This window comes from Bidens hawaiensis, unplaced genomic scaffold (assembly GCF_021521415.1).
Source record: "Bidens hawaiensis isolate Kalapana, Puna unplaced genomic scaffold, B.hawaiensis_p1.1 tig00019799_1, whole genome shotgun sequence".
NCBI classification, from domain to species: Eukaryota; Viridiplantae; Streptophyta; class Magnoliopsida; order Asterales; family Asteraceae; genus Bidens; species Bidens hawaiensis.
Window position 1 is genome coordinate 1 of NW_027493006.1, and position 72,089 is coordinate 72,089.

Consider the following 72,089-nt stretch of genomic DNA (forward strand, 5'->3'; position numbering starts at 1 on the left):
AGAAACCGATTTTCTGAATGTATCGTGTTCTGTATTTGTCTCATAGATCTTATCTTAACAAATACATAATTGGTGTGTGTCTAACTCGTTATTGGGTATGACCCGACTTGGATCAAACACAACTAGCCACATTAACCTAATTATGTGTCTCGGGCATATGGTTTTCCAACAGGACCTTCATCTTTACCAATTTATTTCTTTTTAAATTTAATTGTTAACCAACTTCCCACCAACGATTTTCCAGCGGCCGTAACTTTTTCATATGTTAATATTTTTTTAAGAAAATTACACCACAAAAATGAGCATTTTATTGTCTTTAATTTGGGTATGGTATTGCTATAGTTTGTTCCGATTAAAATTAGGATGTTACGTATGGGTGTTCACAATTCGGTTTTAACTGTTTCTAAGTTAAGCAATAAGTCAAACTGTCGGTTCATATTTTTCATTGAAAACTGAAACTGAATCGTTGAAAATTCAAACTGAATCATTACTAATGGTTTGGTTTCACACATTGAGCTTCAATAATAAGTTTACTGACCGGCCTGATTTTATATGACCAATCTTCAGTATAAAGCATAAGCCAAACCGTTTGCTATGGTTTGAACATTCTGAAACCAGCTGACCAAAAGTGATGATTGGTTTAAAAGTTTTTTAAGGTTTCAAACGAACCTTGAACATCCGTAATTTTTACATGATTACTAGAATTTTCGTTCCCCGCCGCATCGCACGACCATCCGTCTATACTATATATAATGTAGCTTTTATGTGCAAATTAAGACACTAGGTTTTTAAGTAATTTATAGTATTCAAAGCATTATGTACACCCTATAAAGCTTGTAGCATAGGGGCAAAGTTGTCCACTACAAAATATGTTTTACGTAAATTCAATTTGTTAGAAAATAGTTACAAAATTTGCACTTAAACTTTACTAACCTTTTGTAAATTTAAGAAATTGTTACAACTTTAACCTCTCATCTTTACTCATGTATTTGTCAGGTTTATATATTTTCTTATTTTTCTTCTATATCTCTAAATATATTACGTTTAAGGAAAAAACAGAGCTTACCGATGCATCGTACTTTTTTGTCGACATTTTCATATAAAATTTATTCAATACCGATGTACGGTTTATAATGTACAAGTCACTAAAGCATTAATGAACATTTCAAATATGTAATTATAAATCAATAAAATGTTTAAACACATAAATATGCAGTAATGTACAACCCATGTTCTGTTTTAGTTTGTAAATCCTGAAATTACAAATTCAGTCCTCCATTTATACAACTCACATTACGAAAACAAAGCAATAAAATCAACTCAAATTAATGTTGTACGAATTTGTAACGGCTTCATAAAAAGTATAAAGGCCAAACTTCAACCGTGGGCATAACCGTTAGCAACGGGTTTTCGTCGAAAACCAAAAACGACCGGCCAAAAATTAATGAAAAAATCAACCGTGAAATCAAGCCATTGACCAACTTGAACGGTTTTGCGGTTTTAAATCAAACAACAAACACCCATAAACTTATTACATGATTACTAGGGTATGTGTTTCCCGCTGCATCGCGCAGACACCCGCCTAGTAGACTAGATAGCGTATATATGTTATTCTTTCATGACAGCCATGAAAATACAATATGCTTTAAGTTGAGCGTGATTCTTGATCATTAAGCGATTATTAAAAGAATATATATAGTTGTAGTGGCCTAAAATACAAAAAAAAGCCGTCCAAAAAAAGTTAGAAAGTAATTATATATTAGAACATGTAATTTGGTCAAAAAGTTTTAGATATCCTTTTGATACTTTTAAAAATTAATTAATATTTGCTTGTATTTTGTTAGTATTCAAGTAAATGATCAAAGGACGATTAACTCATTTAATTTTGTATCTATTCGTATCTTTTTTTTTTTTTTTGTATTTTTCTTTTTTAACATATTTTGAAACCACCTCAATATTCGTGTAAACTTTCCTGAACGGGATGTAAATCGTCTATACTGGAAAAAAAATGAGATTTTTACATATTTTCCTTTCTAAACTATGTAAATTACATATTTTTCCAAAATACAAGTTTTTAGTGTAAAATGTATAACGCGCTTTAATGATGGTTTGGAAAAATATGTAATTTCAAAGTTTAGAAAGAGAAAATATGTAAATGACTCAAAAAAATAACTAATTAATATTTTCTACTATGTTGGTGTTGATAATTAGGAATGGCAGGTTTGAACTAGAAAGCCCAACGTCCATATAAGCCCATATCCAAAATGAAAACAGGCCCAAGTGAGATAAAATAAAATGAACACAATTACACAATTAATCCATAACATTTTCTATAAATAACAAAACTTGATACTAAAGTTTAAACATCACATGTATGGGTACTAACTACTAAGGCTTTAATTTCGTAATAATGTTATGTACTAACTTTAACTTTCGTTAAATGTTAACAAAAATGATAGGCATTGACAAAAAACTGAGGGCATTATTGTCGTTACACCTTCTCGCTCGTATTGCTATACTAAGCAGAACGTGAAGAAAAAAAACAAATGTGGCACTGGTTCCAAAAATAACAGCATCACCATTGTTCGGATGGTATCGGTTCTATTTGTTTTGTTGATGGCGGAAATTAGTATAGTTTACGAGCCAAAAAGAATTGCATTATTCCGAACACAATTCGGTGGGTTACAGTACCCATACTTGCTATTATTATTACTATATATAGTTAACAAGCTTGGTGCCGCAAGTGGCATGTTTGGCCACTTGACGGCACCGTATTAATCGGTGATTTTTTAGTTCAGTTACAATAATAAACGTAATGGAAACCGACCAAAGGTCAAAAATTTTGTTGTTTTAGTTCCGGAACCATAAAAAATCTAAAAGGAACCGACCGAGTTCGCGCAGACTCGCGGCCTTATTTAAAGCCCATGACCGATGACCCCCCTCCCCCCCCCCCCAATTGGTCATTGGTCCACCTCAAGTTTTATATTTTTTTTCGTTTTTTAGTTCCGGTACCGTAAGGTATGTAATCAAAACTGACCGAATTCGTGTTAAGGTACCGCCTCAATGCTCTGGACCGACAACGCTTTGGTTTATCACCGTCCGGGTTTGCCAACCAAATAAACATCGTCTTAAATATTTTGTTTTCTTATATGTTAATGTTTTTATATGTTAATTTGAAGAATTATTTTTTTTGGGTTTTAACCATCAAATTTTACCAACAGTGTCTATATCGTAACGAACGCTGCTGGTACTAACCGAATTCGTATCAACTAATGGTCGTAACACTCAGGTTTCAACGCTGGGGGTTTGCCAGCTGCTCTGCCGCAACACGCCGAGTAGAAAGACTCGTTGCTTACAATATAAAAAATCTTGAAATGGAGACATTTAGCATTATTCCTAACACTTTGTATTTAAATGTTTTCCACAATTTGAGTCAGACACATTTTTCTCTTAAAATCTTGAAACGGAGACAAAAGGATATACTTCCATCACCACACTAGACCATCAATCACCACTTACAAGTTACAAGTACATTCAATGGGGAGGAACATCACACGAAATTGCCCCACATTGGAAAGTTATGATAACAACATTAATTTATGGTATGGTATCAAGTCATTTGAGTACAAATTACGTTTTGTTTGTTCGTTCTTATTAGTATTTTTTTTTAATTTAGTTAACCATAGTAGTTAACTAAAACAGCGTTCAGTATATAACTAATATTTTGATCGGTCTAATTTGGACTACAGCCCAGATATTTCAGTATTTGACAACTCACAACACTTTGTTTTATATAGGAAAGGGTGGGAAAAGTGGGATTCATTTTATAAAACAAGATATTTGACATTTATTTTATATGACAAATAGTCAAAACATTTGGGGTGTTTGGGATTCCTTATTTTTTACCTTCTTATGATTTATGAAAAAGTCATAAGTTACAACCTTGTGACTTATGAAACTTTTTCATTTACACATTAAGCAATCCCAAACACATTTTTTAACTTAAGGAATACCAAAAACTATAAGTTGGTATATTTGAAAAATGAGAAATGAAATTATGTTCAAAGGCTTACAGGTATTGATCAATACATTCAAAGAAAATATAAGACGTCTCTCATTCTTATGGGTAAAGAATATGGGCAATAAGTGTTTACATTTTAAAGATTTTTGTTGCAATCAATGTTTTTATTGTATTGGCAAATTGGATTTTAATAATCCCAATTAACTGTTATTGTCCGATAATAATCTCAACTTCGTTTATTGCCACTGATGGTCACAAATCAAAAAAAATGTCTCTCAATGATCCCCCGTTAAAAAAAAAACTTAACGGCGTTAAGGTTTTTTTAACAGTGGACCATTGAGAGCCAATATTTAAATTTGGGACCACCAGTGGCAATAAATGTAGTTACGATTATTGTCAACTAATAGCATTTAAGTGTGATTATTAAAATCCAATTTACCTATTGTATTTGGGCGTAAACTTGGTGTATTCAATCGATGACTATTGGCTTACTAACCTTTTTGTTATTAAAATCAGCTGTTCAAAAAGGGAAACTCCCAATATATTTGTTCAACTTTAGGCTTTTTACACGACGTTCTCATAACCAAACCAAGCCAAACCAGAAACGCGATACATATCCAGTCTGATTAGTTGAACCCTCCACTTAAACTAGTTGATCCGACAAATCAAACCAAACAACCAACTTTGATTAAATGTTTTCTTCAGAATTTAATTTACTGTTCATTATCTACATCTCACATTATACAACTGTCTGATATCATTTTCTTTAAAAGACTATCAGTTTGTAACCAGTGCAGCTATAAAAATATCGGTCTTTTTCAGCCTAGTTATTTCCTTAAAATCAATCAACCACAATCATAAACTACATACTTAAAATCTTTTTAAAAAATAAACAAAAATAGAGAATATAATACTTAACTCTGTGATTGTGATCAGAAAAATAACCCCTCTCACTACAAAGATTATATCATTATATCTATAATAATAATAATAATATCCTGTCCCAATAACCCCACCAACTGATCAATCATGATCCAACGGCCCTAACACAAAGGACACCTAATCAACCCATTCTCATTGCACAACGTACAACTCCTAAAGCCACCTTTCTCACTGTAACACTTATGGCTTCCCCTGCACTCGTCACACACAATAAACCTAAACTCACCGCAAACCTCACAAACTCCGGCAGCCGCCGCCGGTAACCGCTCAACAAACTTCTTCAACTCGCCGGTCTCGTGCAGTTGCTTCACTTCCTCTGCTCCGCCTATATACCTGCCACCGATAAAAACCCTAGGCAAGTCCAATTTTGACTGGTCAACGTCCACGTCACCAGTTTCCGCCATGATGTGTTGTAACTCGCTTAGGAATCTGGAGTCCATTGATAGATCTCGTTCGTCGATTGACACGCGGAAGCCGCGTAAGATCGATTTAACGCTGCGGCAAGCTTCGAATGTCGGCCGGACGATGCGTAGGCTCGTTGTGTATAACACTACACGCTTTTCGGCTCCTGGAATTGAAATCACACGGTCGGATTTCGTTAGTTTCTCGGCCGTGACGGATTGGTTGAACCCGGTGAAGATTTGACCGAATTAGGGTTTAGTTTTGTGGCAAACTGAGCCGGAATTGAAATTACACGGTCGGATTTCGTTAATTTCTCATGCGCCACAGCGTAGGTTGAATCCGGTACAGATTTGGCCGAATTAGGGTTTAGTTTGGTGGCAAACTGAGCCGGAATCGAAATCTGACGGTCGGATTTCGTTAATTTCTCGGCCGCAGATGCATTGGTTGAATCCGGTATAGATTTGGCCGAATTAGGGTTTAGTTTGGGGGAAAACTGAACCGGAATCGAAATCAGACGGTCTGATTGGTTCAATTCCTCAGCCGGTTGGGCATTATTTGTAGATTTGGGGGAACTAGGGTTTTTATTGGTGGCAAACGCACGTGCGAATTTGTTAGCAAGGTGAACTCGGTGGAAGATGGATAACCGTCTAGGTGTGGTGGCGGCGGCGGCGGTTGAGCAAGGCGACAGTTGAGGATCTAGGGTTTGGTTGAATCCATTATTATTATTATTAATATCGTCTTCTTCGGCGAATAGATTCTCGACGTCTTTTAATGATGTGCGATTGAAATTGAGACTTAGAGAGTGTCTACGACGGGTCGGAACATCAATAGGATCGATTTCACGGCTGGATCTCCGTGGTGATCTCCACATCTCAGGTCAGATCACAGAAAGCCTAGTTTTTCGACGGCGTATTGATTTGATTTGAATTGATTGGATTGGATCTGAATTGAATTTGAAGGTTTGGTTGGTGAAATGAAGGAGTGATTTTATTAAGGGTTTTGAATTGAAGATTTAAAAATGGTGGATATGAAGGTATGGTGTGATGAATAGAATAGTATTTATATTTATACAAATGTGAATGTAAAAGAAGAAGAAGAGATGAAATTTCAATTTGGACACTAGTTGCTCTTTTGTGACCATTCCTTTTAATTATGACTATATAATTAATATTGGTGAGCAACTGAAAGAAATTTACCATTTTTATGTGTGTGATTTATATGTTATTATAGAATTAATTTTTTGCTGAGTCAAAGTTATAAGGGTTGTTATCAAGTGTGTCTATTGAGGTTTTTTTTTTTTTTTTTTTTTTTTTTTGAATGTTCAAGCTTTCCTCCTACTATTTACATTATACCGCCAATACCAGGAATCGAACCCTGGACCTCTCACCCAAAGGCCAAAGCCTTTACCATCCCACCAAAGTGGTGATGGCGTCTATGGAGTTTGCTTTTAACGAAACTCACGACGTGACGTGAAAGACGTGCACGTGTTTTTGTCTTTCAGTGAAGGGATAAATTACTTCATGTGGACGATGTGATGATTTTGTTAGAAACAATCGATTGCTGGTTTTAGAAACTAAATGTGTTACGTTTCGTTTAATAGGATATGTTTTTACTGATTGCAAGGTTTTGATTCATGTATTATTATAGATTGCGATATCAAGGATAAAGTCACATTTTATGAAAAGGAATTTGATTTATATATGGCTTTTGCAATCAATGAATCAGTGAATGCATTATTGGGCCATTTTCAATTCATCTTTATAAATGGATAAAAAGAATTAGGTAGTGTTATTTTTTAGGTGAAATCCTTTTGATTTTAAATTTATAAGCTACAAATTGATAAAGATTATGACAATATCAACCATTTTATAAAACTAGTCGGGTCAAGGCATCCATCACATGAAACAAAAAGGAAAGATATGCTCGTTAAGGAAGCATATATTTCCTATAAGAAGATTCGACTCTAAGTAGAGTTGCCTATTTTAATTAAAGAATTTTCCAAACTTAAAATTGGAAATGATATATTTGTACACATAAAAAGAATGCTGTTAATGCTGTTTACTTGTATGTAATAACTTAATTGCAAATTAAAGATAAAATATGTTGTTGATATCAACATAATATACGCTGATAAAGGTCTAAAGTTCGAATCCGATTTCAACTGGGTTTTATCGTAGTGGTCTTCCAGCTGCGGGTTTTTCTGAGAACATGAGATGGTGGCTTGGACTACCTAGCACCAGCGCCGGCTATGAAGCAGGGCATGGTGGTCGACCGACCCTAGCCCGATCACCTTGATAGCCTAGAATTTTTTTCAAATTATATATAATTTTTTGGAAAAAATATGTATGTGTTTAAACACAATTATCAACTCATTTAAGCCAATGTTATAATATAATTTTTTTCGCACAATCCAAATCGTGACTAAGTAAGCTCGTTTAAAAATTAAATTGTTTAAACTCAATAAAAAAAATCTTTTACTTAAGACCCGATTTTTTTGCCTTCAGCCCAAAAATTTTTAACAATTCTCGGAGACGGCCCTGCCTAACGCTGTCTACGATCGGGGACGTATGAGGTCTCCTTTTACCATTGGATTACCCCGAGCAGCCGGGTTTTATTCGTTCGTCGTTAAAAAAATATGGAATAATAACTAGAAATATGTTTTTTCTTTCTATATTCTAGACTATATAAGATTTGTATAAATAGATCTTTCGTTTTAGTTCGAAACTATTATATCGGTATAAAATAACATGCTTTCTTATAAATGTGTAATTTGATAATTTATCGTCTATTCTCACATGATTCAATCCGGTGTGTTTACTAGTACTCATTTTTGATCGAACATGTGGGACAGATAAATATTGACGGTATATTTTTCATGTGCAACAATTTATGAATTCATGATTATGTAATTATTAGTGCTTTGATTTAGCTAGCAAAAAGCATTTTAATTGTCTTAAAAGTAAGACATGAAAATTTATGGAGGGAAATAACTAAAACTTAATCCTATTTTGTTCAATAAATCGTCCAAACTTTTAGCTGGAAATTGTTCAACAAATGTGCTTAAGTTTAATAATGGAGAGTAATTTTCTAAAACGTTCAAGGGACATGCAACGAATCCAATAACATTGATTTTCTATCTTAACCTCTTGAAAGCCACTTGCCCTACACAACTTGCAATGTATCTTATACCAATGGTTAGTAGTGCATCGACAAGGTCCTTTATCCGAATGATCTCCCGTTAGTGAAAGTCTCTCGTTTTCGCAATGGGTCTCTCATTGTATCTTCGTTCTCCTTGGCTATCATGAGTGGCTCTTGCTCTTTATTTGAAAGCGTATCGATCTACAAACACCACCACAATCTCCATAATCAAAGAACTCCTAAAACATGACGTGTGAATTTGTGGAAGCTTTACCATATCTTCTTTACAACCCAACCCATTAATCACATCCTCTATGTCACACCCCGACCAAAGGCGGCAGAACATGCCGAGGTGTAACGATTGTCCATAAGCACATGACATTAATTAAAGTGACAGTATTTAATAAACTCATTTCATTTCACAACATCGAAAATGTCATATAACAATTATCCATAAAATAACCATAAACAAGATATCACAAAATATGGCAAATTTGATATTGTTCATTTTTACTAATATCCTAAGGTCTTTGATGTCGTTTTCTTCACAATCATAAATCAACCAAGATACAAACCTGCAACATTTCATAAAATAAAGTTTGTCAACACAAAGGTTGGTGAGCAATTCATAAGTTTATCATATTAGTATATAATAAAGATAGCAACAAAACTTGCATACGAAACGATAAATAAAAGTGGTAATTTGGATAAATAGATATCGCTAAACACATTAGCGACACCTAGCTATAAGGGGATGTCAAATAGTCTAGGATTTTATAGTTATCGTTAATTGCATTACGTTAACGACCCCTTGCTATAAGGGGATGCCAAATAGTCTAGAATTTTATAGTTCCGCCAACCAAAAGCGATAAACACATAGGCATATAAGCATAGAACACCAAATCGAGCAATTATTTAGGTAAAGTATACAGCTAGGTTTGTGGTTTAAGATTCAAATATAAAGCATTTTGTTGAATAAGTATGAAATGTCACCCTCAAAATAAACGATGGAAAATGGGGTATGAAGTACTCACCTTCAAGTAGTAAACTTGAAAGATGATAATTTGGAGATTTGTCGGAACGACGAGTTTAACGCACAATGCCTAAAAAGAAAAGAAGTCTTGAATTTAGAAAGGTTGTCTTGAAGGTCTTTAAACAAACTAAATGTTAAGAAATGTAAATAATTGAAGTTCAAGGTTTTAAAATGTAACTATTTAAGAATTTATAATAATAACCCTTTAAAAATGTAAGTTTGCTCGAAACCGGGTTAAAGTATCTAACCTTAATTTTTACTCAACCTATGTTAAGTAATAAGGTGGGTAAAATGCAAGAATGCAAATCCCTTTGGAATAAAGATACTAAAACGGTTTTTTTTATCGAGTGTTCGGGTTGTCGGTTCGGGTCTTGATAATTGGTCAAACCCAAAGTCAACTTTCCAAAATATTGAATGTTATGAGATAACTCAATAAAATTTAATAAGACTTAACCAAGTACGTAGTTCCATTATTTTAGAACTAACAACGCACGTTAAGCGAGTGTTCGGTTTTGTCGGTCCAAACTTTGTTATGAGATCAAGTTGGATCCAACATTTCCAAGTACTTAAGAAAATATTTAAAAATCAATTTGTAACAATTTTTAAAGAAATATACAAGTCTTGATGGCAAAAAAAAAACACACTTGTGTGTCTTAAACGAGTAAGAATCGGTTTGGTTCGGTTTCCATCTCACAACAAGTTCATAGATGGTTTCCACATGTCCAAACACTAAAGAACTTGTATAATAATGTACAAATAAAAATACTTTAAGTTTTACAACAAAAAGTTAACAATAAAGTCTTTAAACAAAAGTTCGGTTTTCGATTCGGATCGTGTTTCGGGTTAAGACCGAGGTAAGATTCTACAAACCCATAAGCATAGAATTTGTAAAAATGATTTTAGAAACTTAGATCTAACAATAAGTATGTTTAAACAATTATTTTACAAAACTAGTAACAAAGTTCGGTTTACGGTTTAGAGCTATTTACGGTTAAACCGAAGCATAGACTCTTAAAAACCCATAACCATGGAACTTGTAAACATGACCAACAAACTAAAATAAGCAAGATTAATATGTATGAACAAGTTATATAGATGTATATATATCAAGGACACGAAGTCCTCCATTTATGAGGTCCGAAACCTCACCGACCGGAATCCGAGAAATAACTACCAAAGGTAAACAAGGGGTGTATATTATATATATGTTGCACAACCATAAATAAGTATTAATAAGGCTACATAAACTAATTAGGATAAAAGACTAAAAACCTTCAAAAACACTTAAGAAGATAACCTTGAATCTTTGATGTTTGAGAGAGTTTTTTTTTTTTTTTAGTTGTAGCAAGGGAAAATGAAGAGGAAAGATGGTGTATATATAGGGTAATGTTGGTGGTCAAATATGGGTGTAAGACAGGAGTTTTCATGCAAAATGGATCAAGACAAAAACACAAAACAACAAAAAATAAATAAATAAATAATAAATAAAAATAAAAATAGGATGTTTTCAAGACCCAACAAGTGTGAAACAATATTGTAACATAAATCCATCATTTTGATTATAACATAAGCTTCGGTTTACAAATCGGGTCGGTCTACATAATAAACAAATACAAAAGGTGCAATAAACTAGACTTCTATTCATTTTTTTTAAATCTACCTATCTACCTATACTAATAAAAGAAAATAATAATGATGACGTGTCAGCTCCATATTCTTTCTTGGCTAAATTTTCCCGCTCAAATTTCTAATATCTATTTATAGACATTCTAAAAACTTCTCATATTATAAATAAAGATTATATATTTTAAAATTGATCACTTCTTTATAAAACAAATAACTTGGACAATTCCTTACAAAACAAATAGCATTTAATGCAATTTACATGTGAAAATATAAACTAAAATTGGAATTGAAATATTTAACCAATTCCAATTTAAATTTATAATATATAATAATGTCATGCATAACAATATAATAAAATATACTGATAATAATGATATACGATTTCTTAGATTACGTGTATATTTAAAAAATAAATAATTTTCCTTAATATCTTAACTTTTTTAAATATCTATATTTTGTAACATACCAACAAAAACATGTATACAAATATTATCTAATTTAAAAAATCTCTTCATATGTAAAAAACAGATTTACATAAAAAACAAAATTTTAGGGATTTGTGACATTAATAACTGATCAACCCAATATTTATTCAATATAAGGTTAAGGGTAGTGGGGCTTGATCCAAGCCCAAGTGATCCAATATATTTACGACACGTAGGCGGTGACGTGGCACAGGATCAAGCCCCAGAGGGTGTAGTTGTCCAGGTGATCCGGGGCTTGATTGAATTTTTTTTATTTTTTTTAAATAATTTAAAACATTACATTAATAATAATATAAAACATTACATTAATAATAATTTAAAATATTACTAGTCTAATACAAGATTATCGGGTCTTCTATCCCACAAATGCTCAACCAACTCATGCCGAAGGTTGTTGTGTATCTCACGACTCTTGATGATATTTAAGTTGTCGAGTCGTTGTTCATTGATGATCGTCGATTCTTGTCTTGGAATATCACCTTGGTAGTTTTCACAAATAGCGTGACCATCGTCTTCTAGTATCATGTTATGTAGGATTACACATGTGTAGACGACTTCTGTCATCTTCTCCCTTGTCCAAAATTTTATTGGATTCGCCAATATTGCCCATTTTTTCTTTAAGACTCCAAACGCCCTTTCAATATCTTTTCTGGCCGATTCTTGTCTCTTCGTGAAATACTTTCGTTTGTCAGAAAGTGGAGACGCATAAGCTTAAACTAGTGTCCCCCATTCGCTGTAAATACCATCAACGAGGTAGTACCCGTACTTGAAGTGTTATCCATTTACAAAAAAAGCCTGAGGGGGTTCAACCCCGTCGATAAGGTCATCGAATATCGGTGATTGATCGATAACATTGAGGTCATTATTTGACCCGGCAACCCCAAAGAACGCATGCCAAAACCAAAGATCCTGTGACGCCACCGCCTCAAGTACAATAGTAGGGCCAGGGTGATCACCTCGGTGGAATTGACCTCGCCAAGCAGTAGGACACATAGCCCAACCAACATGCATACAATCGAGGCTACCGAGCATCCCGGGGAAACCATGCCTTTCACCGTGCACCTCGTATATGCGTTGGATATCATACATTGTTGGTTTACGTAAGTATCTCCGCTTGTATAGCGATATGACCCCTAAATATAATTATTTAAAATTATATAAATAAATGTAAATAATAAAATTTTAAATAAAATTATATACCTTTACAAAAGTGGTTAAGCGAATCGCGTCCGGTCTTTTTAGCCATTTGTAGATACTCGTCCAACATGTCTGAGCCAACACCATACGCTAGTTGCCGAAGAGCGGCGGTAATTTTTTGAGTAGGCGTGAACCCGGGATGACCTCTAGCGTCATCCCTTTGTTGAAAATACTCAAAGTGCTCCGGCAAGTCATTTGCTAGACGCATGAATAATTGTCTAGTCATTCGAATAACGAGTTTTAAAACTTTCCTCATCATATGCGGGACCGGGGCTAAAATAGTGACGTATCAAAGTTTCATTAGCAGTCTTTCGATCACGAAGACGTGGTTGCCCGAATAATGGGGCTCGAGGGCGTCTTTGATCGATCAAAAAATTTATCATCGTTTGAACCGCTTGACAAATGAGTTCGTCTTCTTCGGAAGACGAAGACGATGCCATTTATAAAAATGGAGAGAAATATAGTTTTGGTAGAGGGAAAGTATGGTTTTTAAGAGAATAAGAGAGAATGGGGTTAGTTTTAATTAAAATGGAGTGTGTGGATTGGTATTTATATATAGGTTAAACAAAAAAAAAATTCCCAACGGCTATATTTCCCACGCGGACTGCCCGCGCCTCCCATCCGCGCCCCACTACCCTTAGCCTAACAAAATTTGTATTGTTTCTAAAAATTCTATTTAGTCTTTCTTGTTTGTTTCAAATAATTTATTGTATTAATTTGCATATTGACAAATTTCATGTAATACATGAGTTCTAAAGCTAGTATTATAATAACGTAGAATGTGATGATTCAGAATTATTTGGTTGAAAATAGAAGCTCGTAAAATTTTATTTTGTACGATGCCATTATGTTGTCGTCATGGTCACATCTCCTTGTCACATGCCAAGGCCAACAACAATTCGGACAATTTTCATGAGGGTTTGAGGATACAAATACAATCAATTTTCAAAGGGTATATAATCTCTTATGAAGCTGGGTCAAGTTTGATCATCCAACAATATTGCTTAGACAAGTCACAACTGTCATTCAGAATGCATATGAAACAACAAGAAACAATAACCACACAAAGGTATTACAAAACCGTCTTTACCTGAAAACATCTCCAATTATTCCCACGCAATCGTGGACAAACCGATCAACGAAAGTACACGGATACCTGAGGGATGTCAATATCATTCTCATCCTCATCTTCACAAGCCACCATTAAATCCAAGTGGCGGCGATACGGCGGCAGTTCCATCTTAGCCACATCCCGAGTCAAATCCACCACCTTCTTATCCATCCTGTCCTTATGCCTAGGATTCATACTGTTATACAACAAACAACTTCCACACGAGATACTATAAGCATCAAGTCCTTTATCTGAAAGCCATTGGAGGAGCTCCCGTAGAGTAGGGTTGCCCTTAATGGTCCACCGGTCCCATACAGTCCAGCTAAGGTCCTGGTGTTTGATGACCTTGGCTGGGACTGGCTCAGCCATCGAGAAAAGGGGGAGCGCCAAGTTGGCGAATGTGTTACGATAGTCTTCTACTTTGTGGGCCCCGTCTATAACTTTATAAAGCTCCAGACAGACCAGACCCGTAGCCATTGCTGTTGATGTGGCGATTGCTGGTATGATTCTTCCAGCTATGAATTTGGCTCTCAGTTTGTCAACTTCTGGGATGCTGTAATTCCTTGCCCTCATGTTTGCCAGTCCAGCTATGAAATCCATGTGGTAATTTGTATCATCATCCTGCAAAAGAATAATTTGCGGTTTTACTTTTTACAAATTTGCAGGCTCAAACAAATATAAAATTAAGTAAAAACGCAAACCTTTTCAAATTGAATAGGTTTCATGGCATAACCAGAAGGAAGAGTCTGTCTGCGTTGTTCAAGCCTCTTGATTAATTCAGCAATAACTGCATCGTCATCAATAGAAGCTGAAGATAAACTGGTGGCATTTTCATCAGTTTCAATTTTGACACCTTGTTTTGGTTGAAAGTCGGGGACGATAACCCGATCAATAGCGTCAGCGAGTTTCTTATGGTTTTTAACCCAATCAGGAATCGGGATGCCAAATGTTTCGGCCCGAAGAATGGAGCCCGCCAACACAAAGTTAAGATGGGTCAGGTCACCAACAGAGAAGTTCAATGGGCGGGGGAACCTCTTTGGGGCCGACCAAAATGGAGCTCCGGTACTTGTTATCGCATCTTCCGGGAACGTAAATATCAGTTGCTTCATACGGTTAGCGAAGTAATCTTCAAACCTAGTAATAAATTTATATAAATGAAATAAACAAGAAGAAAACATGATTAAAACTAAAAAAATCAAAAGTGAAAAAAAGCTATTACTTTAGACGAGCCCAGGTGATGCAATCTTGAAACGTTTCACATCTTTCTCGGTCGAGACATTCAAGAACCCGTTCTAAATTATCGCGGGCCTGGGCATCACCAGCGTTCTTCATCGCAGATGCATATTCGCTAGGATTAGAGAGATACGCGTTGACTTCTGAAGGGGTTTTCTCGAGTAACCCTTCGAATTCAGACCGAGCCCAGGTCAAACAATGGTCAATGTTATGTGGGAACGAGTGGACAGTACACATAGGCGCTTGTTTCTCTGGCGGGTCCCGAGAGGCACCATAGTTTTCAGTCAAATGAGGAATAACCATCTGAGTGTTGCACTTAGCACCAAGCGTACCCGACTCGAGAAGTGGCTTCTGGAAGTACACACATCTTTGGTCAACATAAAGTCTTGCATTGACATTATCCAAAGCATTAATAACAACGTTTAAATTCTCCCAAAACGTATCGTCGAATACACTCTCAGTCTCGGACCCCACGCGGTTCTGCAACGCTTCAATCTGAAGACGAGAGTTGATTAAAGTAGCTGCAGAAGCAGCTACGGTTGATTTAGCTTGCCCAATATTCCAGTCACGAAACAGGAACTGTCGGCTAAGGTTGCTTTTTTCGATGACATCATCGTCAGTGACAGTTAATTTCCCTTGAGGGCCACATGAAGCACCCATTAAAGCTAAGTTTTTCAAAAACTCACACCCGAGCGCACCTGATCCTACAACGAAAGACCGAGTGTTTTCCAATTTCTTTTGGAATTTAGCTCCAAATACCGAAATCTGAGCATCATAGCGAGTGTTTAACGGTTTGTAGTCGCTCGGTTCCGATGGTTCAGTAGGAAGTGACTCAACTGAATCAAAGTAAAAGAATTGCAGAAGTGGATGGAACTTTCCAGAACATGCCTTGACAACTTCTTGACCAACTATGCCACCAAACATTGCAGCCATGGGATTAAGCACGGCTCGAGCCCCGTAAGCAAAATCCCGCAAAAGCTTGGGATTAATATCATCTAACTTTCCATCTCCCAAGCTTTCATTTATAACAGTAGCAATAGAAGTCAGCTTTTGGGCATCATCTTCTGAACCAGCAACCGGGAACCGGCCGAATTCACATCTGAACTTATCAAGTGCTTGAAAAGCAAGATGCAAAAGAGGCGGTCGGTCAAATTTGGAAAAATCACTCAACAGAAACTCGCCTGGGGATCCAAGTGCTTCTTCTAATGGCTTGAAGTTCAAAACCTTTGGCTGTTTGACTTGAGTCACTATACCACCTTTCACATACGTGCCAAATTTGGTGGTGTCTTCTTCTAGAAAAAAAGAATATGGTCTGCAACTTTTGACTTTTCTTGGTTTTCCATCGTTAAGTTCTGGCATCCCGTGAATTTCAGAAAATGTGACAAGATCACCATCTTGGAACTCCAGGCGTTCATCATCAACACATGTAACAAGTGCAGGGTTATCGTTACTGATGGATGCTATGATGCCTGTGTGTGGTTCTTCACCATCAACATCGATTACAGTGAACTCAGGCCCGAAATCACAGAAAATGTTGCCGAAAAGTCCTCTGACTTCAGTCTTGATAAAAGCAATAGGAGGCTGATGGTGGTGGCAGTAATCATCAAATTCGATGGCACTTTTCAAGTCGATATCGGTAAATACCACAGCCTGAAATATAATATGACGTGCAATTATTAATATGATTATAAAAGAAATTACTAGAAATTCGAGATGAGCGATTGTTATTGCAACAGATATGTTAGGCATCATCCCTTGAGAATCAAAAAATAATACAGCATCCAAGTTATCAACTCAAAAATAAAAGCACACGCGTAAGCCAGAAATCTACAAATGGAAATATTTATCTCGACCAGCACCAATACTCAGGTCTTCTGCAACTGCCAGTCAAATGGAGCATATTTACACCCCAAATTCCATATTGTTGACTACTTGTATTTTATAATGCAAAAAAGTAGTGGTGGTGATAGATTATCTGACATGGTGGATGCATTTAAAAATCAAAAAGTATTGTGTAGCAGAAAAGCGCTATTGTACATTTGTATCAAATAAGCAAGTTAAAGGGCTGCATGTGCCAAGTGAAGAAAACAGCAATAAAAATTAGAGATTATAGGGTATCCCTCATTTGCAAATGGTATATTTATTGTAGGCAAAGAAAGAGAGTTCTAAAATGAGGACGCTGAAGTTGTGATTCAAGCTTAAATGGTAAGAAAATTTTAAAGCTTGAAGAGTAGAGCAACATTTGTCAAGGAAAATTTTGAAAGTATGTGTTCTCAATAAGTAGAAAATCGAAAGTTAGATCAAAGTCAACAATTGTGAAGGTATGTGTTCTAAACTTCTACTGGAAAAAAGGTAAGAAATGAGGGTCTTAACCATTAGCTAGCAATTAGATCTTGTTAATGCTAAATTGCTACACCATTATGTCGCTTTAGCCCCAAGTATGTTCTATATTATTCTATTGAAGATTATTTGAAGAGATCAGAAAACTGAATAAATAGGGCTAAATCAGACAGAAAATGAATTTGTGTAAACAGTGTCGGTGATCCACCTTTTTGTTGAAGGAAAATATGTATTTTGAAACTGTGGTTACCACTATCGTGTGTGTGATATGTGACTCCAAGTGAGATGAACATATGGTAGCAGGCCTGAGAGTGTTAAGGACAAGAATTAGAGAATGGATGGGATTGTAGATAGCTGAAAATTTCAGAAGATTATTTTTTTTTACAAATGACGCTAACTTTAAAGTATGTTGTTATTTATATGCAAGTATAAACACCGTCAGCTATTGTTAGAAATAACAGCAGATGTTAGTAACTCTATGAATTTACTTTAATTTAATAATTTGTGTACAAAATGATACACGAGCCACTTTGTTTTAATATCCCCCACAAAACAAAATCAAGAACATGTGTTTCAAAGCCTTTCCTGATAGAGATAGAAGCAGTTCCTACACACCCACAAATCTCATAAATTGTTTCCCCTCAAGGTTCTTGGATTTTAAGTCCAACAGAAATACTTCCAATATTTTACCACACTCAAAACACAATAAACGACCTTGTCCCTAGGACTTTCCGGTGTGTGTTTTTTTACCATGTTAGTATTCAACACAAGAAAGAAAACCGGGGTCCTTGGTGTTAACACCAACATCAAAAAAAATTCACATGTAGAGGAATGTTATGTAAACCTGTCAGTTGAAAAGAAATCCTGGTTCACTAATCCTTTTGCAAAGATTCTTTATTGAAGGTGAACTCAGCTAATGAAGATTAAGTAACTAAGGCACTTAAAAGTCAAAACCAGAGGATCTAACTTCCATGCTTTTGTCATATTATTCATTTGCATAAACAGATTTTTTGTAATTTACTAATGGTTCAAACTATGAGCTTATCATTCAATTTTTTCTATTTACTGACTGAAATTTTAGTATCAGAAGTTTAAAGCTTGCCAAGGGAAAGCAAGACTTTCTTACCCCTCTAGTAGAAGCTGCGATAAGGAAATCCTTAAAAGCCAAAATTACTACAACTTAAATATTTAAATTGTTTACTATATTAGGTTGGCAGTTCATTATTTCGTTGGTAATCAATGTGTCATCTAAGCCATCTAACCAGTAACACATAAGTGGATTGTTTTAAGAAATGCCAAATGTCAAAACCTTTCATCCCTATCAATATTCAATAGTTACTTTTGACTTTTCTTGTAATAAGATGTGCATATATGATATATCAAGTTCTCACAAATTACCGTCCTTCCTAATACCTTTTATGCTTATCTACATATCAACTTTTCTTGTAATAAGATGTGCATATATGATATATCAAGTTCTCACAAATTACCGTCCTTCCTAATACCTTTTATGCTTATCTACATATCATGATGACACCTACTCAACTATTATTTCCATTTCAGGTATAACAGTGCATTATCAATCATCACGGAAATGGCATTTTCAAGAGGAATTATTAAAAGCCTATGGCAAGCATCAAGCAATAAATGGATATGAAGAACTCATAAAGCACCGCATTTTGTTAAAAGCCTATCATTACATAAATTTAACAATAAATATCAAATTTAATCCCAAAGAAAGCCTTTTACAGTACCAACACAAACGATACACCTAGCATGTGCAGAATTCACGTTAGTTCTTTCTTTATGTTTTGTTCCATTAGACACATGCGATATAGAGGTATTACATTACATGTGCAGTGAAGAATATGGGTACCTGAAAGTTAGAAAGTTGTTCTTTAGTCAACTTTGTAGGCAAAGTAGACACTAGCACAGCATTGTTGAGCTCCTGCAGCTTCTGGACAGATGCTAAGGCTCTATTCTTGCCAACATCGTTCTCTGAAAATATAAAATTGCTAGACAAATCCCACAGTTCCACAACTCCTTCGTCATGCAATGTCACAGACTTCACGCCAGCAAGTATAAGATTTTTTGCTGAAAGGAACGTTAAAAAGAAAATTGAAAACATGTAAGCCAGAAAATCAAGTATTTAACATGATATCCAGACATGTGAACAATACTAGACAGACGACAGCTAAAAGAAAAGTTATAACAGCATAATATGCAGCATCTCCAAATGACCAATATTGTACAGTACTACAGTTTAAAGGATAAAATGAAACCACTAATAGCAGCACTACCAGATAAGATGAATAGGTAACCTCTACGATATCATATCATATTCAGATAATAAATATTGCACCCTGTTCATTCTTTTTACAGGCGTTTGTAGATGCGTTTAAGCTGAATAGCTGATTAGTGCACACTTCAAGTGTGCAATAATCAGCTTTAAGTGTTTAGGTAAAAGTGAGCGCAGTTGTGACTTCAGGAATATTTGAGGTCAATACTATTATATCTGGAGAAACATGCAAGAAAGGTTGTATAGAAACTGATTATTCTGCCACATGTACAATTACAAAATCTGTTCCACGTGTATAGAAATTGAATCGGTTCCAATTTACAAAATCATGTTACAATATTTAATGTAAGATTCTATTATATGAATAGTAGTAATAATAATAATAGAAAGACAACAGGTACAAATAAGGTTTCAATAATAGCAGCACGTTGCAACAACTCCAAACAAATAATGTGATACAGTATAAAGCATTAACTGAAACCAGTATTAGCCTAACTACCTGCTACACTAGTGATTAGTCAACAGATAGCTTCTATAATATCATGCCTAAATTACAGATATGATGTCACTTTTGTGTACTTTCTAGGTGGTGTTTGGATTTGTAAACTGCAGGTTGAAGTTGCAATAATCAGGTTTTGAGTGTTCGAATAAACTAAGCATGGTTCTGATATTCTGATCATCTATAGGTCAAAATAATTAGATTTGGAGAGCTATGCAAGATAGGTTATATATGATAGCTGATAAAATAGCCTAATGTAAAGGTACCTACCCATCCCTAGCTTTAATTAACAAATCATCCAATTTTAGATTTTCAGTTACGTGTTGCAACTTTCATTATGCACAAACATAAACTGATCCCTAGCGCACAGCAGCTATACTGCATTCAGATTAGTAACTGAAAGATAGGAGGCTACAAAAACAACTCGCATAACAAGAGAAAGTAGCTGCATGACAGTAAATATAAACAGAAGCACTTGAACCAATTGCAATCAAAGGATCAACCTAATTAGTCAAATAATCAAATATATTGATGCAATAGACTTTATCACTCATATCAGACATACAAAAAACCAATTACTAGCACAACCGCGTATTCCTAACACGAAGTACCAACTACTTATTAAAAATAAGATGACTAGTAGTTTCATGGAGTCATAGTTACCTATCTCCGCACCAAGTCCTTGCAATCCAGAAATCAGCACATTAGACGCAAACAGCCGCCTCATCGTCTCACGACCATACACAGCAAGCTGTCTGCTATGAAGATCCTCATCAATATCCTGCATATTCACATCTTCTAGTCCCATCCTCTTCCCGTCACCACCTGCGGTCGTTCTAGACATCATCAATGAAAAAAACCAGGTCAAACAACCGATTCGTCGCTCTTTACGCAAACTATCACTAGTATTATCACTACTGCTATCAACAGGCCTTTTCCTAAGTAGCGTGTGAAGTAAAAAACCGTTAAAACCGCCACAAAACCCCATGGAATTGATCAGATTCGAGATCGGTACACAGACGATAACAAACGCATAAAACGAAACCCTAACCCTAGGTAGCTGAATTGCGTAATGAGAAACGGCGTGAATTAACAAGGTATGATTCGATCTGGTGTACGGAAGTTGAATTGCAAGCAAAGTAAGAGATATCATAGAGGAAACTTACCGATTGGAGCAGTAGATTCTTCAGAAACGAATGTGTTGCTTGTTCGTTGGAGTATTGGAAGACTGTTGTTGTAGTTGTAGAGAATACTGAACAGTTAGAAATGGATTGATTGATTGATTCGGTTAATTTTGTAGGGTTTTGGTTTTGGTTGTGAAGGCGGTGGTGGAGAGTTGACCGGCTGGCTATAACTAAATTTGGCTTTGTCGTTGTTGGTGGCTGGGTGAGTGAGTGAGTGAGTGAGTGAGTGAGTGGGTGGGCTAATCTTGTTCCACAAGTAACTTTACTTTATTACTTTACTACATGATAGATAGATTGATAGATAATTTGGTATTTTGGCGGTAAAAATACAACAAAGATATGTTAATCAGTAACTTTTTCTTTTTTTCTTTTTGTATTTATAATTTAATAATTTATGCAATTCACCTTCTCGTTCGTTGATATTGGGTGATGGTTGATACTTTGTATCTTAATGGTTTTAGGTTCGAACCCTAACTCAATGATATTTTCCTACAGTAATCGGTTTCTTTTTTTTATGGTGTTACTGGATGCATCAGGCCTGGAATGCTGAAACCAGTATGAACGGTTGACTCGTCTTAGGGAGACTCAATCGAGAATTGAGAGCAGTTAAACCTTGTTAAAAAAAGTTCTTTTGATTTATGTGGTAGTTTCTTACTAGTTTTTTTTAAAATGATCATTCTTTTTGACGTTGAAAAAACAAAAGTGTCACGTAATATTAATTTTATAAATAAATATTATACACAAAATGGTGATAATTAACTAGAAGAAAACTTCAAATATGAGACCGTTTCGATCATATTGGCGCTTGGTCCAATGTGAAGAAAGAGTGATGGGCTGGGAGGACGTGAGGGAGAGAGTCATAATTAATCCTTTTGCAAGGGCAGGCTTGTACGAAGGATGTGCCTCGTTGCGGATAGTCTGGATGATCAATGTGAAATAGTTGATATTCATGCAAATATTTACTCGTTGTATAAAATATCATCATTAGTTTATATTTGTTGTTATGATACGAAAGTTGGATGAGCAAGACAAATAAAGTGGAGTATTGCAGTTGATGTTGAAAATATAATGTTGAAAATATAAGATCAAGAAATCTTACTCGTGCAATTTCACAATATCAAACTATGGTTGTTTAAAAGGTCACAAGCCAAAGTCTACCAAACTAACCTCGCTCATTGGCTAGTGTGTTTTGGTTTGTTTAAATTAAATTGCCAGCTTTACTATATATATGAGTTTTTTTTTACGATAAATATTGGTTATCCAGGAGACTTGAACCCAAGACCTCTCACCACTTGATGTTTAAAGGTTTTATCTTTATCAATTGGTCAACAATCCTGGTGGCTACTATATATGTTAGCTATAACCCACATTTTAGTTATTGCCTGTATAAATTTGTTATACTAAAAACATTAATATTTTGTTTATATAAATAAGTAAAATGGTATAAAACTAAAATATAAATTAAAATTGTAAAAATAAACGAGCAAACCATAGCTTTTAACAAGTTGAGCTCAAGCTCAAACTCAACTTTTAATTGCCATTGAAATAAACAAGTTGAGTCCAAACCCATCCTATATCAACTCGTTTATACCCGTAAATCAAACTAAAGGGATTATGTGAGTAATAAACCAAACACTGTGTTATATTAATAAAAATGTAATCAAACCTATACTTATAAGGAATCTAGAGTAATAAACCAAACAGCATGTCGTATTAATAAAACCAGCTCCGTCCTTGAATAACTAGTATTAAATACATTCAAAGTCGTCGTCTTCACCGTTGAAAAATTATAAATTTCTCATTAAACAAATTTGGTATTCTAGATGATTTCCATGGTAATTAGACCAATCAAAATTGGTCATGAACATGTTCATTTTTTATGGACAAAACCTAGTTTATAATAATATATCATGGCATAGTTATTTATAATAAAAAAATTATTTATGAGGTCAATATTATATTAATATTATTACTAATTATTAGATGCATGTTACCCGTCTCTTCCGACACATTCATTCTACCGATCCCCGAGGAAAATGAATGCTTGTTCACTTGTTGTACCAAAATTTTCTTTTTCTGTTTTTTTTTTCAAAGAATGCAAAATATATAAACAAGAAAAAGGGAAATTGATATTTATAATCAAAATCAAAAGTATACTCATTGGCAAGTAACAATTCATATTAATAATACAACTAATGACTCTTAAAAATTTTTAGTTGTGTTGTCAAAAACAATCTCACTCTACTGAATAAGTAACTTTGTCACCTGTGACTTTCATTTGCGTTGTTTCAAAACAATTTACAATATTTGATTGGGATAAAAATCAGTCAATTGTTCATTGGGAAGCATTGTGTACACGTGTTAGTTTTTTGTTTAAGTGTGATTTCACTTGAAAACGAAAATGAAAGTTAGAAAAGTCATTGTTTACATTGTCAGTATGAAATATTATCGCTTAATATATTATTGAAATCCAGTTTGCCTAATAAAAGAGAGACATATGAAATTCTTCTTTGAGGTATACCTTTCAATGTTTTTCACGAAGTTTTAGTTAACCGACGGATAAGTAACATAATCGATTGATCGTTTACTGGAAATACATCCAAAAAAAATAACGATGAAAAAATGGCATATAGCATCAATAGGTATTAATAATAAAAATTAACGAAAAAACAAATAAGTAAAAGAAAATATATCACAGAGACACGAAAACATGAAGAAGATAACATGCAAAGTCCACCGTAAGTAAAGACAAAACTAAACACTTAGAAGCATCCATAGTTAAGCTTCACCCCATTGCCAAAAAGGCTTGGGAACTCCTCACACTAATACAAAAATAGTGTAAAAGCGGCGTTGCCCATATTACCCACGTCTTTCACTTTCTTAAGTATTATATTTAATTAGAGAGCCAATCACACTTCTCCCTTATTTTTAATCTTGATGATCCCTTAAAATATTTTTAAAGTTATTTAATCATTACAAGGTGCAACAAATTTATACCATCGTATAATAACCTAAATTGAAATAAACATTTTACTATATTAATACATATCATTTGAAGAAGGAGCATTTACATATTTTCTCTTTCTAAACTTTGAAATTACATATTTCTCCAAACCATGCTTAAAGAGTATTGTACATTATGCATTAAAAATTTGTACTTTAAGAAAATATGTAATTTCAAGGGTTTAGAAAGAAGAAATATATAAAAATCCCTTTAACGAAGGTCAACAAAAGTGAGTAATCAAGGTGGGCGTGCCGGAGAGGTTATCGGGCATGACTAGAAATCATGTGCGCTTTGCCCGCGCAGGTTCGAATCCTGCCGCTCACGCTTTTATTTTTTCATCATTTTTCACGTCAACCGTTTCAAAACCCAAAACATCAACATTTTTTATTTTTTTTAATCAAACAAACAGATCTCGGCTTTCCGATCGTCTTCACCCACAGCGTTAATTCCTAATTCTCCTGGAGTCTTAATCCACCGATCACACTCACTACTGCAATCATCAATTAGGTCAAATTCTATTCAATACTTATGCAGTTATGCTAATTTCTTTTTATTCTTTTGTTTATAAGCTATACGTGCTCGACAATTAATCTCTACTAATTCCGTTCAGTACTGCCACGTGTTCATGAATTACAGAACTAGGTCAATCAATTTAGTGAACATTTATCAGAAGTACATGATTTACGATTTTTTTTTATTTTAATTTAGTTTTAGAAGAGTTGTGTTATTAGTTATTACAACAGGACTTTGATTTCAGGCTTTGTAATGGCATCATCCAGCAAAACGGAGCATGTGGTGGTAGACGATTTCGAGGAAGAAGAACAGGTACAGTTAGTTACTATCACTACCTTCTCTTGTATAATTGCTACCTAATATATGTTTAATTAAGCTGGAAAATCAAGTAATTGTGCTTTTTTAAAGAAGAATATTGTCCGGTGTCGATACAGGTGTTAACTGTTACTTGATCGTTTATGTTACCGTGCAGTTTGAACATTTTGATGACTATACCCTAGCTTCTTCATGGGAAAGGTGTTAACCGTATTATAAGATCTGTCAAACTATAATGTGTGTTTCTGTGTTGGATCGTTTAAACTAATTTTGCTACGATTGTTATTCGTAGGTTTATTTCTGAAATCGAGGCTGTTTGTCGACAATGGTTAGCAAGCGGTCCCAAAAATTTATTGGTATGCTTCATGTAACGAGAATACCACATACATTATGCTTCTTATATACAATAGAAAGTTTAACTGTTTGTAAATTTTCTTGTGTAGGAAAAGGGGGCTGTTCCGTTAGGGGAGCCGAAGAACTTGTATAAGGTCAAAGCTGAGCTGAAATATGCTATGAAAAACTATTGCATGGAGTACTACTTTGAAATTAGTAATGCTGGTATATATGAAACTCGTCTTCAGGTTTTGGTTTCGGTTTCATTATGCATCTTTTATGTTGCTATTGTTATTAATTGTTGTATTTACTGTTGCGTTATCTTGATCAGGAAAGACTATAGATTGGAATTCCAGTTTACATGATCTGCAATTGTCTTTTGGTGTGAAAGAATTCATGGTAATGACAATAGTTCATAATCTTAACATTCATATGTTACTGTTAGGTTAATAAAATATCAAGGTATTAATGTTTCAACTGTAAACAGGTAATTGCACCAATAAGTGCCAATGGTGTTATTCTTGACTCACCAGAGGCTAGCAAACTTCTAAGTGCAGTTGCTATAGCCTTTTCAAATTGTTCAAGGTGGACTGTTACTTATAATAAGTGATTCAATTTCAGAACCAAAAATTTAAGAAATTTTTATCTTAGAATTCTGATTCTATGTACACTTTAGTTTGTGGCCAGCATTTGTTCCAGTGCACGATCCGTCTAGAAAAGCTTACATTGGTATCCAAAATATGGGGACGGTTTTTACTCGAAGATTTGAGGCAGATCTTATTGCTAGTCAGGTTCCAGTAAAACTCATGCATTTAGAGGGATTATATGAGCTCTTTGTTTCTAAGTTTGTAAGTTACATTATCTCCTCATAATATCTTTACAATAAAATACATTATAACTGGATTATTAATGATGCAGGCCTTCTCATCATCCGACCTTTCAACACATTTCATCCAAGTTCGTTTTACTATGAAACTTACATACAAAACTCTTCCTTATGATGATGATAGCGAAGTGGTAAAATCCGAGGTTGAGATTGATGAATCTGGAAATGATAACGGTGTTGATAAACGTAACAAGTTACAATGGGATGATGACTGTCCTTGGAGTGAGTGGTACACTGCTGAAGACCCTTTAAAAGGTACAATGTTGTATAAACATTTGAAAGTAATGTTTGTTAATCCATGTATAGTTAGAAATTGCAATTTTGCAGCTTTTGAACTTATTGTCATGTGGGAAGAGAAAACAGTTGAAAGCTCCATGGAGATGGCTGAGCTGGAAAATGTTTCTATTCATGAAGCTCATAAGTGGTTCATTGTTCCTGAATTCTCTTCTTATCTGTAAGCAATCCTTTTGTTAATTATTTTTCCATCATATTTTGTCCCTATTCTTTAATAAAGTGACAGTTTTTGTTGTATAGTATGGGTGATTATGAGGGAAATATGGTTGGATTTGCTTCACAACTTGGACTTTTGATTGATTCATTAGCTATGTCATTAGATGTTCCTTTCATGGAAGATTTTGTGTCGGGTATAATTGTTATCTTTCAAATAGTTTTTGAGTCTTCTATATAGCTGATATTTTTACTGTTATTCTTTACAGTTGAAACATCAGGATCTGATAAATTGAAGTCATCTGCAGTAGTTCCACCACCTACTGTTCTTGATCGTGTGCTCAAAGATTTATGCCATGAAGGTACATTTTCCCCTTTTATTTGGCGATGTAAACTTATTACCCACTGCTATTTCTAGGCCTGTAAATGAACCGTATCGTCGGTGAACGGTTTGTTAACTGTTCAGCAGGAACATGAATAAAAAAGTTTCTTTCATCTAGTTAAACGAGCGAACATGAACACATGCATCGTTCATTCATTTATGTTCATGAGCATTTGTTTATTTGAATTTGTTAATGTTCGTTCGCTTAAGTTCGTTAATATATTTGTTTGATTTTTTTTGGCCCATTACAAATTTACAACTTAGTTTAGTTCATTATTATCAAATGCGCTAGGCGCACTCAAGGCATAGGCCTCTCCTGGGCCAGGCGCAAAAAGCGAGGGCCTAAGGAAAAAAAAGCGCGCGTAAATGAAAAATAAAAATATATTATGTATATGAAAAATAATACTATTCTTCGAATTAAATAACCAAAAGCTATTACATAACATTTAATATCATCTAATTAGTACCAAAAGTTCCAAAATAGTCATGATTCAAATTTAATTCCAAAACTTGAATAACAAAATGTATCAATATAATGCCTTTGACCTCTCCTAGACTCTTAAGTTTCAATAGCACTCCTTGCGTTTCTTTTGCTTGGCCTTTATCTTCTCATCTGTTTTGGCATAGACAATGTCGAAGCGCTTGCGAGGGCTTTTAATAACTATGGCTTAGTTTTAGTAACTTTTTAGGCCCAACACATTGTTCTTCTTGTCGCTTTTAACTGGTTTTAGCTCAATTATGTTCGTTCATCTATGTTCAGTTATGTCTGTTCGCTACGTTCGTGAACAGTTTGTCTACACTGTTAACGAAAGAGCATAGACAAACACAGACATGTTTATTTTCTTAACGAACAAATATGGACAAGAAAACCTTGTTCGTTTAATTTTTTGTGTTCGATCTTCATGAGCATGCTCTGTTCGGTTCGGTTCATTTACAAGCCTAATTATTTCTTCATGGAATGCACATGTGCTCAAAGTATGCTCCCTTTTTGTATTTCCGTGTGCCACAAGTGATTCCATGTCCCTGATGTTTCCTTTTTTTTTAATTATGAAGTAGGTGGATAGTATTACACATCATCAATTCTTATAAACTGTAAAATAATACTCAATTTTTATAACAGGACCTGAAGTCATTTCTCCTGAAAGCAGACACAAAAGTTCTAAATTTATAAAGGGTGCTCCTTTAGAAACTTTGTTTGCTCAATTTTGCTTACACTCGCTGTGGTTGGGAGACTGCAACATACGCGGTAAAGATGGTCAAATTAAAACTAATTAATCAAAAACAAAATTTATATATATATATTACTAAAATATATTGTTATATGTTTAGCGATTGCGGTACTATGGATAGAATTTATTAGAGAAGTTCGTTGGTGTTGGGAAGAATCACAACCGTTGCCACGAATGCCAGTCAATGGCACAATTGACTTGTCAACTTGTTTGGTTAATCAAAAGTTGCAAATGGTAATACATTAAAAAGTTTCTAAGATAATAGTACTTAGTTTTTTTGTTATATGTATCTATATTGCTGTTTCTCAGCTTGCAATTTGTATCGAGAAAAGACGTCAGCAGCTTGACAACTTTCAAGATGCTGTTGATGACAGCTTTAGTGATTCTGGTAGTGTTGAGGCTGAGGTAGGTTGACATTTGTTCTTTTTGTTCATAAGCTAAGATATTAATATTATCATATGCAATATATATTTATATACTAATAATGTTTTATTTAATGAAACTGCAGGCAAGTGATGTGGCTAATGAGGATTCATCTCATACATCAAGGGTCAAGGCAGGTTTAATTAAGGATAGTGACAGGTGAAGTAAGCAAGTGAGAACTTATTGGTTATTAGTTATTGAACACTAACCGGCATGCAAGATGCTAGCATAATATTTACTTTTCTTAAAATGAAAAAAATGCCAGATGTTTTTAAATTGTCTTAATTATTATTTTGCAGCACCTCAACTTCCAATAATAATAGTAATACGAGGAGGGGATCAGCAGGTGTGGTGGAATCCATGATGCTTTTGAAATCTCCTGAATATATGCATGCACCATTCACTCAGGTTAATCTGTTTTTACACGTTGACTTTCTCCTTCAAAGTCAATAACATGACATTTTCTTTGTTTTTTTTCTTTTATTTTGCAGGATCCACCAATTATGACGGAAGATATGCACGAAGAAAGGCTCCATGCAGTTGAAGTCTTGGGTGATTCATTTGTAAGTTTTAACACATCGGGATATAATTATGAAAATATTATCAGTTTCACACCTAAACACCCAGAAAACAACATTTTGTATTCTTTATTTATGAAATAATCATTGGTGAGATGGTTTCTTTTTTGTACACTGAGAATTATTATTTTCTTGTATAAATTGTCAGAATTTCTCTGGCCAATTGGAGAAGGACATCCTATCTTCAGGTAACACACCCAGAGAGATACATATACACACATATATATTATCACTGTCTTACTTTTTGGTATTACTATATGCAATTGAAACCAGATATGTCGGCGTTTAAAGCTGCAAATCCAGACGCTGTATTTGAAGACTTTATCCGATGGCATTCTCCAAAAGACTGGGAGGATGACGCGTCAACGTTGTCTTCCAGAAACAAATGGCCACCTGGTGGACGCCTTTCAGAGAGAATGTCGGAACCAAGTAATTCATGGCGCAAAATATGGAACGATGCGCCTCCTTTACCAGCTTCAGAACAAAAACCACTAATGGATCCAAATAGAGAAGGCGAAAAGGTACATGCATAGTTATATTTAATATTACAATTTGGATTTTTAATATTATAACAATAATCTTACTTTCAAAACCTTTTTCTTCAAAGATACTTCACTATCTGGAAACCGTTCGACCGCATCAACTTCTTGAGCAAATGGTGTGCACTGCTTTTCAAGCATCAGCCGACACGCTTAACCAGACAAACATTGGTGGGTTAAAAAACATGACTACAAAAATTGATCAGTTATATCCAACTATGGCTTCTGCATTGAGGCCGTTGCAAGGTAGGTGTTAGTTTAGTTTATTTTATTTTTTTTCTTTTTATGAACCTTATAAGGATTTCATCTTTGAATTGTAGCAAACAAGTTACCTCGTGATATTGAGATAATCGAGGACTTGAAACGGCTTCGTATTGTATTTGAGCATGTGGAGAAACTAATAACATTAGCAGCTTCTCTACATCGCAAATTCTTGCATGCACCGCGCCTTTCGCAAACTATTTTTAACAATTTTTATAACTTTTATTTACCCAAAATGGGAAAAGGTTCAGTTGGAGGAGATGCAAATAAGGTATGTCAATATTTTTTATTTATTTTTATTTTTTTATTATTATTTTTTTAATGTTAGATTCGAGGGTTTTGCTTTTGTCTAAAAGAAAATTGTATTTTCATTTTCATCCCAAAAGTGAGTTTGTGGCTTTGTGCATGGGTCGGCTTTGAGCTAAAACCAATAATTCGGTTTTTGGGTATTTAAAAACCATATGGTTTCGGGTTTTTTGGTTTACAAATAGTTCTATTTGGTTTTGGCTTTTTTCGATTTTATGATTTGGGCTTGAAATTTTTGGCCGAAGATGGGTCCAAGAATGAGTATGAACATGAAACTTTGACATTAATTTTTTTTAATTAATGGTTAACTAGGATAGGGCCTGTGTGATACACAGGTGATAAAACAAAATATAAGGTTGTGAAACTATACCAATTAAGAAAAAGAGAAGGCTAACATCAATTTATCCTAGTTGAGTTGATAATTCACAAACATTTTAAAAGCAAGGTAGTGAGTTCGATTCCCACCAGCAACATATTTTTCATTTTATTATTAGTGAAGGGGAAATTGTAAAAATGGAAACGTGTACATTTGGCATCCTATGTGGAGTGTCTAATTGAATGACATGTGGAAAGTTGTGTTGCTTTAATATATAGGTAGAAGGTTGATTGATAATTTATAAATTCATTAACAAAAGTCGGTTTATTAAATTCTTAATAAGTTACTTAAAGTTCAAAAATAACAAAACTTATATTTCATAAATTCAATAACAAAAGTCTTCCTTTTTTTTTTGAGTTTTTACGAGTTCGGTTTTTTATGAGTTCAATTCGTTTTTTTGCAGTATTTAGTACATGCAAAACCGAAACTGAACCAGAAATTCGCTTTTTGGAAACCATAAAACCAAAACGTCGGTTTACGGTTGGGTTTGGTTCAATTTTTACGGTTTTTGGTTTGGCTTTTTTGGTTTTCAATACATGCAAAACTGAAGCCAAACTCCAAATTCCGTTTCTGAGAAAACATAAAATCAAACCATCGCTTTTAGGTTGGGTTCATTTAGTTCGGTTTGGTTTTTACGAATTCGGTTTGGTCTTTAGGTTTTGGTACATGCAAAACCGAAACCAAACTGGAAATTCAGTTTTTGAGAAAACATAAAACCAAAGCGTCAGTTTTGTGTTGGGCTCAGTTAGTTCGGTTTTGTTATGTCGGTTGCAGGTCGGTTATTTCAGTTTCATGCACACCAGCTTTAACTGGACCCAAAAGTTAACACAGGGTATTTGTGGGGCTCACTATCGACTATGAGTCGGGTTTCCGGTTTCATGCACATTGGCTTTATTTGGTCCCACTTGTTAGCAGGGCATTTGTGGGGCCCACTAGTTTTCTCTAAACAAGAGTTTTTTTTTTTAGGAATTAGTGAAGGAGAAGGCAGAAATAAGGGTGAATGAACGAGACGTGGTTACAAGTATGTTTGTTCAACCATCGGCTAACCAGTCGTGGAGGAAGGTGTTAAGCATGGGGAACTTATTAAACGGGCATGAACCGATTCTAAGGGAAATTGTGTTCTCGTTGCGTGATCGGGTGGACAGCAGTTACCATGCTCCTAGGAGTCAGTGGAGTCATGAGCAGGAAATAGAAACACACAGGATGTACATTTGTGGCACTTCAAATGATTTAAGGGTAGCTTTATCTGTTACCTCTTGTGATTGATAAATATGTATTAGTTTTATCTTGTTTTGAAAAATTATCTAATCTTGGTGCTGATTTGAGTTTAAATTAGTATGATACTTTTTATAGTCTTATTTAACAGGTAATATGTGATACCTAACCTGATTACTCGAAACTTACAAACTTGTATATCCGAACCATACCCGTAAACACAACTTTATTTTTATTTCCTTTTGTTTTTGGGTAATGGTGCGATCTATTATTGACTTTTTTAGTTTTTTTATTTCTAAATCCATAGGTAATAGAGTAATATAAACATTAAAAATACTAAGAAATATATATTATAATCTTAATGGATACTTTTTAAGAAACTAAGTATACATAATGGGTATGTGATCAGGTACGAGACTGTTTTACAATAGTCGTTCAAACATAAGCCTGGTAAAGCATGTTGCTTTTTAAGTTTGTATAATATTAATATGGATTAATCATTAATGCTATAAAACTGCTTTTTAATATAAAAGTAAAAGTATTATAATTTATGAACAAATCAGTAAAATCTGATTCTAGATTAATATTGTCGAAACAGATTTAATATCTTTTTTTATTCTTCTAACTTGGTATTCTAAAACATCTATGACGATAAAATAAACATTTATTTGACGTCAACAAAAGGGTGTAGAAATTGGAGTTTGTTGAAAGGTTTCGTTTTCAAGACGCCATGATATCTAAAATAGTTGCCCATCCTTTTCCATTACTACTACTTCATAACTCATCTTGTGCCTAAAAGCCAAAATCGCATTTGAAAACGATCATTAAAAGGTCGACGATAACTTTTACCAGGATGTATGACATCTGAAAATGAGTCGCAATAAAGTGTACATGAGTTAAAAAGGGCCGTAAATGTTTTCGTGCATTGACCATACTTTATTTTATTTTTGTGATTCTAATTTAAGAAATGGGTTAAACAAGTCACTGTAAACACCTAAAACTTGATTAGAAGTTATACTAATATTATATGGTTCCTTAGCATCCTTAATCTAACCATTCAATAATTACCCATTGTCAGTATAAACTAATAGGAAGGGTAGATGTTTATCCAGAAAGTCGCAAGCTTTCATAATGTCACAATCAGTAGGAAAGAGACCCGACATCTATTTGAGTGGTGGGTGGGGGGAAATAATCCACTCCAATAAAACTTCTTCATTTTTTACATTTTTTAAATTCCAATTATTGAGATTTTGTCCCAAATAATAAACAATATCACACACACTTAACATATATTTCATGTCATATATGTATATACATGATATATTATGCAAAAGAATGGTTGATTGTGTTCACATTTATATTTTAGTGTAGTCTTTTGGAAATTGGTCTAGATCGATCAGTCTGGTTAAAACAAAATTTGCCTTGTTGTAGGCTCGGTTAAAATATGATGGTCCAAGCAGAAACAAATCGTATGGTTTAAGATGTCCATATCGAATTAAAAAGATCGTCAATGATTGCCTCCTCTCTTTGTTGGCCATTAGCTATTGGAATTTGGCCAACCTGTAAACCATTGAAGCTTCTGATTTAACTGTATGCATGCCTGATTTTCAAAATGTTATATAAGTTATCAAATAGGAAATTATAATTTAAATATAATTATTATTGTGGGGGCGAAATAACTTATTTATAAATATATCTTAATTTAACTTATTTATAAATATATCTTAATTTTAAACATTATCATTTACAAGCTTTATAAAAAGCAACAACAAGAAATGCTAGCATAAGAACTAAAGTTTAAAAGAGTGTTTATTATTAATGACTTTCAATCCTATTTTTGTAATATAATATATTCAAAATATAACAAATATTACTAGTTGATACTTGATACCACAATTTTAAATATGATAATTTAAAAAATATACAAAGCATCCAATAGACATTGGTGAAGTAGTTGGTTTCATTTCCAAGATGGGAATTGATTACCAACCCATAAATTAAAAAATTAAAATGGAAAAAATTCTGAAAAAGAAAAGAAAATCATTGTAGAAAATCATTGCAGCAGAAACAATTCATTCTTTTAGTTACCCCAAAGGAATCTAAATCAAAATGCAACATGAACAAAACACAACCTTTAGTTTCACATGTAGCCCACCTTTTTGTCTAACCGTTACACATCATACATGTATACTAGTATTATTATTACTATGTAATACAATACAATCATATATACATATCACATATGATTGTAGACATGTTTTTTTTATTTCTATAAATTGTTTGATATATGACAAAACTTAATAGTCACCAAGTCTTTTTGTTGGCCAAGAAAATTCATCCAGTCGTACATTCATTGATTCATTCATATTTCTTTTCTATTTACGTCCCATCATCACCATCTCTCTCCACAAAACCACCATTTTCATTCTCACAAATCAATCAAACCCTAAAAGAATTACACATCACCCTATCACCAAAGTACATTCACTATTCATACCCTTTCAATCAATCACAATATTTAAAATTACCATATGGATCCAGCAGCACCATCTGGATCCATGTCAGCAGAACCTCCCGGCGGTGGTGACAGCAGTTCACATGCCTCTGCCTCCACCGTCGGGAGGTTAGCAGCTGTGGTTGTTGCTGCTATACCACCAGCACAACAGCAGCAGCAACAACCACAACCACCCAGTAGATACGAGTCCCAGAAACGAAGGGACTGGAACACGTTTCTACAATACCTAAGCAACCACAAGCCGCCGCTAACTTTATCTAGGTGTAGCGGCGCGCATGTGATTGAGTTCTTAAAGTACTTAGACCAGTTTGGAAAAACTAAGGTCCATGTGACTGGTTGTGAGTACTTTGGTCAACCTAATCCACCGGCTCCATGTGCTTGTCAACTCAAGCAGGCTTGGGGGAGCCTAGACGCGCTTATCGGGCGGCTTCGAGCCGCCTACCAGGAGAACGGGGGTAAGCCGGAGCTTAATCCGTTTGGAGCAAGAGCTGTGAGGATGTATTTAAGGGAAGTAAGAGAGAGTCAAGCTAAAGCTAGAGGTATTCCGTATGAGAAGAAGAGAAAACGGCGTTAAAGTGTCGGTGGTGGAGCCGGCCGGAAGAGGTACCGTGAGCGGCGTTAAAGTGTCGGTGGATGACGGTGACGGTGGTGGAGCCGGTGAAGCACCGGCAACTTCTACACCTTTAGAAAATGCTGATTAGACCTTAATTATTATTAGTGTTTAATTACAATTAAAATTAAGAGTAATTTTTTATTGTTTTAATATTTTTTAAATTATCTTGTAATTGTAATGAACTTGAAGTGTCATAATTTCACTCCTTACAAAAGTAATTGATTTATTATGTCCCTAGCTAGTTTTTTAAAGATCGAATGTATAAAAAGTGAACGGTATAAATGTTAGCAGGATTATAAATTTACTAAAATTTTGAAAGATTTTTGTATAAAGTAAATAGTTTCATTAGTCATATAATGTTAGTATATAGCGTTTTTGTTGAAAAAATGAATTAACTCAATAAGGAAATTCTTTTGCTGATTTTAAAAGTATTAGTTTATATAAATTTTTTTAACCAAATTATTATTTACAACCATTCTAACAAGGATCGAGCTCCCAACCTTCATTTTGTTTAAAAGTTTATCACTCTTACCATCACGGCACCGCATCAAATAATGGGGGGGGGGGGGGGGGGGGGGGGGGGGTTATCAAGGTGATACATACATTATTTTTTAATGTAGTTGTATTAATGTTATATGTTTATTATTCCTTTTTTAATTTTTTTAATTTGTTATATAACAGATAGATTACCTTTGCTCATTTGTCTCATATATTAGGATATTACTTGTCCTTGTCCGTGAAGATCTTTTTACCTTTTTACAAACATTTTTTGTTTATTGCCACTTATTTTTTTTTATCTAAATTATATTTACAAAAATATACTCTCAACTAAATAAAAAACTTTATAGAAACCTGTTCTTATATGTTTCCTAATTGTTATATTGCATTTCTATAGTTTTGGAACTTATTTTTAATCTATCACAAAAACTTCACAATTATAGTGATAGTCTCACTGGGAAAACATTAATGTTTTCAAGCGACATCACGAAGATACATTAATAAAGGATGCATTCTATAAGTCACATCACAAAAACTCCTATCTTTTCGCGATTTACTCTTTTAATATTTTCATGAATCTTAGACTTATAAGTTGTACAAACAGCTTGTGGAATGGCCACATTTTAGATTTGACCTCAACTTCTATAAATTATGAATTTACTCCAACATTTTAAATCTTTGTGACTCGATTGGTCTTTAATGCTAGCAGACATTGAAAACAAACGTTAAAATGATATAAATTGATTATTTTGTCATTTTTCAATAAAGTAACCCGAAACCTTAAAGAAACTATGGTCCTGAAAACAAGAATACACATTTTCAAAAATTCATTTGGACAATAGGCAATCTTCAATGACAGCCATGATTTGAAGAAGGTGTTGATATTTAAAGAGAGCTCTTTAGATTCATCAAGTAAACTACTAGACTGTAACGAAAATCCAAGAATATTAATGGATGCTATAAGTGTTTTGCGATTGTCAGGGTTAGCTCTTTTTAGTGTTTTTTTTAAGTTATAAGGTAAAATTGTCATTTAAAACTGTTAAAGTTAGTTAATATTATGGACTTATTCGTTACACATTACAAACAACTGACACAAAATTGTAATTTTTCGAAAGAGACAACATTAAGGGACACCTATGATCCTATACCACATGTACCGTCCATTAAAATTTATTACCACTTTTAAATCTTAAACTTCTTATGACTATATTATGTATGAAGAACTTACTCGGTGAAAATAATATGGGACATCGTTTAAAGTGGACGAAATACCAACACATGAACACAAAAGTTTTTTTAGTGGTTCATAACTTCATATGTTATTTAACTAATTCACCTTACATCAAGTCTTCGGCATCTATAATATTTTGCAATATCTTTAAAAAGATAAAACCAACTTTACAACTTTCACTAATTTTGTTAGTGATCTCTATTAACTTTTTCCTAATTAATCATTTCTCATGTCTCTAGTAAGGATCACTGATTCGACTTATGATTGATATCTTCAAGTTGAAAACATTTTCAAACATATTAAGCATTGTTTTAAACCAAAACATGTGACAATTACAATAAAACTATATTAATGTTATAAGACTTGCTTTAGTGATCATTTTTAACTTCATATATTTAACTCATTCTCATTTTGAGTGACCCTTTTTATAAACCTTGAACGATTTTACAAAACTTTGTAAATATGTTGGTAATTTTAAGAAATTCAAAGCTCAATTTTAACACATTTTATTTATACTTAATGTGTCTTATATATTGTATGATGTTTAGGCTTTTTGATGATTCGAGATTCCAACTCAGCACATTTTATAGTACTAATTTGCACGCACTTTTCACGGTCAATCTATGATTCTTCTATTACTTAACTTTTGCAAATTCATTCATCTCTTGGCACATTTTTGGCATATACTTTGAACGGTCAATACATGACTCAACCGTAGCATCGACGATGAAGTTTTTGCCCATTTACCGATTGATCTGCTTAAATTAATTTTTCTTCTAGCCATCATTACAGATGATTCAAACAAACAGTTATATATAGAGAGACCTTACAAGCCACATTTTGATGTGTTTAACTAGAGACATAATACACTTGACTCTACGGTTATGGTTTCTCCTAAGCAATAGTACAACGATGAATCTTAATCAAAGTACCAACATCATGTTAGATGATCACCATCGATATTTATGAATACCGACAACAATCAAATGTCCGTCGAACAATCCACCCCTAGAATTGATTGCTCCGACTATAAAGTCTCAAAATTAGTTGAGATCTTTTATAGGGAATAATATTAGATGTTGTATCTACTTTCACAGTCACGTAGGAGCTAGGGCTATATGTAATAGAATGATCAGTTATAACATCCTCATTTTGGGATTTATGTAAATAAATAATACAAGTTATTTTAGACGGTGTCGTGTTATGTTATTGAATTTGATTAATTAAACAAGAGGAAAAGATTAGGATGGTTATTGGGCTTAAAACGATTATGGGCCTAAAGCCCTTGAGCTTAGCCTATATAAATAATTTAAACCCTAATTAATACATCATTCCATCATTTCTTCACCATCATCTCTCATCAGATACACAAACACACATATTCACCCTTTGTACACATTTCATCATTTTCATTCATTCAAAGATCTTAGAGATTCATTAAGGTTTCAAGATAATCAAGATCCAAACTAACAAGTCCATAAGGTATGTATGTATTAGATTCATCAATATTCATTTCATCTTCATCTTGTTTCCATTCTTGTTAAGATCTAATAATAAAATGAACGAATCTTGAAAGCTTGGAAACGAAATGAATCAAGTTGAACCGACCATAACGAACTCTAAACGAACCTAGTAAGGAAATGGATCTAGGTTTGAATGGGTTAGCATAACATAATGAGAATAAGAAAAGAAGGATACAGATCGAGTCCTTATTCAAAAAAATGGATCTGACTGGAATTTGACTCTAGTTGGAGTGGATTGGAATTCGACTCTAGTCGAATGGATTTGACTTCTGCGTGACTCAATTCGAATCCAACGACTCCTATGTGACTCGAATGGATTTGACTTCTGTGTGATTCAATTCGAATCCAACGACTCCTATAAGACTCGAATGGATTTGACTTCTGTGTGACTCAATTCGAATCCAACGGCTCTTATGTGACTCGAATGGATTTAACTTCTGTGTGACTCAATTGCAATCAAACGACTCCTATGTGACTCGAATGGATTTGACTTCTATGTGACTCAATTGGAATCAAATGACTCCTATGTGACTCGAGTGGAACCTAAACGACTCCTATGTGACCCGAATGTACCTAAATAAAACTTGAAACTCGATTCAAATATGAGAACTTAACCTGAACCCGAGAACCGACTCGTTTAAGGATCATAACCTACAAACTCGTTAAGAACCCTCTACCTTATAAGCATGTTAAAAAAATCGTTAACTTAAAAAGACCGGTTTGTTAAACTAATAAAGTTCGGTTCGTTAAAGTAATAAAGTTAGGATTCGTTAAGATATAAGTTTGCTAAGAACCGTTAACCCGGTGCGTTAGGGAATCATCAACTTGAAAGTTTGGGTTCGTAACTTATAGAGATCTTAACGAATAAAGATTAATTTCGTAACCGACAAGCTCGGTGTCGGTTTCGTAAATAATAGGTTCGGATTAGTTAACTTAAAAGTTAACTCCGTTAACTCAAGAATATGAAATATCAAAATAGAAAGTTAATACTTGTACGTTAATAAACAGTTAGCCGTGCTCAATTGAAGAAGGGTAATACGCTTAACTCAGAGAGGAACCGACTACAGGTGAGTTCTAGCCCCTTTCTCTGTGACGTTTTTTGGGGCTGTGTGCATACTCCTGTGTGATAGTTTAAATACTTATCCTATGTGATAAGTATAATATACGTGTATGGTTGTGCATCATTGTGTATTATTATATGATGGTTTTGTGAATGAATATGTGTATATAAATATTATATACATGAGACAGGTAAAGTATGCACATATGATAATGAAGTATGAAATGAACGTATGGATAGCTGACAGGACATGTATGGTTGTATGGTTATGCGAAATAAAGGGACCCGACCCTAATAATATCGGAGATAGTAGGGACCCGACCCTAATAATATCGGAGATAGTAGGGACTCGACCCTATTAATATCGGAGATAGTAGGGACCCGACCTTAATAATATCGGAGATAGAAGGGACCAGACCCTAATAATATCTGAGATAGAAGAAGCAGGATAGTATACGGTATACCACAGGAAGAGTATGAAAGAAAGTATGTAAATATGTATGCATGTATGAATGAGTAATAGTAAGTAATATACGGAATACGTATCTTCGGACACGTATAAGTATGAATATAAATGTATGTATGTTAATTGATTAACTAGAACTCACTCAGCGTAGCTGACTTTTAGTATGCACGCAGGTGAGTAGGATGAGACAGGTTGCATGAGGGAGACACGTGGCAAATAAAAGAAGACTGGCATCGAAGAAAAGAAGAGTCACGTGTTATTTATATTTAATATTAAGACTTATGAAATTTCAGTTTGAGACAAAGTATTAAAGTTTTGTAAGAATGGTTGACTTTTATTCCGCGAAATGTGTTAATTAACTCTGATTTTCCGAATTATGTGAATGAGTAAATCCAACCGAGCAAAAGTAGGGCACCCGGGATCGGAGCCTTACATCAGTTGGAAGTCTCTTAGTGAAAGTGTCTTCCTTTCGATGATACTCCATCAGAATACATAGCGCAAGTAATAGTTTTACCAGAGGGTTGCTAGCGAATCACCAACGCAGGTTATCTCCTATGTAACTTAGCGGGTGTGGGTAACAGTTTTACCAATGGTCATAGACGGATTGTTGACGAAAATCAATTTTTCTTTAATCTCAGTGAAAATTTTTCCATCATAAAATTGTTGCTAAAGCCTAAAAAGACTGAAAAAACTCCTTAACTAATTCTTTTAATGCTCTTGACTACATATGTTTTTTTTTTCAGGTTTTATATTTTTTTAACATTATAAATTCACACCAAAAGATATATTAGCTTAATATTTTATTTTAGTTTAAACAAATATGTTAAATTTATAATTTATTTGTGATGTAATCAGGGTCTCGCCTAAAGTAATTTGATCTAGGTCAAGCAAGAGGTTTTTCTAGTTGAAGTTTCCTGCTATGTGGGTGTGTCAGACACCCAATTATGATCTCCGAATGAAAGGATGATCAATTTGTGTTAGTGATATTGAGTGTCTGGGCATTTCCTGTTAAAAGAAAAAAAGAAAACAAGGTATACCGGAAATATCGTGTAAGATGTATATTTATAAAAAAAAAAAAACATATATTTTTTTTGTTGATACTTATTTTTGTTCATTTATTATATCTAAATAACTTAATTATACAAATCACCTCCTAAAGAATATATGCGTTCATATCTATGATGGTCCCTAAAACTTTGGATGCACCAACTAAACTCAGATTGCATACACACGTGGGGCCACCTTCAAAGCTGTAGTCTCGGTCTCAGTCTCAGGTGTTGCTTTTTTACCTTGGTTGCCAAATCACTATTTATTTAGTTTTTTTTTATAAAAGCATAGATTCAATATCATTTGTTTTTAAATTCTTATTATTGCCTCTAAAACATCTAATTATTTCGTAGATATTTTATTTCGGTCTTTGTGTTTATCAGTCGGCGTGTAAGCTTCTTCGTGATCAATATATCTCTTACTTATTTGGAAATTAATACGCTGTAAACCGGGGTTATACACACCTATATACTTAGGGCTATTCGGAATTGTATGGTTGGATACAAGGGCTATACACCCATGTACTAGGGCTATATGGCCGTATACTAGATCTATATGCCCATATAATAGATGAAATGAATGGTATGGCAAGAAGAAAAGAGTACATAACGTAAATCATCCCTAAAAAGTGGTATTGGTATTATACAACCCATTTATAACACTTTACAATAATTCTAGAATTATACAAATGCTTAATAAATGTACATCAGTACATGGATCGACCTAAGTCAAGTAAAAGTAAGGATTTGAAATTCAGATCGGTTGAACTGACATCATCATTGATCGATTGAACTTTTGGAGTGGAACTTGTCTGTTGTAACTTGTAATTGAGGTGGATAGAGGCTTAAAACTTTAAATAATATAGAGCTCAATGGAGGAGTCATATGGAAAGATCGCATTCACAATTTCGAATTACTCTCTTTTCAATTACAGTTTTAAATTCACGTTTCCAAATTAACATCCTATTTTTATTTTATTATAAATTATTATTTTAAATTAACTGTGCGATAATGCTCATATATTATTGGTTATACACCTAAATAACAAAATTCCATGATTTGTAGTGATCTGTTTATTAGAAAACTATTTTGATAAGTCATATCTGATTAAGGAAATAAGGGGCTGTTTGTTTCAATCAGAAATGATCAATTTAGATCTAATTCGTTCTCTTTACCATTCAGCATCAATCAGGAGCTGACTGATTCATAACCAATTTGTCCCCTTTTTAGAACCAATCGGTTTGAGTTGTGACCGCATCAGACTTCCCCATCTTAATGATTCTATTCATATATAAACAAATAATCATCCCTAAGTGTAGATAATATGAAAAAAGACATCTTTGAAGGTGTATTTTTAGTGTATCCTTTACTTCTTGTATTACATTTTGAAATTTGAATATGTTTAATGCATCTTACTTTTTCATTAACACAAGTATTAAAAAAATATATCAAATACGCTTTCTTTTATTGTTGGATCATGACATATTAGCAGTCCTCAATCATGGAAAATCCCCTAGCCTGGCCCCACAATATCTTGGGCCCAATCAGAAAGTCACACATTACAAGAACAACCCATTCAAATTTAAACAAAACATCACCTATTATTTAACACGCCCACGACTTACTTGAAGATTCAAGGTGAACTCCACAAAACAGTAAGCGAAATACTTACAGTTAACTTACTTGAAGATTTGATGGTACATATGTAACAATTGAAACAATAAACGTAACTTTATGAACGGACATGTGCTGTTTCGAGATGAAAACACGTTTAAAGAGAGCGTGCACACAAATTATAAATGAGCGGTTGCCACCTTTTCTTCTGGTTTTATATACAGTAAACTTTCGAGTAATTAGTATTAAAAGATCCCTTTAACTGTTGAGTCTGCTAAACGAAGTACCTTGAGAATACGACAAAGGTACACAACTAATAACATATAAATTAGGCCCATGTAACTTTCTATATGTGTTTCACTAACAACATATAAATTTAGGTACCTTTAACTTTCTATATACGTCTCTTTAAAAAGTGATATATTTGTTGTGGTTTGCTACTGTTCGTATACTCGGGGTTCCTATTGATGTTGCACATTGCTACTGACTAGTTGCTATCGGGTCTGGATTGATGATGGGATATTCATGACGATGGTTCATGTTTTTGCTACCGGTAGGAAATTCTCATTGCTCGGTTCGAACTAATGGGCAAAAACATGAGTTGTTGTTGCTTGGTTTCTCGCTGTTACTACTAATGGATATCAGTGAAAATAGAGAAGTTTGAGCAATTTCCATAACTTTTTAAACTGATTAAATTACTATTAAAGCCATTAAATACATTTTTACTCGCATGTTTAATTCAGTTAAACTTTTGATAAGTTGTGTTAACTCGAGTATAGAACCAATCTTTCTACTTTATTTGAAGATTGCTAAAAAATCTTGAACTTTTGGAGACTTTGTATGCCTTCAAAAGACTCAAAAGCTATGCCCTCCCTCTCTATCTATCTAAGGGATGGAAGGACAAAGTCCTTTCAAAAGCAAGTAAATAGATCTGACACATATAAAATACGGTTAATCCCGCCGTGGACCAAGCTATTATTGCAAAAATAGGTAAATACAACCAACTATCATTGAATGCTCAACTCTTAGCAATATAAACTGCTTCTTGTTGTTATACTATACACTAGGAAGACTTGGAATCCGTTTTAAAAAATCACATCAAGTGACCTTAGCTATTTTGAATCTACCTCTTCTTCATATTTGGTTTATTTCGATTGTAATCTCTTTCGTAATTTACCTTCAAACTATGTTTGTTTTTTCATTTGTTTAAAAAATTGTGACAGATATCTCATAATAAGTTCAAGCCAACCTTTAAGGTTCATTCAAAGCATGTTTGTAATATGCTCGACCTAGCTTGTTGGCCAACAAAATGATCACTCCTCTAATTTAATTGTTGGTATGCTCATGTCATCAATTCATGTGATTCATTTTGTTTACAAACTGGATTTGACGTGAGCTTTGAGATCGGATATTCAAAACTTTAAATTGATCTAGCCTTAAACGTAACATTGCATATATTGGAACTTTTTTACGAGACAAACTCAATATCAAGATTTACTTATCGAGTTTGACTACGTGTTCATGCTTAAACAAGCCTACGTGAGCATATTATTTTTTTAATAATTTGTTATACTAAATATATAAATATTATATATGAAATTATGATTATCATTTTACAACTCATGTACTACATTAGTCATAAATAGGACTGTAAATAAACTGAACATAATTAGATAAAGCCTTATCCATGTTCGTTCGTAAAGCTCTTATCGGGTAAGAGGAAAGTTAACGAACACCTAACCGAATGAAATTTGTTGTTCGAGTTCCTTCACTAAGGGAATGAACTTATTTGTGAACAAATCACGAACATAAATGAACACAAAAAAAAAATGTTTATTTGATTTGACTAACCAAGAATGATCTGTTTTAACATTCATATTCGTACGTTGATTTACATATAAATTAATCACAACATATTCATATATATTTTTGTTTTATAGCTAAATGATTTTGTGACAGGATTAAAATAGTGATTAAAGAATATAAAAAACCTTTAATAAACAAACAAATATAAATAAACGTAAACGAATACATTATCAGAACACGATTAAACAAACCTGACTCTTGTTCGTGTCCGTTCAATTAGTTAATCGAACGAAATTTCTCGTTTATATTCTTTTTTTTCAAACGAACTAATATAAACGAATATAAAGCTCTAGTCATAAACCACTTTAGACTTTGGGGATATTTTAGGGTTTCGGAATCCGACATCGTCTCTCGCTCGTGTATCACCGGACGCTATTCTCTCCGTCGATCAAACCGTCCAAATCTCAGTAAGATTCCATGGCGATCTGTGTTATTTTTTTGCAATAGTTAGCTATTAACGATATCATAACTAAACTGCTGCTTATTATTCAAACAATCACTCTATGCCGCCCAACTGTTCGACGAAATGCCTCGAACAAGTTGAACCTTTTGCTATTGGTTTTAAATTTGACACATACACACACATCCCTAAACTGATGGCCTCTAAGTGTATTTCAACTTATGAACATGAAATCCATGGCTTTTATTTCTTGAAAACAGAAGTTTTTACTAGGGTTTGAAACATGATGATTCTAATCTGGACATGTAAGTTGTGGTAGACATAGTTTGATGGCATGTGTTTATACTATTAACTTAATATTGGATGTCAAAACCTCAATTGTAACTGTCTTATATCTTCATATTAAGTTATACTGTAACAGATTTGGATGGAGTGTCATCAAAGGCATTATTTGCTTCTGACGATATCGTGTTTTGCTGGTAGAATGATAAGGATAAATGGGATAATATAAGTGAACAACTCAATATATGATATTCTCCTTATATTGCCCGATTGTAGATAATTCAACCAACTACAAGCCCAGTTTAATTTTGCCTCTTTCTGGTAGTATTAGAATCCGTAATCTGAATCGTATTGTTAGATGTCATTTCATAGGCAGTTCTGCACTGTATTTTTTTCATTTACATCATTTGGTTTTATGTTTTTCCAATTCTTTTCTGAATTGTTTAAGCATCGGTTGACCTGAACATTTCTAGGCCTGTAAATGAGCTAAACGTTCGATGAATCATACATGAACCGTTCTGTGGGAAGTTCATTTATGTTCATTTACTTAATAAATGAGCGAACATGGACAAGTTTTCTTTTTGTTTGTTTAGTTAAATGAACAACATGAGCACAAGCCTCATTCGTTCGTCTATGTTTGTGAACCTTCGTTTATGTTTATATATTTACTTAATTTTTTATGCCCATTATAATTTTGTTGAGTTTATGAAATATATCACTCTTTACAATTAGTCAAATTTTATTAATTTTTAGGCTCAATAGATTGATTTTCACTTTACCTTTAATTGGTGTTTACTCTGTTATTTCCGTTCATCTATGTCTGCAGTCATGTTTGTTTACATACGTGAACTGTTCGTTTATACGACTAATGAACAAACATGTACAAGAAAACCCCGTGCGTTTAAGTGTTCATGTTCGATTGATAGTTCTGTTAAAGTTAATGAACGAACACGATCAGGCCCTGTCTGTGTACGTTAGGTTTGTTTATAAGCGTAAACATTACATCTAGACCCACTACCATTTTTTCATCCTTCAACTTCTAGTTTTTCAAAATGGTTAAGGTAATATAACTTTTGAAATAAAACAATTTAGAAAAGACTGTTAACATGTCACTTGACCTGTTTGACTTGTTACATTGCTAGCCTGTTTTGAATTTTACCATATCACCCCTTTTTAAAGTCGATCCATTAAACCTGTTTTATAGTTTTACACATTTACCCATTTGACTCGTTTTAAACTTTACCCATTCGACCTGCTTTTGGTAAACAATAAATTAAATATGTTTGACATTTAATATATATTTTTAACTTCAGTATCATGGCTGGTGTTTCTGGAAGTGAACACAAGGACCCGATAAATGAGCAAGAAGTTGCAGCCAAGTATGGCAGCATAAGAACCGAAATGAATCAAATTTACTCCAAAATTACCGAACTGGAGATGGAAGTAAGCGAACACTCATTGGTCATTAACGCCATACAGCCACTCGATCCCACAAGGCGCTGTTACAGAATGATTGGTCGCGTGCTTGTTGAAAGAACAATCAAGGAAGTTTTGCCCGCTGTCCAACAAAATAAGGAGGGAATTGAAGTGGTGATTGCTAGACTTAATGAAGCTTTGGAAAGGAAGAAGAAAGAGTTGGCTGATTTTGAAACTAAGTACAAGATTCGGATTAGGAAAAATGACGGCGAGTCTGTGGATGATAATAGCAAGAAAGAAGGGTCTGCACAGGGTGTTCTTGTTGGTCCCGCTAATGCGTAATGTTTTGTGATTGTTATTTTGATTTTGTGATGGTTATCGTGCATTTTCATAAACGCTGAACAAGATTATGATTTGTAAGATTATTAGTTGGGAGGTTTTCTAGTTGTTGCTGCTTTTGATGTTTTGATTTTGAACTCTTGAGCTAGTTTTGTGATGGTAAGATTTTGTGGCTTATGAACAAAGGGTTGCATTTGATGAAATTTGTGATCTGACCATTAAATATGTTTTTTGAAAACTGGCAAACCAAATCAGCTGGGTTGGATGGTCAACCGGGCAGTGTATTTTTAGCGGGTTGGTGGTTTTGTCAACTGGCTAATGATATTCGGCAGTGTAAAGAAAACGGACAGATAAACATAAACGAACACACATTCATCACTATTCACACATTCATTCACTATTGTTCGTTTATGCCTGTTCATTAAGAATCTAAACAAGCACAAACATAACAGACAAATTCAAAAGTAGTAAACAATGATACTCAAACTGAAGTCCGAATATCATTAGCCATGAGGTGATTGTCAATATCCATCATCTTTGAAAGTGATCTTTTGAACTCAGGGGTTGTTTGGTAGCTAAATGATTATATTAAAATGCTATCTTTAAATCTTTTATAGATAGAGTGTGTCTGGTTTACTAAAAATGACACATGTTAATGGTTCCATAGTTCATGGAACCGCTTATTGATTAAGTTTTAGTGACATGCTAAATGATTCAAAGGTCATGGAATCGCTTAATGATTAAGTTTTAGGTCATGGGATATACTCTAACCCCTCTTAACTCCATATAAGCACCACATCACTTATGTTTCCCTCTATCTCACCCAAGAAAATGGTTTAATCCATAATTAATATCAAATCAATTAGTAATTAATGCGTATGTTTCCTTTTAACCGGTTAAAAGCATAATTCGTGAGCTCTTTTAACAAACTTAACACTAGTGGGGATTGTTTAATGCAATATTTAAAATGCCATGTCATGTTAACTTATATTAGACGTTAGAGTATACCGCATGGCCTTAATGACATGTTTAATGATTTAAAGGTTATTTGTTAATCAACCAAACCTCTCAATGATCCAACACAAGATTACCAAACAACACGCGTTTGTTTCACAAAATGAAATGGAATTGGAATTTACATAGGATTTGGAAACTAACGCGTCCTCAAATGATAAATAAATAGGATAACATTTTAAAATGGGCTAAACTCAACTTCATGAATACAAAATTTAACACAACCAAAAATTAACAAACCAACATTCACGAGCACAAGTCAACGATCATAACGTGTTCATATTCATTAACTTGATTAAAACAAATCGTGTTTCTTAAAACTCTGTAGACCACAGTAACCACACACACCTTCCCGCACTCGATTCCACCCCTTATCATCATCCCTAACCAAAAAAATCTTGAACCCCACGACCGGCAAACACCCGGTCCGAAAGCTCGGCCAAAACCGTAAGCAAAACGACACTGGAACCCGCAATAACACCCAACACAACCCCCGTGGTCCCAAGCACCTTACTAAACGCCGGCCACTCAATCTGCCCAATCTCCTCAGCAACTCCGGTCCATAAATTCTCATCCTTCTTACTCACCTCTCTATCCATCATCGCCTTCTTGATCTCTGAACCCAGTTCCGATAGTTGTTCGTCTGATGGGGGTTGTTGTTGTGTGGTTTCGGATGGTTCTGATGTGGTGGGTTTCTGTTGTTGTTCTTCTGCGGCGTTGCAAAGGATGGTGCATCGGTGGTTTTTGTTGGAATTGGAGATTGGGGCTAGGGTTGATTTGAATGGTGTTGGGAGTTTGGGGTGATTGATGGGTTTTGTTGCGGGAGGGAGTGAGAATCGTGTGAGAGGCAATGCCATGTTTAGGTTTTATGATGCTTGTGCAGTTGGATTTTGGGTGTTTGGCTGCTCTTGAACCCCAATAAATATTCAAAGTGTGTTTATATGGTTTTATTATAAACTCTTCAATTATCTTTTAGTTTAGAATAAATTGCTTGTTTCCTTTTTTAACTCAAAATGGAACTTTTGAACTAAGCGAGTGGGTGTTTGGGATTCCTTATTTTAGCTCTTTTAACTTATAACTAATGAGTTATAAGTCGTATATACGTTGTTTGGAAAAGTTAGGTTTTGTGAGTAGGGCCGTCTCTGAGGATTTAAGTACTTCGGTGAGCCGAAATAAAAAGGTTCATAACCTTAACGAGTAACAAAAAATACAAGCTAATTTTTTTAAGCGAGGCTTTATGTTATAACAATAAACATAGAAAAATATATTATTAAAATCAAATACTGTAATAACTAACGATTAACCAATGATTCGTGAAACTCTCCTAGCCCTGGAAAAAAAAATAGTTTGGTCCTTGGTGGCTAGTTTGGTCAACCGTGGAGGAGCCTGGTGGTTAACAGCGAACCAACAGTGGTGGTCGGCTGGGTTGGTCGTTCCTCAACATTAGCAAAGAAGGAATGAGCCAAAGAGAAATTTCAATCGACCGCTATTTCTTTTATTTTGCATCGGGTTTTTATTTTTATTTTTTTAGTTTTTAGTTCTAGTTTGGGTCCAATAATTTAAACTTGATTAAATGGATCATGGATAAAAAATAACCTTGGGCTCAATAATTATAAGATGGTAAAGAGCAATTCATATTTTATAAGTTTTATATTTTTAAATGTATATAAAAAATATAGATACAAAAAATTTTGGCCCCTAAAAATTGCGTGCCCTGGCCGACGGTTCGACCGGCGCTACCCTCCAGCCGGCCATGTTTGTGAGTGTATAAAGTATAAGTTACAACTTTGTAACGTATTACTTATACGCCTTAATAAGTTATAAGGAGGCAAAATAAGGAATCTCAAACACCCCCGAACGTTAACATTTCTATTTGTTTGCGATTTAGTTAGGTTAATTCCCTCCATTTTGTTGATGGTAATATTGGTGGTGAATTGAAGCAACAGATTCGATGAAGCAGGGATTGGGATGCTGAACTTCGGTGAAACAGTAACGGGAAGATCGGGATTATGGAATTTCAAATGAATTGAATTTTAAACCAATGAGTAATTAGATTTAAGTTAAAAAAAAAGGAAAATTCTCAAAATAAGCATTTATGAATACTAAATTCTAGTTTTAGGTATCATTTGTAAAAAATTCTAGAAATAGGTATTATAAACTAGTCGTGACGAATAGTTTGCATAAATCAATTAGAACTTGTCATGTGTCCTTAAACTAACCGTAACGAACACGTTCACTAATCATTTACTCGTCACGACTAAATACGTTTCATGTCTCGTAATCAACGCCCACGAGTAATTCATAAGTCATTTAGTCGCGACGAGTAGATTATAAGGTTAAACTAGTCGCGACGAGTTAACTACTAATAAACTACGCGTGTAGGAAATGTAAACCGGGTAAACTAGTTGTCGCGACTAAATGACTTATGAATTACTCGTGGGCGTTGATTACGAGGCATTAAACTTATTTAGTCATGACGAGTAAATGATTAGTGAATGTGCTCGTTACGGTTAGTTTAAGGACACATGACAAGTTCTAATTGGTTTATGCAAACTACTTGTCATGACTAGTTTATAATACCTATTTCTAAAATTTTTTGCAAATGATACATAAAACTATAAATTTGTTTTCATAAATACTTATTTTGGAAATTTTCTCTAAAAATAAGACGATTTTGTCCCTCATTTGAGGGGCACATGCAGATCTGAATGAGAGACGATAGATGGAGTTAGTTTAAGAGACATGTCACAACATTTTAGTTGAAACAATGTATTTCTCGAAAAAGGGTATCATTTATTATCAATTGTTATTTCATTACCAAATGAGTAAAACCCTTATAGTATGATTGCATTATTGGTAACTTTGTTACTATTGATGATTTGCTAGTAGCAACTGACGATAACTCAATTACCATTGATCTCCTGAATCATGATTGGCCAAGTTACAATTGGTTACCAAGTTGTCACCGACCCTAGTTGCCACCGACGGCCAAGTTATTGATGACCAATAGTAACTAAATACTAGCGACGCCACTCACTGAATGGGCATCACGACCGCAATGATGGATCAGCCTCTTAAAACCTGTCTAGGGTGACGCCTTCAGGCCATAGACTAGGGTGTTGCACCTAGGCTTTTTGAAGCCCGTTCAAGGCATAGTGTTAAAATGTTAATCCAAAAGTAGTATATTTTAACTTTGACTTCAAATAAATCTAATTATACTAAACAGATATTCGATCACAATAAAATCATTAACAATAATCTATTCCAAATTTACTTTTCAATCGTCTATTATCATTTGGATTATTAATATTACAATTATCATAGTGACCAAATAAGGTCTGCTATGAGGTAAGGCCGGGTGATTGACCAATCCCGGCTTGAAATCTCAATAAACCTGATTTTTTTATAAATTATATATATATTTTGAAAAAATAATATGTGTTCTTAATGTTTAAACCTAATTAATGTATTACCCTAAATTTTTTTCGTCTTCGACCCAAAAATCATACATGATTCTTGTAGACGCCCTCCGTTTGAAAATGTATAATATTATAAGAGAGGAAGGGGCACTCGTGTGGGTAAGGTTTATGGGTTGTTTTCCATATGGCAAACCCACCCCTAACTATGTGGGTAGTTTGCCAAATTACAATTTGTGGCAAAGGTTTACCATGAAACATATGACCGTTGAAGATTTTTGAAGAAATTAAAACACCCATTAATACCAATTTATTATATATAAATACCATTAACTCTACACAATTTTTATTCACTCAATCATTTCATCATTTTTATTCACTCAACCTTTACAATTTCTATTCACTCAAACCCCAATGGCAAATTTCTCAAATGATGATCTCGGGTGACAAACTAGATGCGTATACGCTAAGAAAGGAAGCAACACTTCAAGATTTGGTGAACGCTAAAAAGCAATAAGTGGAGGATTCTAGAGCGTTGATTACGGAACAACGCGAGAGTGTAGCCAAAGGATGTATGACATAGACTTTAAGACATACTCAGCCACATGATCATCTAGAGGACGAGGTGAAGAAAAACGCTATAAATTGCAAACGAGAAATTGCGGAAAAATATAACTGACCGAAGAATCATCTTGTTTAGATGTTCGTGTTTTAATTTTTTTTTCTAGTTTTGATCGTCATATATTGTTTTTCCGGTTTTCAATTATGTAATAATTTTAATTTTAATTTTATTTAAATTTAACTGTTTTATTTATTTTTAAATTTTAACAAAAAATAAAAAAAAGTTTTAGGGTACTCGTGGGTAGGTGTTTCCGGTTATAGAATAGAAATGAAATAACTGTGTATAATTGGCTGGTAAATCGATTGCGAAAATGTCCAACAGCGAAGGCAGCAGCATCTCCGAGCAAATCTCTCTGTTTCGCTCCCTCATACAAGCCAAAAGGTAACCAACCGAACCACTCTACATTCATTCCTATATTATCATAAATTAATTCATATTTCCGATGGAAACACCTCAGATTCGACGACGGAACCTTACGCGTTCTGGAATCCCTTCTAATAACCAGAGACGTCAAATCACTACTCGACGTGCAACGCAGCCTTCATGAGACACCAATCCGTATCCGTTCTTCGTCAACTCAACGCATTACCTCTCCATCGCAAGCTTCTCATCCTCCAATTCTTCGTTCGAGCGTTCGCAATCGCTGGCGATCTAGAGGTTGTTAATTCTACACCTTTTCAATTCGTTCATTTCATGTGTGTTGCTTACGTCATTGTTTTCAGAGCTGTTTGGCGTTGAGATACGAGGCGTTTGTTTTGCGAGAACTGAATTCTGCTGTGGATATGCAGTTGCGTGTTTGTTACGGAGAGTGGATCACGTTTGCTGAGCAAGCCATGGATAATAGGTTTTATGCCATTGCTAGAAAGGTGAGTACTCTTTTTTAACTGTTTGGGTTCATATAAAGTTATAAACACAGTAGTACTTAACTGTTGTGAAAAGATATTATGTTTTATTGCTATGAGTAATTGACTGCAGATTAGTGGCCTAGTGCCAATATATGTGACTGACATGTCCTTTTGTTCAGTATTACTATATGTCATATTGTCATCATATCATGCAGCATTTGATTGTAGTATCTGCAGTGCAGCAGTAGCGCACAATTTATGCTCAAATTTAACCAGATTTGGGAATCTGAAGTAGCTATTACGTTTTTCTTACAATAATACAGTGTGTGTGTGTGTGTGTGTGAGTGAGTTGGTGTACAAACAAGCCGAGACGAATCCGAGCTCAAATAGGCTCGAGCTTGGCTTGGTTTGACTTGGGAGAGCTCGAGCTTTAGTCCGGCTCTTTTCGATTTGTTTCTCTAAAGCTCGAGCTCAACTCGTTTTGACTTATGAGAGCTCAACCTTGGCTCTTTTCGAGCTCTTTCTCTAAAGCTCAAGCTCGGCTCGTGAGTCATTTATTCAAACTCAAGATCGGCTAGTCTATTATTTTGTCAATTAATTTACATATATTTTAAATTACTTTTATATATGTTGAGGACACCTTAAACGAACCTAATGGCTCAAGCTAGTGTGCAACACCTGAAACGAGCCAAAGCTTGGCTCGAGCTTGGTTGTGCAGTGTGAAATTAATACATTGAAGTCCAAAAGAGTTAAAATTTGAAAATACACAAGGCTCGGGCTCGGGCTCGATAACTAAACGAGCTTTATTTGAGGCGGCTCGATAAGGTTCGGCTCAAGCTTTTTATTGATATGATATCGAGTAGCTCGTGAGTGGCTCGGCTGGTTTGCACCCCTATATGTGAGGCATTTACAACTAGGTCTTTCACATTAACAGTAATAATTAATATTTTTATCATTACTAAATTTTCGTAACATCAACTCACTTATCTAATTTGAATCTTCATTTATTCTTTAGGCATGTGAGAAAGCGCTCGCTTGCTTTGAAACAAATGATATTCTTAAAACCAAAGATGCAGATGCATTTATCTGAACACATGGAAGCAGTTAGAAAAGTCAAGAAACTGAAGGATCTTGCTACAGTCAAAGCTTCTTCACAATCTGGTATGCTTTTATATAATATAATTAAAATACTTGGGTTATTTTTCCATTATAGCAGTTAATAACTTGGTGGTGTTTGAGCGGATATCATTACTGAATTTTTATTCCATTTATTATCTGTGAGAGATCAGTTCAGGCACAAACAGTAGAATACTTGAAAAGGAAAATAACCGAACATGACGAAGGTTCCACACCTGCCATAAAAGGAAAGCAACATTCAGCCAGTTATCTGTTCAGGAACGGAATTAAGAAGCATAACACACGAAAGCTGCAGGAACTGCAAAGGCAGACACACGTGCCTAAGGTTCATGAATTTTTCTAATGCTGTTAATCTCTCTATAAACTACCATGTTTGTAACAAAAAGCCCAATTAAGTATCATGCTGTATTTCATACTTAATAGTGTTAAAAAGGATAATAAGTTTCATTGCAAACCTTACTAGATTAGTAGAATATGACCCATTAATACTGTTATTTAATTTGCTCTGTGTTGGGCTTAGTTTCCGACTCAAGCAAGGCGGTTTGGGTTGGCTTACTTCATCGACAAGTCGGTTGGTGATTAAAAAATTAAGCAAGTTTCCTAGTTTATAGCAAATAATAAGGAAGATAAATTCAAACTGAATACAAGTGAAGATTATGGACAAAAGGGGCTGACTCTGTTTAGACTTTAGCCCAACAATGATGTATTAAGAATTTAAGATAAATAGTTAAATCAATGTACACATCCCTTTTTTCTCTAACAGGCCTAATGATAGATCACAACTAAATGGGCCTAGTGAGGGGAATGCAGCCCATATTGTATTTCTTTTACATGTCAAATGATAGGTCAACAGAAAAATGGTTAGTGACTAGTGAGTCAAGATGTCAAATACTCATATGTGGCTCTTAAGTGTATTTATAAACAAATGGATTGTCTCTAAAATTATAAACAAATGGACCGTCTCTAAAATTATAGAATGCTAGCAATTATGTAATATCATCAAAAAAATTGTTTTTCTTTGAGAAAAAGTGTTTCGGCTCAATTTGCCTTGTTTCACCCTTTTGAAAGTTTATCCTTTTTGACCTGTTATCTAACCCACCCGTTAATTTTTCACACATCTTCTGATTGGAAAGAATGACAGAGTCTTACGATGCAACATTTACCTAATCCAAGAAACATAGCGATCTATGTTAGAAAGTCTGTTAATTTGGCTATGATGATAAGATCTTGTTTTCTCAGTTTGTTATTATATCATCAACTTCATATCTCAATAAATAAGTTCATTAACTCATTGGGTTTCGCTTCTTTACTGGAAGTTAGAAGTGTTTACGATCAGAAACGCTTTCAAAAGCAAGGCATGATAGGGCTTTCAGCTAGTTTCTTTTGGTAAATATAAGAACCTATTACTTGAAAAATCACGGACCCGGTTAATAGCCCTACTAACAATGAGATCAGATAAATTGTAGCTTGCTCTATGCAAGTGGCCTTCAGTTCCTTACTCCTTAGAAGATGAAACACATCTTAGCCATTCGATTTTGGGTTATCAACCTTAGCTTCACATGAATGAATAACATGTAAACTATAATTTATGATCCTATATGATAATTATAAGTTTAAAAGAGTAAACATGGCAGCATGCAGCAACAAGCAAGATAGTATGGTCCCTCAACCCATGGAATCACAAGATCACATGCCTATCGCTTCTGTCACTTCTGTCAACTTTTATTACACTAATTTTTTTAAAATAAAATTATTACAGTTACTATATATAATAATATTATATATTATTACTGCTACTACTTGGTATTATTTACTTACCTTCATAAATGGTACAGACGACATTTTGCAGTTTTGGAAACTTTGAATAGAACCATGTCTTCTCATTGGAAATTCCAACCTCCTGCTGTTCCGGCAATTTGGAATTCAGGTCTGTCTTTTGCTGCTCACATAATATAATGCTCTAGGCTTGTTAACAAATGTTTTGTGGCCTTTGTTTCCAAAAATTTTAGCCAGCAAGTGATACAACTGACATAAATATTTGCCCGTATAAAAAATATAGAAATAACAAGATAAGACCATGTGTAGGCTCAAGGCTTTTAGGAGCATTTTCTACCATGTGGGCGTCATGCCATCATAAGAATTTTTAGTTAAAAAGGGTGTAGTGGTTAAGTCCTTTTCATGCCTCTTTAATCATTATTAAATAATTAGATGAAATTGAAATGAAACCTAAAAATACTTAATTAAAAACATAAAATACTTCACTAAAAATTAAAAAAGCACAAACTTAATAGAAAATAAAACATTTCATCAAAATTAAAAAAAAAAAAACACATAAGAGTTGAACCCCATTTATAATTGCATCATCAATTTCATTCTCGTATGAGAATGTACTATTCAGTGGTTGATGATGATGAATAGCAATCCATTTTTTTAAGAGAAATTTTTTGAATGAATTCTTGGAATTTTGAAAAATATAGTTTGAGTTTGGGTGTAGTTTATAAAACAACCAATATATATATATATATATATTCAATATCTTTAAGTAATAAATTCTCAACGGTCACTTAAAAAATATCACTTTGAAAAACATAAATTCTTAAACGGTAATACAGGTGAAACTAATTTGTGCTATCTTGTAGAAAATATATGTGTAATTAATAATTGCAAAGGTTGTTTGTGATTTTCTAGAAAACATGGAGCTTTGTTTAAATAACGCCTCATTATATTTAATGTCGGCTAACATCATATACGTAATAGTTGTGTGACAGTTTTCTAGTGTGAGACCGGGGGGGGGGGGGGGGTTCACGCCCCATTACTGCTGGTCTAAGGATAAAATCATCTAGACTTTCATCTATCGTTTAGTAAAATGGTTTTGCTTTTTAACTCAAATTGTGTCATTTGTATAGGTTAATCAATGAACTAATTAATATAAGATTAGTTACCAGGCATGCACATCCCCATAACCGAATCTTCCAAATCATCAAAGGTGCATTTAATTTGCATCGGAGGTCTCACGTTTTATATTTCTTCAAGACAGGGAAAGATGTCTGTTTTTCTTCATTCTTTATTGCTACATCAATTTTCATAAAACCACACTCACTCACTCACTTAGGTTCCTAGCTACCGATTGAATTGAATCAACACTTAAGTTGTGGGTGGTTAGGTAGTCTTTGACTTTTCTTTTATAGGAAATACAACATTTTATTAATTTTGTCACCATTTTACTTTTTTTTCTTTTCAGGAGCGGCAAATTACATTAAAGGCCGAGTAAGGTGCTAGAGCCCAAACAACGAGAAACTAGAAAGAAAAACTAAATATATCTTTCCATAACAAATTTTTAAAAGAACCATTCTCTATCCAAAGAAAGTTCATACATGTTATGTTTAGTCGGCTTGCCATGGAAGATGACTTCGTTTCTGGTCTTCCAAATAGTAAAGATGGTCCCATAAAACACCTTGTTTTTCTTGTGACTCAAATTGCAAGACTCGTGAACGTTAAGCAACTCTCGTACTGAGAAAGCGAATATGCGAGGCAGGCCGTGTGGACCTTACTGGGGTGTTCCCTCTTGTCGGGCTTAGGGACACCGGGCTTGTTGCTAGGCAGGCCGTGTTAAAGGCAAGATGAGAAAAAAATTGCTAAGCACAAGAAGACGTGTGTCGAGAATCAACATGCCTTCATTCCTTTTGCTTTCGATACATTTGGGGGTCGTGCACAATAACTCATCGACGCCAAAGAACGATAACTTTTTTTTTCAGTAGGATCGGTTTTGCCATTCAAATTGGGAGGGGGGGGGGGTGACGACCCAGCTTGTTGCCCGCTTATCTGTCTTTCTATTTTCTATTGTAATTGGATCATTTTATTATAAATGTGAACTTTAAATATTAAAAAGTTTAATTAGCTAAAAGAAAAGAGTTAAACTAGTTCATTTGAATAAATTACTAGGCTACTAGCCCAAAGTTTGAGTTCAGGTAATGGTTGAAACCGGAACGGAACCAAATGGTTTTGTTTGTCTTGTTGTTTTCCCAATTTCGATATAAAAGAACATAGACAGTTGCATTGGTTCTAAGACGAATTTTGTGGTATCTAAAATCCAAAAAATTGGATTATCCGAAGCCAAATTAGACAACTAGGGAACTGTTTTTCTTGGAATGGAAGATTAGAAGCTTGGAATCATGTGGAACTCATTAAATGCAGTCTCTCTAGAGAATCGTTTTTAGGGTTCAACGATTCCTGAGTACCACTAAATTTATTCTATTTCAGAAGCCTCGTCAGACACTCATATTATATATATACAGATAGATAGAGATATATTATAGAGAGAGACGTGTGTGTGATATTATTATAAATAGAGATACATAATACAGAGATGGGTGCATGTGCATACGTATGTATGTAAAAGGTTAGGATCTTAAAAACTCCTACGAGTTGTGCGTACTTGAAAAACTACATTTAATATATACATTTTTCATATGTATTATTTGTAAGTTACATTTACTAGAAAAAATATTAATTTTTTATGTACGAGTCGACAATTGAAACGTGTGTAACAAGCAGTTACGTTGTGCATTCATGCTAAATTGTAATAGCTCGTTACAATGTTTCAATAGTCGACTCGTGTAAAGAAAAATTTAAAAATTTTATAGTAATGTAAGTTACAAATAATAAAAATGAAAAGAAAAGTTAAATGGAATTTATTCTAAGTTCTCAAAATATTCTAAACTTGTATGCATGTATATATAAATATATGTGTATGTATGGCTAATTTATCCATATATTTGTAGCTAGGTTGAAATATTTGTGTTTTAAATTGCATAAAAGTTGAGGCTGATGTCGGATCTCGTTTACTGGTTTGCATTAATTGTGACATGTTCTTAAGGTGGTGGTGGTGGGTTAGAATTTAGATTCGGGAAAATTCATAAAATAGTCTTTTTTAGAGAAAGAAGTTCTATTTTAGCCTATTTTCTCTTAAAATCTTTTATAATTTGAACCTTCAAGATGCTTTGAGAAAAGATAAAGATAAAGAGGGAACAAGCCAAATTTCGAAAGAAAGTCAGGTAAAAGATGAGATTTGGGGAGATAATGCCGTGCAAGTCCAAATTATTTTGTAATCTTGGAACAAAAGTCCATATTTTTCCAAATCTTTTTCATTCAAAAAATCGTTTTGAGAGACTGTTTTTTTTATGTTTCCTACCTTTCTCGTCCATAATTTCAAATTCTTAGAAAAATATATTTTTTACAATTATACCCCTTAACCACCATCACCACCTTGAACCACCACCATCACGTCGGCCCCACCCCATCACCACCACCGAACCACCACCACCCCCACCCCATCACCTCCTCTCCACTGCCTCCTGTCATTATTCGTGGGTCGCGGCTGCCGGTGGTAATGGGAAGGGGTGGTGGTGGTGGTTCGTTGGTGGTGATGGGGTGGGGCCGACGTGATGGTGGTGGTTCAAGGTGGTGATGGTGGTTAAGGGGTATAATTGTAAAAAATATATTTTTCTAAGAATTTGAAAATATGGACGGGAAAGGTAGGAAACATAAAAAAACAGTCTCTCAAGACGGTTTTTTGAATAAAAAATATTTGGAAAAATATTGGCTTTTGCTCCAAGATTACAAAATAATTTGGACTTGTACGACATTATTTTCCCAAATCTCGTCTTTTACCTGACTTTCTTTCGAAATTTGGCCTGCTTCCTTTCTATTTTTATCTTTTCCCAAAACGTCTTGCAAGTCCAAATTATAAAAAATTTTAAGAAAAAAAAGAGCTAAAATGGGACTTTTCTCTCCAAAAAAGGCTATTTTGAGAATTTTCTCGTTTAGATTCCCTTAAGTCTACTACTGTAGTTTAATTATGAGGATGTTTGCAAGCCAAGGTCATGTGACTCCTTAAATGCCATTTGACTCTCATAAATAAAATGGTACCACTGTTAAGTTAGTTTGTCGCTCCAATCAGCTATATACATATTTTAATTTTTGAAATGAAACTCATGGTATGCTAAAAAAATGACAGGGTTATGCTTTTGTTTTATTTTGGGACAAGTAGTAGAATTCTTTTTATGAATATTAATTGAGAATATGTACGAATATATTCTCTCATCTAAAACTTTTGTCTTAAAACTGATATATTGTTGTTTACTATGCATTGAACGTGAGTATATTAAGCTAATATATAATATAAAAAATAATAAGGGACTTTTTGAATTTGTTAAAGATTTTTATTTGCTAGAATTGTACTTAGGAGTTAGGTATACACCCATTTATAATCATATTTGGATAAAGCTACCCGCCAAGATATCTATTACCAAAATTTGATCTTAAATCATTTTAATTTTTTAAGAAACTATGTCTTTTGGGCTTATGACCTCTCGTTAAAATGATTAACCAAATGTCTCAATAATCTATCATGTACATTATGAATTATGATGCTTGCATTCCACTCAAGTCATCTCATAAAATCATCCACCACAAAAACTAAAAGCTTTCAAAACTATGCCTAGCAAATTATACACATCCCTAAAAACATTCGGTCTTCATAAACACTCAAAACCCACCAATCAAAAAACCAAAAACATTCAAAACTATTGTCACGTCGTCACATGTTTCAATTTATTAACAATCTTTTAAATTTCAATAAAATATATAGAAGTTTAAATTTTCATAATGTCTCGAATAATAAGTTAATAGCAATCTCAAATCATGCATGCTTTAAATATTAGAGTACAAAAGTATCGATATACAAATAGAAATATGCATGAAAATATATTTAATTGAACCATGGAGTAGTGACATGCATTCAGCTCAAACACGGCCAGAGGGTTTACATACGCGAAACTAGCTCGAGCCAAATAATCTTAGAAGTAATAGGATATAGGACTGCCCATTGTGGCCCGTCACCGCAACCGCGAGCCACATCGGCCAAGAACACCACAACACCCCGGCACGACCGCCCCTGTCACACCCGAACCTACGGCGGAAATGCCGGAGCGTGAACTATTGGTTCACAGCTCACAAGGCACTAACATACAATATTAGTGACAATTTCTAATTATTTTATTAAACTCAAATCAAGTACACAATATTCATAAGAAATAACAAATAACCGAATAAATCAAATACTTTTGTTTATTTTTATAACCTAAAGGCCAAACTAGGTTCTTCAATAACTTCAACCATCCAAGATAAACATCCTATAATATGCGTAAAAATAGGTTTGTCAACAACACATGTTGAGCAAGCAATCACCAGGTTTTGATAATAGATACATCATATAAAAAATATGCAAATCAATAATGAGTATCAACCATTAAATGATAAGCAAATAATTAGTGTCAGCTGACTATTGCCTAGCGAATCGGGCTTTGGCTACTATGACAAAACAAATATAAATAAGGGTGTCGGTTGACCATCGCCTAGCGAATCGGGCTCTGGCTACTAAGACGGCGTATGATTATGATGTACCTATCCGCATGTGATAAATAAACAACTAAGCAAGTAAGCAAATAGCATATAACATTCAATTGATCAACAACACGATATTTGAGATTTGCAAGTGATGTAATTAGAACATATAAAAGTATTATAAGGTACTCATAAGGTCCCCAAAAGGTTTTTAAATCAGTAAAATATAGGAGTGATTACTCACTTTGATGATTAAGTTAATAAACCGAGAGAAAGAATAAACGAGCAAATTTAATGTGACGAGCGATCTGACCGAACAGACTGGAGACTTACAAAAAATAAAATGACTCAAAATTGATAACATATCCGCTGGAATCAATCCAAACGGATGCATAAAACTCCGGTTATGAGATTTTCAGTAAATAAGCGAGTTGGTACCGACTAGAATCCGAACTACGATGCAGGATTTAGGTTTTGGTCATTACACTCAAAATCTCAAAATAAACATATAAGTCTTCCGGTCCGAAAGCTAATTCCGATCAGAAGATATAATGATTGAAAATTCATTAAAATTGATTTTTATGCCCTTAAACGGGTCGGAAAGCAATTGAACGACAAAACCCCATCAATAAATAAAATTGAATGAGGGCTTTTTCATGAAGACAACTTACCCTGGAACATAAAAAAGAGATGGAAAAAGATGAGTCAAACACTCTTGAACACCCAAATCAAACTGTAATGAAAGAACTTGAAAAATATTTATGAAATTGATAAAGGAGAAGGGGGATTTTAAGATTAGGAGATGGTGGCTGATGTTTTCAATAATAATTCAGGGTTTTATGATGTGTTTTGATTAATTAAAACATTCAAAAATCGTTTATTAGGTAATAATACGTTTAGGAAACCGAATAATGAAATTATGACCAAACAACTATATTAATCTAAAGATTTCGAATTGCTCTATAAGAAAATGGATGTGGATATGTTATAATATCATATGACAATACTTGGAGCTTAATTTTCATGATTAGGGTCGGGTTAGGAAGGATTTTGCATTAAACGAAAGCAAAAACGAAAATTGACTTCCCATCGCTACTTCGCGCTATGCGAAGCAGAAGGGGGTCTCCTTTCGCGTAAGGGTGGACTTCTACCAAATTTTGATTTTTGATAGTTTTTGTTCAAGTTCCAAAAATGCATTTTTAGCCATTTTAAACGAATTTAAGAGTTTCTAAGCATTGTTGACGAGTTTGAAAGTTATGAGATATAAAATATGTTAAACCAATTTAAATACTAACAAATACGAAATTTATCTTGATAAAAATGTGAATATATTATAAAGTCACCCCCTTGTATGTGTTTAGTGTGCCCCTTATTGAAGAATAATATCTAAAAGAACGAACACAGAGACGAAATGAATAAAAATGGTAATGAAGTGGGGAAGAAGACTTCGGAGGGAGAAACTGAAAAGAAGAGGCTATAAGTCTATTTTTGGGAAAAACAATATTTCAAATGGGATAATATTCATGTTAGTTATTAATTTTCATTATTAGTTTTTATTTTTAATCTATCTATATAATAAAAGAGTGGATTTTTATCAAACCTTTCTTTTTCATAATTCACAACTTCTCTTCAAAATGCCACATGACAATTTCTAATATTTTTTATTAAATTTACATTCAAAAATTAATATTAAAGCAAAGACTCATTCATCATCCAAAGTTGGAAACTTCTTTGTTAACAACTTTCCTAATTCTACATTTTGACTTTTGATCAATCATGTAAAAAAGACACACTCCAACAAAATCATATCCTAAATAACGGATATCAATAAAAGATCATATAAAAAAACGTCATATTTTAAGTTAATTGCAAAAATATAGACATTTCAAAAAATTGTCTAAATGTTAATTGCTAATTAAAATTGTGAGAACAAAATATTTAACAACTATCAAGGAATTGCTGTAGTGATCAAAATATTTATGGGATTCCAAAAATTTACAAATTATTTATCCCCAAACTAATTGTTAATTTAACTTGGAAATCGAATTCATTTTAAAAATAACCAAAATTCTTCTGGTTTTTGTTTTCCTCATGCAATAAATATTTACCTATTTCTCGGTAATTATATTATTTAATATTCAAAAGTTTTTATAATTCTTAACTAAATAAACCGTGATTTTATAACTAATTGTACTCAAAATTCATATATTTTATTTCAACTTTTGAATTTCAAATTCCCAAATTATCTTTAATTACCATAATTATTTTACTTTCAAATTTAGCAAATTACCTATTTATACACTTCATGATTTCTATTCTATAATAATTAACATTTCTTCATTTTCATCCTTTTATGCTCTCAAAATATTATTATCAATACAACAGCATTATGTCTTCTTCAAGGGTCGTTGTAACTTCATCTAAGAATAACAAATCAATTGTTTTACGTTTTATAAAAGTTATATTTTATATATAATGAATCAACCATATATTTATATAAATATATGGTTAGATACTAGGTTTGAACCCGAGTGATACACGGGTTGATCAAAGAATAAAATAAAACAAATATGTGAATAATCTTAATGCTTGCATCTAAATTTAATTTACAAAGTATTAAGCTATTATATTATATTTGAACAGGTATTATAACTTATAACAGCTTATACGATTTAAATAAAACAAAACAAATAATTAAGAGTTAATAACTATATAATAAGGAATATAGGGTATAATATATAGAGGTAATTAACTTATCATTTATCATTTAATGATAATTAACTTATCATTTGAATTAAGAATGGATATTTGTACATAGTTCAATCAAAATAAAAAATATATATAAGTAACAAATTAGTAGAATTAAAAAGACGGGTTAACCGAAAGACTAAAGACAAAATAAAGATTTTGTTATTTCATTAAATTGATAGGAATAGGGTTTTTTTAGTTTCCACTAATTCATAAAACTGATAGAAATACTTTTTTTTTTTGAGTTTTTACTAATTCATAAAATTTACATAAATAAAATGCGAACAAAGTGAATGTATACAAATCGTTTGAAAAATATTATCTTTACAGTTTTGTTGAACACAAATGTCAACATTTAGATGCAAAATTACAATATTTTTTTTATCACATTGACTTTCTTATATGTTAGGTTACCGCACTCTTCAAATTTGAAGAGTCCGGTTGTCCCCGTTGTCACACTATAATAATATTACGATCATTAGGGAAAGTTACCCCTATTATTATTATTGTTAAAATTACAATAATATTTAAAATGAATATCATGTTAAAAAATTGTGTCATATTTAAATTATATACTAGGTTTAGAGATTATGTATTGCTAAAATAATAGGATTTAAATTTGAAATGAATTTTGAGATAAATTAATTATTTATATTTTGTTATATTTAAAGTCACCTTGGGTCTCAAACTACTACTATGTGTCTAAGCTCTTTATCAATAAAGACATTCCTGCTATTAATGTCTTTAAACAAAGGTTATAACATCAAACAGTTTTTTTTATATTGGTTGTTTGTCAACCACTAACGTTTATTTTAACTTATTTCTAAATTTTATATCATTATTTAAAAGCTGGACTGAACAAGGATGTGTGCTGTCTTCTTCCCTTCAAAGGTCAATTTCATCATCATCCGTTTGCATGACGAATGAGGATTTTCTAGAACGAACACCATTTAACTTAATAGCAGAGATTGAACTTGACCAGGTTTGTTATTATTATTTCCATTTTTTGTTCCAAATATATATATTTTTACGTTTTTATATAACATGATTACATTTTTATAATTTTTTTTTCAAACAGATAAAATCAGTTGTTATCCTTGCAACCATAGTGTACATTCAACCAGTTCAGGCGTGGCATTAAAATAACGTTTATGTTAACTTATTTCTAAATTTTATATCATTATTTGTGTACAATCATAACATAACTCCAATTTCAAATGCTGAAAAAACCGTCAGAGTTCTCCACCATCCAATTTAAAGAGGAAACTTAGAGACATATACGACGTTGATGATCCGCCTGTTGCAAATTCAAGTAATAAATCCAAAGAAAAATATGTTTCATGTGATAATTCTGGAGATAACAACAATCTATTAATTCCAAAAAAGAAAAATTAGATGTGCCGTCGTCACTTTTAAAACAGTTTTTGTTTTTATTTTCTTTTTGAACTTGCCGGTCGTGTTTTTCAGGTATATACATTTGCGTTTGTGGATTTTTTTTATTGCTATGTTTCATGATTGGTTGTTTGGTTGGTTGCTTTGACATTTCAAACTTTTTAAGGGTTTATGAACAATGCTTTGCAATAAAATAACAATATTTTTGTTAGTTTTATTTCTATATTGCAATTCTGTTTTATGGGTAAACACTACTTACATGGTTAGCTTTTTACTTATTATTATTATTATTATTATTATATTTGATTTATTGGCTTGACATTTAACAGGTTATAATTTTGTTCATGATTAATTGTTAGGCCTTGGAATAATAAAATTTCTTATTTTCATTTTCATATTATCAAAATAAGAAAATTGTTTTACGTTTCTGTTTTTTTTAACATAACCCGTGTGTTACACGGGTTCTAACCTAGTGTAATTATATACTTATACGATAATGATGTTAATTTTGTCTAAAACTTTATATACAATTATTAACTCACATGTTCTAAAAAAATTGCATGGCATATCGGTTGTTTGTTTGGCACTTGGTTTCAAAAGAAAAAAATTAATAGTTCTTTATTTAATTGATTAACTAAAAAAAGTCATTAGTAATTTTATCACTTGTACAAGTAGCCATATAATTTGTTTTATTAATTTAATGAGACAAATTTCTCCAAAGTGATTAAGAAAATAACCATATATGACGTATTTATTATCGGTGTTCGTAGTGATTTTTCCCATCAATATCATGTTATATATGACGTATTTATTATCGGTGTTCGTAGTGATTTTTCCCATCAATATCATGTTTCTATTTCATACAAGTATATATTTGAAGTTGAAACCAACTAAACTAATTTTACTAGAGGTGAACTTATGAAGTTGCACCTTTTAAACAATTTATTTCTTTCGACCGGACCCATTTTTGTTTTCCACGTACTAGCATGACCCGTTTTCACTTGGCATTCTACCCTAATGTATTTTTGCCCCCACTGATGAAACATCCTGAATCCGTCACTGAACACATAGTCTAATATACAACTACATTTGGAATCCAAAATATATAAATAGATACCAGAAAACGTATTTAAAAGTTTACTCAACTTCAAACACACGTTACATGCATATTGCAAACGTATTATGTGTTGCAAAAGCAGTGTCTTCCCCTCAAATCAAACCTTAAATCCCAAATGCCACCCTTCCATATTCTTAATGATGCATGATGAGATTCTAAGCACAAACTTCCATAAATCCATGGATATATTTCAAGTGATAAAAATATAAACATTATCTTGGTCCATGAAATGAGGGTGTGGGGAAGACTCGTAGGGTTATTATAGGAATTTCGCCCCACTTCCCCTTTTCATCAAACATATAAAATCAATAAACAACAAAATTTTAATGAAAATGCATTTAATTCCAAACTTTTTCCATGTATCCTTGTGAATGTCTTGCCAACCAACAGTCACGTTGAACCCATCTTTGTGATACGTGGGGTCCGGGTTTGGGTTTTGCAAAAGCCTAGTTTCATTTCTTTGTATTTTTCAAGAATACACACACGAGATCGAAATATACGAGAAACATGAAAAAAAAGAAAAATTAATTGATTACTAGTAGTTTTCTCGGTTTTCTCTTGTAACTTTGTGTTTTAACATTGAGCCTTATCCTATATATATATATATATACACACACACACACACATATACTAAGCGGGTGCCCGCGCGATGCAGCGGAAAACACATACTTTAGTAATCACGTAACAAATTTATGAGTGTTCATTGTTTCGCTTGAAACTGTGAAACCGTTCGCCGGTTCGGTTTCACGGTTGAACTGAAGCTAGCCGCAAATATTGAAGGGATTTTGAAATTTTAATTATTTACTTATGTGGTATTAGATATGTTCTATTATATATATATATATATATATATATATATATATTATATTAGATATATATAGTTAAAATACAACTAAGCAAATTTTATTTAATACGAGTAAGCCTGTTTATTATAACTTTAGTTTAGCTTAAATTCTGGTATGATTTTTTGTTGGTTTTGTTCTTGTTATGATTTTGTCTTCTATTTATCATTTACGTGACCAAAATTATCTTTGTTTATGTTACGATTCTCTTAAATAGTTTATTAGTTGGTGCTTAATTTGAAATAAATGTATAGATAGATTAATAATTCTTATTTTAAACTCAATATATTATCGAGTTACAAACTAAATCGGAACCCAACTATTGGTAATGGTTTGCCATAGTCGGGTTTCAATTTTCAACGGTTCAATTTCGATTTTTGATGAGAAAAAACGTAACTAACGTTTTGGCTCATGGTTTAATTTAAAACCATCAAAACCGGACTGCAACACTCCCCAATGCAATTTTTGTTAACTTCGAAAACTACAGCAATATGGTAATCAAATTAAAGAGAATAAAATGCTTGTTTTTATTGTATAAATGTCTTTAAAAAATATTGACGTATGAAAAAGTTATGACCGTTTAATAATCGTGGGGGAAGTTGGGTTAAAAATTAAATTATAAGAATATATAGGTAAAAGATAAAGGACCAATGTTGTAACTATTATTTAAATTTACAAATTGAATTTAAGAAACAAAAAATACACGTGAGATTAAAGGTAAAAATGACCTTTTTACCCTTAATGAAGATGGTACTATATGCTTTAATGATTGTAAAATACTTAAAATGGTGTCTTAATTTTCCCTTTAGTTATATATTATATATAGTAAACTATATAAAAATATGATCAAATACATTTTATTTTTAACATGAAAACAGTGAGAATCAATTTGCTGTTATTATTAGGTTTATTTTTATAGGTGTTTGCTGTTATTTTTTTGTTTGTATTTGTTAATTTTCATTTATGAGACGTTATAAGTATTTGCTGATTTATATTCTATTGTTATTATTAGATTTTTTCTTTTGCTGTTATAAGTATTTGCTATTATTATTTTTTTCTTGATTTTGATTCTTTTGTTGTAATTTTTAGGCTTTTTTCTTTATTATTATAAATCATTGTTTATGTAGATTGGTATTGTAGTTGGTATTGTTTCTTACGTTCTGATTTTTTTTATAAATTGGTATTATTTTCTACGTTCTCATGTTAAGATTAAAATGTACATGAACCTTTTTCCTATATATATATATGTGTGTGTGTGATTATGTTTATTTAGTTATTTCTAAACACATACGGACATACCTTTCTCTCTCTCTCTCTCTCTCTCTCACACACACACACACACATATATATAGATAAATAATAAAATGCAATAATCCTTTATCGTACATTACGTATGCGACACTTCTAACCGTTGATTTTCAGAAACCCAAAATCACAATTACACTAATCCTCTCGTCGGTAAACTCAGCTCCGTTTCCGAACAAACCCGCACCCAATCCTTATGTGAGCTCCGCCTCATCTCCAAAAACGACCCCGAAAGCCGCCCTTTAATCGCCAACGCTGGCGCCATTCATCTCGCCGGCGACATCAACAAATTGAACTTGAAGCTAATTGATCGGTTAATCTTTGAAATCGATTCAGTTAATTATTAATTTGAAGCTTCAATCGATCAATTTTGAGTTCTGGATGATGGGTTTTTGACATTGAACGTTTAAGATTTGAACGTATTAGTAGAAAGTATTAGCAGAAAGTATTAGCAGAACGTATTAGGGTTTGAGGTTTTATTTGCAGGTAACGAACATTTTTAGGGTTATATAACTCAATTAGTTTGATATCGACCTGCAAATTAGTTTAATACCGATCGACGGTTGAATTATATTGATATGGATGGACGCTTGATGAGTCAATTGATGAATTTTGAAGAACAGGGATTTGGGGGAATTGAAGAATAGATTGGGGAGTATAGTTGGACGTTCTGGACGGAAATACCCTTTTGATAACCGGCGTATCGTGGCGTATAATTGTATTGAAAAATTTAATCGCGTATAATTGTACGTTCTAGATACTCGCGTACGTAATGCACGATAGTGTATTAGCGTACGTTAACCACCCCTATATATATATATATATATATATATATATATATTATTTATATGTTATTGCTAATTAACTAAGAATTGTAACTAGAATTGCACACACATTAAAGAATAAGTGCAACTCTCAAATCTTGTCTTATTTCATTGTTGTATATATTTTTTTTCCTTTTTAGTTAATTTAATTTAGGAATATTGGCCTCATAGAATTCTATCTATGACCCATTGGCAAATATAAGGACCAACTATCGAAATGACAAAATATAATCCCAACTACGCATGTGGGTGAAAAATTAACGGGAAGTTAACATTCCGTTAGTTTTTGTGACGTGGCGGCTTAGCTGTCTCGTAACCAGCTGATGGGCTGCTGAGCTGGCTATTAATTACAAAAAAACTTAACCATATGTTGTATATATATACTATGAACTTCCGGCAGTGTAGGTTGGAGTACCGGAGACAAAACGCCGGCAATGTACAACAACACCACCGTTACCGACGTGAAAGTAATCGATGACTCGCCGTTGTTCCGAAGCTTCATGGAATCACACATCAACCAGCCGCAAGCACCAAAGCTAGAGGACTTTCTCGGCGGCCACACTACAACCCAGTCGTTCCGGTATGCTGACGTGTCACAAACAGAGACAAGACTCGTCGTCGTTGACTCATATGTATGATGGAAGTGGTTTCGGTTTACTTTACCGAGCAGCAAGATTTGAATGGTATAATCGGTGGGTTCCTTAAAGAACTCGAGGTCGGAATTGGATGACTTGGGTACACATCTAACTGAGTTAAATTTGTGTTAAAGACACCTCTTCTTCTAATTTGTTCCATTCCAATGTTTCGTCTTCATCTTGTTAATCAGAGCATGTCGAGATTCACTACCACCACCCGATCAATCAATCTCTCTTTCTCCCCTCTTCCGCCATCGTCGTCGCCTTCAAGAAAGAAATCCAGTCGATTTCGACCAAAATTGAAGCTAAATACACTTGAAGTTCATGGATCTGTAGCTCCGATTGGATCTGCTAGTCGGAAAAACAATTTGCAGGTTTCCGTCGAGTACTGATCTAGCTCTCTAACTCTACTTTTGTTCATATCTCTTCAAATTTGACTCTTATGAGGCACCATTTAGAGGTTTATTTTGGAAATGGGGTCCGATTTGGAACTTGTGAGAGTTGGCCGGAAAAAAAAATAACGATGAAGAAGATGAAGTTGGCCGGAAATGGGGTCCGATATCGCAGAGGTTTGATTTTAGGAATATTGGCCGGAATGGGCCCCGGAAATGGGGTCCGATTATTATTATTTATTTATTTTTTTGTAATTAATGACAACTCAGCGGCCACGTCAGCGGTTTAATGACAACTCAGTGTCCACGTCAGCTGGTTAATGACAAGTCAGCTGCCTCGTCACAAAAAACTAACGGAAGGTTAACTTCCCATTAATTTTCCACCCACGTGCATAGTTGGGATTATATTTTGCCATTTCGATAGTTGGTCCTTATATTTGCCAATGGGCCATAGTTGAGATTATATGAGGCCAATATTCCTTTAATTTAACCAAGAAAATGACATGAAATCCGACGAATATTGACGTCATAGCTCATCTCCTCATGAATCATGAAACATGTTGAATTGGACAATGTATTATCATGAATTACCATGACTAGGTACGAAGAATTGATGCAGATCGACCTTTAAAGAATCACAATGTAATACCAAAAGCGTTGACTGCATTGCTTATTAACTCATAAATAATGAAACACGACAGATTAAATGGTGTGCAAATTAATACTAACAAACGTTGAAAGAATAGACGTTGGCATTAAAATAATTATATTTTGTTAGTTAACAATGAACATTGGCTTGATACTTATTTTCTCGTGACTATACAACACGACGAACTAGACAAGCTACCGTGTTTTAACTTTGTGGTTCGTGTGTGTATGGACTATGTACAGAGAATTGATGTAGACCCTTAAAGAATCACAATGTAATGCTAATGAACGTTGACTCCGTTGCTTATAATTAACTTGTGATTAATGAAACACGAAAAATTTAATAATGTACGATATACCATCAAAAGCAATAATGACTTACAACCTATGAAACATAATTTTGGTCTATTCGAGTACAATTTTACAACAGAAACATGCATATTACTAGTTCTTGATTTTTGTGAATTATCTGGTTGAGATTTTGAGTGACCCACTAAAATACTACAACCTACAAGTGATAACATGATTCAAAGATAACTCAGGACACTATCTATAAGGCTAT

The 72,089-nt window shown here is 33.6% G+C and overlaps 3 protein-coding genes, 1 non-coding gene and 3 pseudogenes across 4 annotated transcripts; 5 read left to right on the plus strand and 2 right to left on the minus strand.

Annotated features, from left to right (window-relative positions):
• Positions 1-11,974: 11,974 nt before the first annotated feature.
• On the minus strand, positions 11,975-12,736 carry LOC143559267 (uncharacterized). Its single transcript, XM_077047900.1, has 2 exons — positions 12,434-12,736; positions 11,975-12,325 (listed from the first exon to the last, which is right to left on the minus strand). Exons 1-2 carry the CDS (start codon positions 12,734-12,736, stop codon positions 11,975-11,977), a joined length of 654 nt encoding a protein of 217 aa, XP_076904015.1.
• A 1,116-nt stretch (positions 12,737-13,852) lies between these two features.
• Positions 13,853-21,329, minus strand: LOC143559279 (ubiquitin-activating enzyme E1 1-like). The gene is made up of 5 exons (XM_077047908.1): positions 20,990-21,329; positions 19,405-19,622; positions 15,175-16,838; positions 14,657-15,089; positions 13,853-14,576 (listed from the first exon to the last, which is right to left on the minus strand). The coding sequence occupies exons 1-5, from the start codon at positions 21,312-21,314 to the stop codon at positions 13,980-13,982; spliced, it is 3,237 nt and encodes a 1,078-aa protein (XP_076904023.1). The 5' UTR covers positions 21,315-21,329; the 3' UTR covers positions 13,853-13,979.
• Positions 21,330-24,756: 3,427 nt separating this feature from the next.
• TRNAS-AGA (transfer RNA serine (anticodon AGA)) lies at positions 24,757-24,838 on the plus strand. Its single transcript has one exon. It is a non-coding gene; the product is annotated as a tRNA-Ser (tRNA).
• Positions 24,839-25,256: 418 nt separating this feature from the next.
• On the plus strand, positions 25,257-32,368 carry LOC143559280 (uncharacterized). Its single transcript, XM_077047909.1, has 22 exons — positions 25,257-25,339; positions 25,500-25,543; positions 25,635-25,698; positions 25,786-25,900; positions 26,007-26,074; positions 26,163-26,260; positions 26,352-26,523; positions 26,594-26,816; positions 26,889-27,015; positions 27,096-27,205; positions 27,278-27,370; positions 28,511-28,636; positions 28,720-28,853; positions 28,929-29,024; positions 29,128-29,201; positions 29,342-29,450; positions 29,534-29,605; positions 29,769-29,808; positions 29,894-30,141; positions 30,228-30,405; positions 30,480-30,691; positions 32,069-32,368. Exons 1-22 carry the CDS (start codon positions 25,280-25,282, stop codon positions 32,366-32,368), a joined length of 2,763 nt encoding a protein of 920 aa, XP_076904024.1. The 5' UTR covers positions 25,257-25,279.
• Positions 32,369-34,848: 2,480 nt separating this feature from the next.
• On the plus strand, positions 34,849-35,533 carry LOC143559268 (protein LIGHT-DEPENDENT SHORT HYPOCOTYLS 5 pseudogene; annotated as a pseudogene).
• Positions 35,534-45,053: 9,520 nt separating this feature from the next.
• Positions 45,054-47,461, plus strand: LOC143559254 (prefoldin subunit 2 pseudogene; annotated as a pseudogene).
• A 5,087-nt stretch (positions 47,462-52,548) lies between these two features.
• Positions 52,549-54,803, plus strand: LOC143559270 (protein DOUBLE-STRAND BREAK FORMATION-like; annotated as a pseudogene).
• The last annotated feature ends 17,286 nt before the right edge of the window (positions 54,804-72,089 follow it).

Coding starts and splice junctions, on each gene's coding strand:
- LOC143559279 (XM_077047908.1), bottom strand. CDS start 21,314: ATGGGGTTTTGTGGCGGTTTTAACGGTTTTTTACTTCACACGCTACTT. Junction 15,090..15,174: donor ATCACCTGGGCTCGTCTAAA/GTAATAGCTTTT, acceptor ATTTATTACTAG/GTTTGAAGATTACTTCGCTA. Junction 14,577..14,656: donor AACCTATTCAATTTGAAAAG/GTTTGCGTTTTT, acceptor ATTCTTTTGCAG/GATGATGATACAAATTACCA.
- LOC143559267 (XM_077047900.1), bottom strand. CDS start 12,736: ATGTATGATATCCAACGCATATACGAGGTGCACGGTGAAAGGCATGGT. Junction 12,326..12,433: donor AACCCCCTCAGGCTTTTTTT/GTAAATGGATAA, acceptor GACAAACGAAAG/TATTTCACGAAGAGACAAGA.
- LOC143559280 (XM_077047909.1), top strand. CDS start 25,280: ATGGCATCATCCAGCAAAACGGAGCATGTGGTGGTAGACGATTTCGAG. Junction 25,544..25,634: donor CTAGCTTCTTCATGGGAAAG/GTGTTAACCGTA, acceptor TGTTATTCGTAG/GTTTATTTCTGAAATCGAGG. Junction 28,854..28,928: donor TTAATCAAAAGTTGCAAATG/GTAATACATTAA, acceptor GCTGTTTCTCAG/CTTGCAATTTGTATCGAGAA.